This window comes from Eriocheir sinensis, unplaced genomic scaffold (genome assembly GCF_024679095.1).
Source record: "Eriocheir sinensis breed Jianghai 21 unplaced genomic scaffold, ASM2467909v1 Scaffold1076, whole genome shotgun sequence".
Lineage (NCBI taxonomy): Eukaryota > Metazoa > Arthropoda > Malacostraca > Decapoda > Varunidae > Eriocheir > Eriocheir sinensis.
In genome coordinates this window covers 25,160-92,500 of record NW_026110381.1, presented here as the reverse complement: position 1 = coordinate 92,500, position 67,341 = coordinate 25,160, and the positions used below count along the sequence as shown (strand labels likewise).

Sequence of the window (67,341 nt, the reverse complement as noted above, 5' to 3'; positions counted from 1 at the left end):
ACCTGGTAGCAGCAACAGGCCAAATTTGTGGCTTTACCGTGTACCAGCGATGGGCCACATTTTGTCATGATATAAACCCCCAAAAATAGATGATGCATAAACTGATCACAAATGTGTTGATATATATTATGAAATGGTTTGCGTGAGTGATGATTTTTTCTCATTTTTCTCGCTCGGAGGAACCTTTAAGAAACATGATCCCTGCAGCTACCAGGTTAACCTCTTTTAGTATAGTACACTAATCAAGAAAAACATCCCAATTAATATATATATATATATATATATATATATATATATATATATATATATATATATATATATATATATATATATATATATATATATATATATATATATATATTATGTTGTTTATTTGAACTTGTACTCATATTTCAGGGCCAAACATGATGTGGAAGAAGAAATCAGTTGTCTCCATCAGTCGGGTTTGTGCCATGGCAGCTTTCTCCAGCTGTCCGGCAGAGGTCCAGTCCATGCCATGGAGAAATTCAGCCCCCAACAATGAGATGGCATGCCAGAGATGGATCCGCAGCTTCTCCTCCAATCAGTCAATCCTTGCAATGCCCTTTCTCTTTTCTCTTCTTCTGTACCACCATGCTTACACATAACTGATCCAAGGTACTTAAACTCGTTAACCTCCTCCATTTCTTCACCATTCAAAATTATTTGGCGTTCTTTTTCACATTCAATGCCCACTCTATATGGGCATACAAACTCTACAACCTCCCTTCTACTCCGCTCACAAACCATCACTTTACTTTTGTTGACATTTACTTTCAACTTTCTCCTTTTACATACACTATCAAAAACACTGACCAAATTTTGTAAGTCACTTTCATTTTCTGCATTGAGCACTGTGTCATCAGCAAATAAGATTGAATTCATCACCCACTTCCCTCCCTCCCTCAGCATACATTTTTACTTCAATTTCCCCAACTTTGCCCTTCATTTCTCATAACACCATCCATATAAATATTGAACAACCATGATGACATATATATCTTTAAGACGTCCCACAATGACTCTGTCATAAACTTTCTTTAGAATAACTAGATCCATGAAGGCAGCATAGTATTTTTTCCTTTTGCTAATATTTGTTCTAATAAAACACCATACTGAAGGAAAATATCTGATCCACACATCCTCTTCCCTTCCTGAAGTCTCCTTGTTCTTCACTGATTTTCTCTTCTGTAAGTCTTTGCGCAGTCTCAATTAGGACTTTTCCATATACCTTTCCAGGTAGCCTACACTCAGCAGACTTATACCCCTACAACTCCCACCTCCCCTCTCCTGCCCTTCCCCTTGTAAACTGGGACCATGATGGCTTTTGTCAAGTCTCCCCCCCCCCTTCCCAGGCCACTTCACATATCTTGACCATTCATATAGTAACTTCATCTCCACACTTCAACATTTCTGCTGTGATTCCTCTCAATTCATTCATCATCATCATCCCATCAATGCCTGCTCTTAGGAGCTCCCACAAGGGATGGCCACGGCAGAAGTTTCCATCTTTCTCTATCCGGACACTCCTCCTTGCCTGCTCAAAGTTTCTCAAGGATCTCTCATCCTTCTCCCTAACGTACTCCTGCACCCTATCTCTCCATTTCACTGGAGGTCGTCCTCTAACATTCCCTCCCTCAATCTCACATACACCCTTCTGGTCATCTTACTCTCCTCCATTTGCTCCATGTGGCCAAACCACTTTAAAGTCACTTATTCCCTTCACCCCCGTGACACATTCCAAAACGCTCATACACACTTTCATTACTTATTCCATCCATTCTACTCACACCACAAGCACTCCTCAAATAACTCATTTCCACTGCCTGCACTCTAGACCTCTGACTTTCATTCAAGGCCCATGTTTCACTTGCATATGTGAGGGTTGGTACTATTATTGTATTTTCAACTGATAACTGATCCAAGGTACTTAAACTCATTGACCTCCTCCATTTCTTCACCATTCAGAATTATTTTGCATTCTTTTTCACATTCAGTTCCCACTCTATATGGGCATACAAAATCTACAACTTCACTTCTACTTCCCTCACAAACCATCACTTTACTTTTGTTGACATTTACTTTCAGCTTTCTCCTTTTACAGACGCTATGAAAATCACTGACCAAGTTTTGTAAGTCACTTTCATTTTCTGCAATGAGCACTGTGTCATCAGTAAACAGGATTGAATTCAGCACCCACTGCCTTCCCTCAGCGTACATTTTTACTCCAACTTTGCCCTTTATTTCTCCCATGACACCATCCATATAAATATTGAACAACCATGGTGACATGACACACCCCTGCCTTAATCCCACCTTTATCTCAAAATGTTCACTTGTTTCTCCAGTAATTTTGACACATGCAGATGCACCCTCATAGAAAGACTTTATTGCACTAAACAGTTTTCCTCCGACACCATAAATCTTTAAAACATCCCACAATGCAATCCAATCGAATCTGTCATAAGCTTTTTCAAAGTCCATGAAGGCAGCGTATAGTTTCTTTCCTTTTGCTATTATTTTTTCTCCTACCATCCTGAAGGAAAATCTTTGATTGATTCCATCAGTTCCTGCTGCTTTTCCATTTTTTAATCTTTTTAATGCCTGATTTACTTCTTCATATGTTATACTTCTTTCTTTATATACTCCTCCTCTACCTCCGTTCAAAACTGTTGCTGTAACAGCTGCTGGACGTCCATCAAAAAAATTCATTAAGTTTTTGAAATATTCTCTCCATGTCTCTTTCACAGCTTCCCCGTCTTTCAACATCTTTCCATTCTCACCCATAACTTCATTAATTTTCCTTGGGGAGATATTATTGGGGTGATGCTTTTCTTTATTTTTTTACTTCTTTCCAATATGATTTCCTGTTCCCTTTATATTTTTCACTTAGTCTTTTCCAAAGTCTTCACCAACTCTCTTCTTACTTTCTTTTATTGCTTGTTTTAATTTCATTTTGCATTCTCTATATTTCTTTTTCCTTTCCCTTTTTACTTGCTCAACCACATTTCTTTCTTAAGTTTTCTTAAAAAGTTCCTTTTCTCTTTACTATCCTCCTTATCTCTTCTGTCCACCATGAATTTCCTTTTCTTTTTCCATCTCTCACCACTTTCATCCCTACCACTTTTTTGTTGTAGTTAACACTACTTCTTTAAATGTTCTAAAAACTTTTTCAGTGTCTGTACTATCTTTCACACTTTCCCATTTTTCACTTAAGGCCTCTGCCATTTCATGTTATACTCATCTTTTATTTCTTTTTCCTGTAACTTTTCTATCTTCAGTATCTCCTTTTTTACTTCACCTTTCTTTTCAAACACCCACTTTTGCAAGATGGTCAGAGCCATCGAACATCCCGCTTACTACCTTCGCGTCACAGATATCCTTTCTCAGTCTTCCATCTACTGCCACATAATCAATCAATCCTTTCTGCTCATAATCATTCCCCCTCCTCCATGTGTATATGTGGATATAGGCAAAAGTAATAAAGCCCCACACATCAGAAGTTGTATTGCTTTGCCTAGGTTATGCAGATGATGTAGTATTAGTGGAAGGATTTTGCCTGATCCTAAATGACTTTGGTATGGAATGGAAACTTATCTTTAAACATAATAATGGAAATTCACACCAGCAGTAGGACAGCGGGTGCTGGGAAACAATATCTTAGAGGTAATAGAAACACATGGTTATTTAGTATTTGAGATAAGCAAGGAGGCCATAGGAGAAAGCACAAAGAAAACTGAATGAAGCCAAGGTAAGGAAAATGACGGGTGTTAACATCAGTGGTAGAGAAGGGAAATTAGCCAGTATGAATATGGAAGTTGCCTTGGATGGGGAAAGTAACCCACAGCTATCTTGTATGGGTCAGCAAAACTAACACTTAAGATGTCGGGAGATTAGAAGTCATTCAAGACCAGTTGGCATGATAGTGTTCACATGCTCTCAGGGGAAATGGGGTGAAGCTTCTGAGAAAGGTTAACAAAGGGGAAGCTGAGTTTCAAAGAGAGGAAATGAGTGAACACCGGTGGGCCAAATTAATATAACTGGAAATTCAAGACAATCCCCTTTGGAAAAAGGAAATATACAGAGAGGGAAAGCATATGACGACACTGGAGCAGAGTGAAACAATGTGAATGGGAGACCTGTCAAAGATAGTTGAGAAAAGTGGCCTCTGTGAATGGAGAAGTACCTATGCCTATCTATAGTACAGCAGATAGGTGTAGAAGCTCGGGAAACATTAGAACATTTTATAATAGTACTAATGATTGTGTGCCTTGACCCACTGAGGCAAAGATATACCAGAGTAACCTGACTGAAAGTTGATATATATAAAAATAAATAAACAAGAAAGTCACTGAACACACGAGTCTGAAATTATGGTAGCCATCTCACGTGAGGCTAATGCATTATGTGCTGTATGTTGGTCTCTGAATACAGTACAGTGACAAACAGCTTGAATATTGAAGAAACTTCAAACTACTGAGGAGTGTGAATTAACGCATCTTAGCACATTGCATTTTGGCGGTAGAGGGGTCAGGTTAGGTTGGTCATAGGCTAGGCATAGTTAGGTTTGGGCAGGTCTGGTTAGATTTAGTTTGTTTTTGACTTGTCTACTTTTATTATTTGGTAATTCCGTGTGATACGCTTCGCGCTACGCCTTTGTTGTCACCGGCGGCTGAGGAGACGACGTCAGGGCAGTAATATACATATTTTACCAAAACACATAAAAGAATAGTGGAGGTACACCGGAAACATGAAAAGATGCACCTTTATAACGATCATAGGCAATAAAGACCACAAGAGGAAGAAGAAGAAGGCTCGTTTATGTCGATCATTTACTCCATTGATGTGTCTATTGTTTCCAAACAAGCTTTTGTGTACGGATAGATAACGTGTTGAATTCATTATAGCTATTTCATCTTTGCATAATATGCACTGTGGTAGCTATATACAATGCTTTTGCAAGTTGTCGTTTTGCTATGCGATGCACTTCATACCGGTATTTTGCTCAAAAAATACTTAGCTTAGAGTCCGCTAAGGGGAATTCTAAGTAATACTTAAGGGCCTATGCTTAGCTAAAAGTTGTTAAGTGCAAGGCTTAGTATTATTCTTAGAATATTTGTGTATACGGCCCCAGGCACACAGAGGCACGACAGACTCGCACACCGCTCACGAACGGGGCATTCAGCTGAACCCCTGCCATCCCCGACACGCGTCTTGCTCACACTGGCCTCCCGCTCGACACCTTCAACTGTCCCTCAGCGCCTCTCGCTCGCAACTCCCCTCTGTCGCTCTCGTCCCAACACGTTGAGTTGCACCATGCTAAGCTAATATTGCATCATGCTACGATTTCATCGCATTACACATGCAATCACACACATACAGCATATTCCTAACAATATATATATATATATATATATATATATATATATATATATATATATATATATATATATATATATATATATATATATATATATATATATATATATATATATATATATATATTTCTGTTTTATTCGTTATATTTCAATTTTATTTCTATTATTTTGTTTCGTTTATGTGTTTGATTTATTTTGTTATATGTTTTAACGTTTTTTGCTTTTTTAATCTTAATTTTAACATTTTCTAATTATTTTTTATTAATGTTTTTCTTGTTTTATTTATGTTTTATTTAATTATTAATTATTTTTTTCGTTTTATTGCTGTTTGATTTCTTTTGAGTGTGAAGAAGCGACGGAAAAATGGAGAAAAAGTTGTTTATTATTGCCAATTTCTCCTATTTCCAGACCATCGCCGGGGCTGTCACTACCCGTGGAAATACTTGAAAGCTTGAACTATCCATCGCCACCCTGGAAATGCCTGCAAATAGTCTGGAAATAGGAGAAACATGGCTTTGAAATGGGATGTTATTGTTGCCATCCTCCTAATGCATTACCTATGGGTCAAGATGAAGGAGAAAAAGCTTATTATTATTATTTTCTCCTATTTCCAGACCATCGGCGGGGCTGTGACTACCCATGGAAATAGTTAAAGGCTTGAACTATCCATCGCCACCTAGGAAAGGGCTGTAAATAGTCTGATAATACAACTAAAATGAAAATTAAATCAAATCTAAAACCATCAGCTATGCTAAAATATATAAACAAACATTCAGCGTTGCAAGTTTGCCATTTTCCAGGTCGATGTTTTCGTACAATTTAGCGAGTATTAAAGTCGGCTAATGGGAGCGAGATTTTGTCGTGTATAAGAAATATATGCAATTTGGACTCCCACGTGCACATGTTCCTTGTTCGTTGATACGCGTGAGTAACGGGAAGCATACGCTGCTGGGCCCATGGCAGTCACACTTAGCGGGTTCTTTAAAGTCTTTCCTTCTAACTCTTTCGTTCTTTCTTCGTTTCTTCCGACTTATCTATTCTTTACTTTTTCCATTCTTCATTCATTCATTCATTCATGCCCTCAGAGTAGCGGATATAAAAAATCAGGCTTGGCAACGCTGACCAACATCCAAGACCCAGGGGCCGTATGCACAAATATTCTAAGAATAATACTAAGCCTTGCACTTAACAGCTTTTAGCTAAGCATAGGCCCTTAAGTATTACTTAGAATTCCCCTTAGCGGACTCTAAGCTAAGTATTTTTTGAGCAAAATACCGGTATGAAGTGCATCGCCTAGCAAAACGACCACTTGCAAAAGCATTGTATATAGCTACCACAGTGCATATTATGCAGAGATGAAATAGCTATAATGCATTCAACACGTTATCTATCTGTACACAAAAGCTTGTTTGGAAACAATAGACACAACAGTGGAGTAAATGATCGACATAAACGAGCCTTCTTCTTCTTCCTCTTGTGGTCTTTATTGCCTATGATCGTTATAAAGGTGCATCTTTTCATGTTTCCGGTGTACCTCCACTATTCTTTTATGTGTTTTGGTAAAATATGTATATTACTGCCCTGACGTCGTCTCCTCAGCCGCCGGTGACAACAAAGGCGTAGCGCGAAGCGTATCACACGGAATTACCAAATAATAAAAGTAAACAAGTCAAAACAAACTAAATCTAACCAGACCTGACCAAACCTAACTATGCCTAGCCTATGACCAACCTAACCTGACCCCTCTACTGTCAAAATGCAATGTGCTAAGATGCGTTAACTCACACTCTTTAATAGTTTGAAGTTTCTTCAATATTCAAGCTGTTTGTCACTGTACTGTATTCAGAGACCAACATACAACACATAATGCATTAGCCACACGTGAGATGGCTACCATAATTTCAGACTCGTGTGTTCAGTGACTTTCTTGTTTATTTATTTTGATATATATCAACTTTGTCAGGTTACTCTGGTATATCTTTATCTCAGTGGGTCAAGGCACACAATCACTAGTACTATTATAAAATGTTCTAATGTTTCCCGAGCTTCTTCACCTATCTGCTGTACTATAGATAGGCATAGGTACTTCTCCATTCACAGAGGCCACTTTTCTCAACTATCTTTGACAGGTCTCCCATTCACATTGTTTCACTCTGCTCCAGTGTCGTCATATGCTTTCCCTCTCTGTATATTTCCTTTCTCCAAAGGGGATTGTCTTGAATTTCCAGTGTTATATTAATTTAATTGGCCCACCGGTGTTCACTCATTTCCTCTCTTTGAAACTCAGCTTCCCCTTTGTTGACCTTTCTCAGAAGCTTCACCCCATTTCCCCTGAGAGCATGTGAACACTATCATGCCAACTGGTCTTGAATGACTTCTAATCTCCCGACATCTTCAGTGTTAGTCCTGCTGACCCATACAAGATAGCTGTGGGGTTACTACTTTCCCCATCCAAAGGCAACTTCCATATTCATACTGGCTAATTTCCCTTCTCTACCACTGATGTTAACATCCGTCATTTTCCTTACCTTGGCTTCATTTACTTTTCTTTGTGCTTTTTCCTATGGCCTCCTTGCTTATCTCAAATGCTAAATAGCCATGTGTTTCTATTACCTCTAAGATATTGTTTCCCAGCACCCGCTGTCCTACTGCTGGTGTGAATTTCCATTATTATGTTTAAAGATAAGTTTCCATTCCATACCAAAGTCATTTAGGATCAGGCAAAATCCTTCCACTAATACTACATCATCTGCATAACCTAGGCAAAGCAATACAACTTCTGATGTGTGGGGCTTTATTACTTTTGCCTATATCCACATATACACATGGAGGAGGGGGAATGATTATGAGTAGAAAGGATTGATTGATTATGTGGCAGTAGATGGAAGACTGAGAAAGGATACCTGTGACGCGAAGGTAGTAAGCGGGATGTTCGATGGCTCTGACCATCTTGCAATAGTGGGTGTTTGAAAAGAAAGGTGAAGTAAAAAAGGAAATACCGAAGATAGAAAAGTTACAGGAAAAAGAAATAAAAGATGAGTATAACGTGAAATGGTAGATGCCTTAAGTGAAAAATGGGAAAGTGTGAAAGATAGTGCAGATACTGAAAAAGTTTTTAGAACATTTAAAGAAGTAGTGTTAACTACAACAAAAAAGTGTTACGCATGAAAGTGGTGAGAGATGGAAAAAGAAAAGGAAATTCATGGTGGACAGAAGAGATAAGGAGGATAGTAAAAGAAAAGGAACTTTTTTAAGAAAACTTAAGAAAGAAATGTGGTTGAGCAAGTAAAAAGGGAAAGGAAAAAGAAATATAGAGAATGCAAAATGAAATTAAAACAAGCAATAAAAGAAAGTAAGAAGAGAGTTGGTGAAGACTTTGGAAAAGACTAAGTGAAAAATATAAAGGGAACAGGAAATCATATTGGAAAGAAGTAAAAAACGAAAGAAAAGGATCACCCCAATAATATCTCCCCAAGGAAAATTAATGAAGTTATGGGTGAGAATGGAAAGATGTTCAAAGACGGGGAAGCTGTGAAAGAGACATGGAGAGAATATTTCAAAAACTTAATGAATTTTGATGATGGACGTCCAGCAGCTGTTACAGCAACAGTTTTGAGCGGAGGTAGAGGAGGAGTATATAAAGAAAGAAGTATAACATATGAAGAAGTAAATCAGGCATTAAAAAGATTAAAAAATGGAAAAGCAGCAGGAACTGATGGAATCAATCAAATATTTTCCTTCAGGATGGTAGGAGAAAAACTAATAGCAAAAGGAAAGAAACTATACGCTGCCTTCATGGACTTAGAAAAAGCTTATGACAGATTCGATTGGATTGCATTGTGGGATGTTTTAAAGATTTATGGTGTGGGAGGAAAACTGCTTAGTGCAATAAAGTCTTTCTATGAGGATGCATCTGCATGTGTCAAAATTACTGGAGAAACAAGTGAACATTTTGAGATAAAGGTGGGATTAAGGCAGGGGCGTGTCATGTCACCATGGTTGTTCAATATTTATATGGATGGTGTCATGGGAGAAATAGAGGGCAAAGTTGGAGTAAAAATGTATGCTGAGGGAAGGCAGTGGGTGCTGAATTCAATCCTGTTTTCTGATGACACAGTGCTCATTGCAGAAAATGAAAGTGACTTACAAAACTTGGTCAGTGATTTTCAGAGCGTCTGTAAAAGGAGAAAGCTGAAAGTAAATGTCAACAAAAGTAAAGTGATGGTTTGTGAGGGGAGTAGAAGTGAGGTTGTAGATTTTGTATGCCCATATAGAGTGGGAACTGAGTGTGAAAAAGAATGCAAAATAATTCTGAATGGTGAAGAAATAGAGGAGGTCAATGAGTTTAAGTACCTTGGATCAGTTATCAGTTGAAAATACAATAATAGTACCAACCCTCACATATGCAAGTGAAACATGGGCCAGGAATGAAAGTCAGAGGTCTAGAGTGCAGACAGTGGAAATGAGTTATTTGAGGAGTGCTTGTGGTGTGAGTAGAATGGATGGAATAAGTAATGAAAGTGTGTATGAGCGTTTTGGAATGTGTCACGGGGGTGAAGGGAATAAGTGACTTTAAAGTGGTTTGGCCACATGGAGCGAATGGAGGAGAGTAAGATGACCAGAAGGGTGTATGTTAGATTGAGGGAGGGAATGTTAGAGGACGACCTCCAGTGAAATGGAGAGATAGGGTGCAGGAGTACGTTAGGGAGAAGGATGAGAGATCCTTGAGAAACTTTGAGCAGGCAAGGAGGGAGTGTCCGGATAGAGAAAGATGGAAACTTCTGCCGTGGCCATCCACTGGTGGGAGCTCCTAAGAGCAGGCGTCGATGAGATGATGATGATGAATGAATTGAGAGGAATCACAGCAGAAATGTTGAAGTGTGGAGATGAAGTTACTATATGAATGGTCAAGATATGTGAAGTGGCCTGGGAAGGGGGGGGGAGGTCCCAGCAGACTTGACAAAAGCCATCATGGTCCCAGTTTACAAGGGGAAGGGCAGGAGAGGGGAGGTGGGAGTTGTAGGGGTATAAGTCTGCTGAGTGTAGGCTACCTGGAAAGGTATATGGAAAAGTCCTAATTGAGACTGCGCAAAGACTTACAGAAGAGAAAATCAGTGAAGAACAAGGAGACTTCAGGAAGGGAAGAGGATGTGTGGATCAGATATTTTCCTTCAGGATGGTGTTTTATTAGAAAAAATATTAGCAAAAGGAAAAAATACTATGCTGCCTTCATGGATCTAGTTATTCTAAAGAAAGTTTATGACAGAGTCGATTGGCTGGCATTGTGGGACGTCTTAAAGATATATGGTGTGGGAGGAAAACTGCTTTATGCAATACAGTCTTTCTATGAGGATGCATCTGCATGTGTCAAAATTACTGGAGAAACAAGTGAACATTTTGAGATGAAAGTGGGCTAAGGCAGGGGTGTGTCATGTCATCGTGGTTGTTCAATATTTATATGGATGGTGTTATGAGAAATGAAGGGCAAAGTTGGGGAAATTGAAGTAAAAATGTATGCTGAGGGAGGGAAGGAAGTGGGTGATGAATTCAATCTTATTTGCTGATGACACAGTGCTCATTGCAGAAAATGAGAGTGACTTACAAAATTTGGTCAGTGTTTTTGATAGTGTCTGTAAAAGGAGAAAGTTGAAAGTAAATGTCAACAAAAGTAAAGTGATGGTTTGTGAGCGGAGTAGAAGGGAGGTTGTAGAGTTTGTATGCCCATATAGAGTGGGCATTGAATGTGAAAAAGAATGCCAAATAATTTTGAATGGTGAAGAAATGGAGGAGGTTAACGAGTTTAGGTACCTTGGATCAGTTATGTGTAAGCATGGTGGTACAGAAGGAGAGAAAAGAGAAAGGGCATTGCAAGGATTGATTGATTGGAGGAGAAGCTGCGGATCCATCTCTGGCATGCCATCTCATTGTTGGGGGCTGAATTTCTCCATGGCATGGACTGGACCTCTGCCAGACACTGCCATGGCACAAACCCGACTGATGGAGACAACTGATTTCTTCTTCCACATCATGTTTGGCCCTGAAATATGAGTACAAGTTCAAATAAACAACATATATATATATATATATATATATATATATATATATATATATATATATATATATATATATATATATATATATATATATATATATATATATATATATATATATATATATATATATATATTAATTGGGATGTTTTTCTTGATTAGTGTACTATACTAAAAGAGGTTAACCTGGTAGCTGCAGGGATCATGTTTCTTAAAGGTTCCTCCGAGCGAGAAAAATGAGAAAAAATCATCACTCACGCAAACCATTTCATAATATATATCAACACATTTGTGATCAGTTTATGCATCATCTATTTTTGGGGGTTTATATCATGACAAAAATGTGGCCCATCGCTGGTACACGGTAAAGCCACAAATTTGGCCTGTTGCTGCTACCAGGTTAAGTTGGACTATGAATGGACAGATGTTGTTTTAAGAGCATCTGAAATAAACTTATGGGACTGATATATGATAATTAAATCTGTGATATTTATTAAGATGTGTCCAGTGATTTAATTGGCAAAGAATAGCAAAACACAAGCTAAGAAAATAAAAGTACTGAACTGATTGACGTATCGACACAGGAAATGGCCGTCGGAGAAATAAGAATGGATTAGTAATTAATATACCCGAAGCAAGAACTAAAAGACATTGCATCGACATAAGTATGTGATAGAATAACAGGCATTATCTACATGAGTTATTTACTGCACAGTGCACACTATATGGGCTGGCAACATTGTCTTATTTTCTAGCAATTGAAGTTGCTTATATTGTGCATTATATTCTTGCATGGGAAAGATTGCTTGATGCTGGATGATAAAAACTAAATGATTAAACAATAATGCTATGTGCCGAATACCAGCTTGAGGTCACTCTAGGTCTAGGAGGACTTGCTCGTTGTTGTCAATGTCATCACGATCACTGCAAATAGATACATTACAATTAGAAATGCTTTGGTACCTGCCCTGTATCTATATCTATACTTGTCCAGAAGTCAAAACTCTTGACTCATGGACCAATTTGCAATTTTTTTTGTTCAAAAAGATTTTATCATTGTTCATTGACTTTAATAGCTATTTGGGAGTAAGACTAAGAATAATCATAAAATTCACTTTTAGATCTTCATAAGAAAGGAAGCTGCAAATAACAAAAGCCATAATATACTGTGAACTAATTAATTTTAAATGTGAAAAAAAAGCCATGACCAAAACAAATTAAACAATACTACAATGCTAGCTAGCATGGGTATTAGTATCATTTTGCAACACCCAGGGATTCCTGGGAGGTATTTTACAGGAAGGATAGCTACCGTTCGTTAAGTAGGATCAATGAGGTCAGGTGACGTTTATAATTTTTTGTTAGGTTAAAATAAGGCAACATCCTGAATGATAGTTAGTTTGGTAAAAAAATTACGTCCAAAATCAAAATGTTTGTTTAAAAAATAGTCAGTAACACAAATCGGAAATTTATCTGAGTTAGGAGAGGTGAACTTATATTAAGTTAGGTATGTCAGAGCAAGGTTTCTAAGCAAGTTGATTAAGGATTAAAGGAAAAAAGTCATAAGTGATGCAACTAATAGTGTGCAAGCTTGAGTACTAGAGCAAGTTCGGTTTAAGAGCTACCGGTACGTCAAATTGATTTGGTTTGGTTACTAAAAATAAGCAAAGGAAGGTAATTTTGTTAGGACACTTCTGACATTTGAGTTAGGTTAAAAATATCAACTTTTCTAAATAATTGTTGATTTGGTTAAAACTGGCTATCTTAAATAACAGATTAAGTTGAAATAACTATATGTCAATGATAAATTTACCCAGGTTAGGTTAATATGATTAGGTTTGGTTTATCGCCGCTGGGAGGTTAGTCAAGTAAAAATGAAATAACAGACACTAGTGACCCAAATAGGTATTGTTTAGGGTTTGGTAAGGTTGGTGGGAAACGTTTGTTGAAGTCAGTCACAAGATTAACAGGTGTGTTAGGTTTAAAGAGTTGAATATTGTAAAGGATAAGTCTGGCGAGGTAAAATATTGGCTCACCTGTGTTCGTTCCTTGGGCAGGAGTCTGTGGCTGCCGGTGTTGATCACAGGTAAGATACACGTGCACCAGTGATGACTGGACCTTCACAGACTACCTAAGGTGAGTGATAACAGACACTGGATGCCCTCCAGGCGATGGCTGGGGGCTGTATAACGCCAGCCACACACTGCAGCCCGCGGGGCTTCCAGCAAGGTTACTCCCAGGGCTCCTTGTGTGACAGCCTGTGGATGGTGGCAGGCGGTCACCAGCCATCGCCTGGAGGGTCTCCAGTGTCTGTTATCACTCAATCTCTGTCAGTCTGTGAAGGTTGCACCTGCATTTTACCTGTCAGCGAACACCACTTCAGTCGTGATGGCCATGTAGGTGTTTCCAAGGTCCGCCTCGCCGAACCACTCATCTCAGCACGGTCAGCACAGTCCACAGATATTTCAGGATGAGTTTCAAATCATTACACGCCTCCAATTCGTCTTGACGAGGCCGATATGTTCGGAGGTGATGCCTTTCCTCCCGCTGTAATCCGCCATGTTGCAATACTTATGCCTTTTTAACGGTGCTATGGGAGCCCCTTCCCCGCCTGAAATTTTCCGCCCGCTAAGTGCTCCAGCTTCAGCGCTAAGCGGCCCAGCGCCATTTTAAGTAGAAAACTTAACGATTCTTTGCCGTTAAGTGCACTTAGCGATGCTAAGAACGTTTGTGTATACCGCCCCTGGCTGGGGAGAAATCCCGAGCCACCTGTGACATCAGGATCAAAATCAGGATCAGGCAGAACCAAATGTTGCACTGCCATCCATCCTGTATGGGGTAAATATAATAAACATCACAAAGACAGACATAAAAAAGTTGCAGAGGATAGAGAATGGGGTGTACAGGAAGATTTTGAGGGCACCAATGTATGCACAGGAAGCAACACTCAGGGGGGAAATATTAAGCTCCAGTGTTAAAAACAGGATAAGGGAGGGGCAGTGGAAGTACCTAAAGTATGTTCTTGTGGAAGGAAACGATTTGGTGAGAAGGGTGGGAGAGGAGGTGATAGAGAAGAGACAGAGTAGGTGGGTGAAAGACTTGTTGAATGGACTGAGAGCAACAGAGGGACTGAGTGTGAGTGTGAGGAATGAGACAAATTAGAGTATAAGGCAGAGAATGAGAGAGGTGGATACAAGAGAGTGGAAGAGGCAAATGGATGAGAAAGCAAGCCTTAAGATATATAGAAAATGGAGACTGGAGTTGGGAGGACAAGAGGAGGTATACACCAACAACCAAGCCTCAGAAGTGCTATTCAGATGCGAGACAAACAACATGCAACTAAAAGACAGAAACAGACACCGGCAAGAGGAAACCAAGTGTGACATGTGTGAAGCTGAACACGAAGACCTGCGACACTTCCTGCTCTGGTGCCCGGCCTGTGCAGAGGAAAGAGTAAAGTGCGTGAGGCTGCAACAGCCTTACGAGGAAGAATTTTAAGAGGACGACACCATTGGAAAATTTTTATTTGAAAATGAACACCGAACAAACGAAAACAACAGTACACAAGTTTTGGACAATAAGAGAAAAAAGAATGAAAGAAAAAGGAAAACTACTACTACTACCACCCTGCCCACGGTCTCCCATAGAGGCCCCCTCTCCTGTTCTATAGTCTCCTTGTCGCATAGTGTGTGTCCGCCTTTACACGCAGATGGTAATGTGGGAGTGTAGGAAAGAGAAAATAATTCTGGCATTTCATATACACGCAGGATATTGTCTGTGTGTTCTGATTTTTCTTTTTCTTTCTCAGCAGCTGCCCCGTTACAAAGGCAAGGAATCCCAAGTCACCTGTGACGTCAATATCAGGTTCAAGGCCGCCTTTAACTATCTTGAATCCAGCATCCTCATCATTGCAGGTATTTTACGCTATATCCGAGTATTGATACAGTGCTCCAGCCTTCAGCAGCTGCGTACGAGACTTCACAGACAATGGCAGCCCTTAAGTAAGCCGCTAAAGGTGTTGAGGAGGGAAAAAGGTGTTTGTTTACCTCTCGGCCGCCGCCGCGCCAGGGCGGCCAGCCGCCGAGGCGGTGTCGCGTTCCGCCGCATCCTCCTGTTATTACTGGTGACAGGTGCGTCATAGGCACTGTGGCAGGTGTTGGGGGCTGTGTGAGTGTTGGGGCAGGTGTTGGGGGCTGTGTGAGTGTTGGGGCAGGTGTTGGGGGCTGTGTGAGTGTTGGGGCAGGTGTTGGGGGCTGTGTGAGTGTTGGGGCAGGTGTTGGGGGCTGTGTGAGTGTTGGGGCAGGTGTTGGGGGCTGTGTGAGTGTTGGGGCAGGTGTTGGGGCAGGTGTTGGGGGCTGTGTGAGTGTTGGGGCAGGTGTTGGGGGCTGTGTGAGTGTTGGGGCAGGTGTTGGGGGCTGTGAGAGTGTTGGGGCAGGTGTTGGGTGTACAGGTGTGTGGTGAGAGTCAAGGCGGGGCGTGTGTTCTACTAGGGAGTTGTTTCTTTAATGTTTTAGGTGGCTGGTTATATAAAGCCCGGCCAGCAATACAGGTTGTTTGGCATGTGATGTGTTGTGTGTTTGGGGTAAATAATTTATAAGCTATACAATGCCAGTTCCATTTCAAGCATGCTTGGTGGCAAAACATGAGACACACATGTATGGGTTTCCCTCACACACCTGACAAAAAGTGGTCACCTTTTATGCTATCTTTGAAGCCACCTTGCTGCCTTCATTACTGATATCATTTCTGTCCTGGAGGTTGAATCAGATGAATCATCCAAACTTGCATCATCATCGGGGTCATTGTCATTCTCTGCAGATGACGCTGAGTGGCCGTAGAACATCCATCTATCCATATTTTATACTCTGGAATATGTGAAGGGTGAAGGGTAGTCAGCCGCGCTGCACAAAACGTGTTAAACTAATCTAACTTAACAACCTACCTAACGCCCCCCCCCCGTGTTTTCATGTTTTGCATTGTTATATCAAAATTTCTTCTAATAACTGAAAGTCATTCTTTACTTCATTGCATTCAGGGACAAAAAAAGCATCCATAATGTTTTTAACACAGCAAGAGGTGGCTGACCCTTTTTCAACAACAGCCAATATTTCCTTTATTGCCGCTCCTTAGTGTCAGTGTAATTTTTCTGCTAATATGGCACTAAAGGCAGCCCTCTCGTAAAATAGGATGATAACCGTCGCTTCCTCTTCTGCCATGGTCAGCAATGGTGTATCACATATTTATTGTACACAATTGAACTTAACAAATTTGACAAATCAGAATCTAATATAATCTAACCTGACCCTCCGCTGCCAAAATACGATGAGCTAGGCTGCGGTCATTAACTTTATACATCATTATTTTGGTATTCAATTTTCCAAAAGTCATTAGTTAGTAGTTACTGCGCTGCATTGAGAGTAATGATACAACACATAATGTCAGAGTTAACCTCATGTGGGATGGAGCCTGATATGGAAATAAGGGCAGCCATCTCACATGAGGCTAATTCTTGCATTATTTTATGTGTTGTACGGTATTATATTACTCTAGTGCAGTGCAGTAATTAATCCTTTCACGCACCATGATGCCATTCCCGTCAAAATGGAATCGTCTACATCTGAGCTTTTGACTCGAAACGCGTCAAAAAACTTTTTAAAAAATCGCCAAAAATAAAGTATCGTTCAAAATTGCGTCAAAATTTTTTGAATCAAAGATCCAAGCTAGACCTATAAAATAAACTAATGGTCAACTCTCTCGTGCCGTTGGATTTGATGTGATAATTGCCCGTGGCTGAGTTGCCTCTCAGCAGGCAGCCTGTGAGCGCAGACTGTTGCCCCTTTAAATTGTCTCTGGAGCCTGGTAAGCCTGGATTACAGTTTGGTGAAATTTATTCTTACTTCCGATGTAAAGTGATCATGCCGTGATACGATATTTTGTTTTATTTTCGTAGGGACAAGTAACTGTTACTAGTAGAAAATCTGGCTAAGAAACTATCAAGTAAAGAGAATTTGAGACACACTTGTACAGAGCATGATGATGATTATGATGGTGATGGTGGAAACAGTGAAAAAAAACTCCAGCAGAGAGTGTCAGGGAGAGACTTAGTGTTATTTATCATGATTATTATTGCGTCTGGCGAAGTTGTTCCAGACAGCAAATAAGTGCGGTGCGCTAATAGTTATGTTTGTTATTATTATCAAAACTCCATTCCAGACAAAATTGACTTCTATTTTGACCGCCTTGACCTGCCCGTTGTGTTGTGTTTGCTGCCCTTGAGCTGTTTCTTCTACTGGAGAGAACAGAAGAGATAGAAAAATAAAGTTTTCCTCCATTTTCTCAAGAATTACTGGTCGTACGAAAATTCCAATAATAGCACTGGAATCCTCATAAAAATAATTCTCTTTTATTGGCATGTAAATCATAAAAAGTCGTGTCAAGAAGTTTTGAGCTACGAGGTGATGAACATAAGCATTTATTATTTTTCTTTAATCAATTTTTTTTTTCGAAGTTGGTAAACTTTGCTATTTATTTGCATTTCTTGATATTTTTTCCTTCATAAGGCAGAATAATCTCTTCCAAAATGAACGATGTATAATAATGCCAGGAAAAAAAGAATACCCGTGGCTGAAATTGACAACATGAATTTTTTTTTCGCCGCACAGTCAGGCCATTCCGCAAAGCCCCCTGGGGAGCCCCAGACGGATGTCGCAGTGGAAAGAGAAACTTATTAATCTTTTGGTGCGTGAAAGGGTTAATACCTTACAGAAAACTAAAGAAACTGCAAAATATTGATGTATAACAGTATAAAGTATAAGAGTGCGGCCTAGCACATGGCAGCTTGGGGGGCTAGGTTATATTAGGTCATAGTTATGTTAGATATGCTTTAGTTAGGTTGGGTCAAGTTAGGTTATATTAGGTAGGTGTTTGTTTTGATTAGGTTAGGTAATCGGAGCCCTTTCATAAATCTCAGTAATAATGATGATGATAATGATATTGATAATAATAATAATAATAATAATAATAATAATAATAATAATAATAATCTAATTAGACCTAACGCCACATAACAGGAGCATTCCTCCACTTGACTCCTGTTCAGCCATTTCCATGGATAATAGTTGGAAAAGAAGCTGAAGAGTACGCTTTGTCCGAGCAAAAAGTGTGAAGCTCTGATGTGTTGTTGAAATAAGAGAAGCCAAGTATGTAAATCTAGTAAGGTATCACGGTGGGGCCAAGGAGAGGGATGGGGTATTACTCTGGGTGTGTCATTCAGTGCAATGCTTGTCCCCAGGTGTGCAGTGTAGGGGAGCGTGAGCACCTGCCAGGCCGCTCACAGTGATAGAGCCCTCAAGTAGACTAAGAAGCTGTGTTGCCGAGGACCACGTCTGGCTCCAGCAGCTCAGATGAGGAGGCGTCACGGTTCGGGGAGGCGTGTGACCCCACCCTGTGGAGGACGGCCGCGCAGGGAGCCGCCAAGAATGAAATCTGCAGAGCGGAGGCACCTGATGAGAAGCCCCAGCCAAGGCGACCAGAGGCAGGCCTTCATGCTGCTGGAGAAGATGCGCACAACCCTTGCCGGGGCGCAGGGCAAGGCAGGTAAGCAAGCAGCATTCTTAAGCACTCTGACCTCTCCTTTGGCCACTTTTTACTAGGGATGTGCCGATGTATTGGTATCGGTGGTATCGGCACATTTTATGAGTATTGGTATCGGCACATTATATGAGTATTGGTATCGGCTGATTTTCTGCTGATACCAATACCTGAAGTAGTTTTGTACGTCGCATGTCACTCGTTGCAAATATAATTTTGTTCAATAGAAATTGGATTTTCTAAATTACTGAAAAAATATTAGAAAAATGTAATTATCTAGGATCATGATACTACATAGTTTGGAATTTTCCGTGATTTAATTTTCATCACTTTAAACGATATGATTCATATTACTTTCAATACAAGTACAGTACCCTCTCGAGTTTCGCGCTATCCGAGTTTCGCGATCCTCTAGTTTAGCGCTTAGTCCTAAATTCTTACCATCACGTGTTTCGCGCATTACTGCCACGAGTTTCGCGTTGCTCTGAAATGTACGGGTCACGTCTACCTACCGTCGGCGTCATGTGTGCTGCCTTAAAAGGCGGTGTCCAACCATTGGGGCCATGGGCAACCGTGGTTGCCTGTATGCCCAACCGGGAGCAAGTTGTTGGTTGTCCTTACGAATGGAAAACGGTTGTGAGTACGAGCGTGGGTACGTGGGTACCTCACGGCTGCATGTAAACAAACAGACGACGGCAGTGGCTGAGGAGCAGTGGAAGATGGCCCACCAAGAGACTCGTAAATTGGACTGGCAGAGCTGCTTTGCCTACTACTTGATTAACAAGATGAGAGAACACCCCGTGCTGGGGAACCACAGTCCAGAAAACTTTTTCTCCAGTCTGTGAAAATTGTAGATCTCTCGGTGCTGTTTCCTCTTTTTCTTCTTCTTTTGACCTGTAATGCATGGCAGTGACGGTGAAAAGTAATAGTGAAAAGTAGCAAAAGGGCATAGAACAGAAAAATCAGCGAGAGAAAAGGACAGAAAAACACCTAAGCTCAGGGTGAAGTGTATAAGTGCGCACTGTTAAGTAACTTAGGGCCGCTTTCACAGTCACTGTTTGTTTTGATCGTTACCAATGGCGGCGATCGCCGCTCACCGTTGCCAGATTGTTGTACTCAAGCATAGTATTTATTGGTTTCTGACGCCTAACTATTGCCAGGAAACATCAGGTTCTAACTCTTTTAACGATAACTATAAATGAGTTTCGTTATTGGAGCCCAGAAAACAGTTTAGGGGTAAGATGTCGGGAAATATAATCGGCTGAGTACGACAATCTGGTAATGTTGTGACGTCGCTTAGTATTTCACGTGAAACTGGGCGGCCGATGGGGTAGTGGCGGCTGCACACGAGGCGAGAGATGTTGAAAGTGTTTGGTTAGTGCGGTGCTGGGCTAACCCCGCAGCCACCACCACCCATTGACCAGTTTCACGCAGAAATACTATAGCGGCGATCGCCGCCATTGGTAACGACCAAAGCAAACAAAATGACTGTGAAAGCGGCCCTAAGTGCATGTTGTGAAGTATAAAAGTGTGGAGAAGGAGGACCTAGGAAGCGATACAAAGCGTTACAGGTCAAAAGAAGAAGAAGAACGTCCACTACACTGGCCGGTGTTGCGAGAAATATCTCCCCGATGAAATTAGTCATTCTGCTGTCCACCACACATGTGGGAATACACAGCATTAAAAGTATTAATTTGCCTGGTTTTGTTCTAGTCTGTCTGCTTGTGATCTTTGTGAGCGGTGAGGGAAATATGGAAACAGTAAGCAAGTTGAGCCTCTCTGCGAGCTATTTTGCGGCGGCGGCAGCGGTTTACATTCAATAGGCATTGAAAAGTCAGTCATGATATGAGTGATTTAATGATTTTTAACATATAGAGTTAGCAGATTATTTCATAACACAGAAAACTACCAGAAAAATATAGGTTTGTCCAATTGTCCCACGGGTGACCGCGAGCGACCACCCTTACTTTAGCAGACGACACCACGTGGATCACAAGCGTGTATTCAGAATTTCAGAACTGCCAGCCAATTGTGAGACAGCCGCCTTCAACTGCGGCTTAAAACAACCTGTTCTCACTTCCAATTTTCTGCCTATCACCAAGGTACGTATTTTGAGATAACAAGGGAGTAAAGTCGAAAAAATTGTGATAACAAGGGAGTAAAGTAAAAAAAAAAGAAAAAAAGTCTTTAGTTTCCACAGGTCGTAACCAATGAGCGCTTTTACATGGATTTCAATACCTCGAGTTTCGCGATCCTCGAGCTTAGCGCCATACCCTCGGAATGAAGCAAGCGCGAACCTCGAGAGGGTACTGTGTATAATACTTAGTATACAGTGTAGCCTTTGGCACCGCGGACGCGTACAATACAGGTTTAGTAGCTTCGGCGCGAGATTGGCGGAGCCCCTCCACTCGCCTCATTTGCCTCAATTGCCTGCCTCAGTCGGTCAGACAGTCGCTCCGCAGCGGAGCACGCTGCCAGGGTCTGGGGATCTCTTCACAGTCTTCTGCCTAAATGTGTGGCAATTAATAAAGCTAACCTAGTTGAGTCAAGTAGACCTCATGAGGCGCCTCCTCTCTCGCCCCTTGTCGAAACTCATGGGGGTGTGTGTTAACACTTCCCTTCTATGGTGGAGCAACGAGTAGTGGGTCTTTTTTTCTTAACATTTGATATTGCCCTTTAGCGGCTGGAGTTGTTGTATAAAAATTTAATCAGTGCACAGGTATCGGTATCGGTCAAATATTGGGGTATCAGTATCGGTCAAAATTTTGGTGTCGGTACATCCCTATAGTCCAACCAAATTGTTGGTCCGTTTGGGCGGAGGCTCCCGCGGGTCCATTTCTCCCCTCCGCTCTGCCACACAGTCCCAACACCTGTCCCTTCCTCTCCTATGTTACCTTTACCTTACATGTGAGAGCAAGGGACAGGTGTTGGCACTGTGTGGCAGAGCAGAGGGAGGAAAGGACCCGCGGGAGCCTGCGCCCAAATGGACTCCACAATTTGGTTGGACTATAGTCTGTACTTCTCTCTTTTATAGGAACAGCGATTAGTGGGCTTTTTATACACTTTCTTTTTGTTGCCCTTGATCTCCTTCCTTTATTGTAAAAACAAACAAAAAAATTACTCTCTCTCTCTCTCTCTCTCTCTCTCTCTCTCTCTCTCTCTCTCTCTCTCTCTCTCTCTCTCTCTCTCTCTCTCTCTCTCTCTCTCTCTCTCTTCCTCTTTTTTTCCTTCTATTTTCTCTCTACTTAATTCCTTCTCTCCCTCCCATCTTTTCCCTCCCTCTCTCCTTACTTCTCTCTCTCCCTCCCCACCTCTCTCCCTCCCTCCCCACCTCTCTCCCTCCCTCCCTCCCTCCCTCTCCTCCTGCCTGTACCCTTCACACAGCCAACAGTCAGGCCCGGTCCACTCCCCCAGCAGTCTCGTAGTGAGCAACTCCCCCTCACACACTGCCCTCCTCTCCTCAGGGTGTGTGGGGCTGAGGCACAAGGATGGCCATGGCCCCGGCATACAGGGCAGGCCATCGTCAGGCAGGGCAGAGGCCAGCACAGCGAGGGCGGCCACGGCTGCCCCATCCACACTCCCCCTTCCTGGCCAAGCAGCTCACCTCAAGACTGGACGGGTGAGTGCTGTGTAGTGGAAGTAGTAGTAGTAGTAGTAGTAGTAGTAGTAGTAGTAATAGTAAATTGATTTCTTTTGGCCACTCCTCAACTTTTTTATAGGAGCAGTGATTGGTAGGCTTTTTTTTCATTATTGTTTTCTTTCTTTTGCCCCTAAGCTGTTTCCTTTATTGTAAAAAAAAAAGTAGTAGTAGTAGATGGGATGGCTGAGAGAGAGGGAGAGGAAGGGAAGTAGATTTGGACAAGCTATGGGATGGAAGTGATAACATTGCTGGAGTGATGTCGCTCTACAATAAGATTTAGAATATGTCATGATGCCTTACCTTCAATACAACCCTCTGTACTTCACCACTAGAGTTCAGTCCAGCACAAGATGCCCGTGTTCCATCACTAAGGCTGTGTGTGTGTGTGTGTGTGTGTGTGTGTGTGTGTGTGTGTGTGTGTGTGTAGTAGAGGCATGCTAGCTTCTGAGGACTTCCTAGACCACAACGAAATCATAACTTTAGTGGTGAGGTGCACAGAGTTTTGGTGGCTTGGCTTGTTGTTCTGGAGGCAGTGGATTGTGACATGCTGTAGAGTTGTTATTTAAAACCCAACCCCTTCCTCTGTCATCCCCTTTCCTGCTCCTGCTGCCCCCCACACTCCCTACCCAACCTCCACTCTTTGATACTACTTTCTACTACTATAGTCAATCCAGGAGGAACTGGGAGATGGGGGGTGAGAGGTGCGGGTCAGCCCCGCCCCGCACCTTGCCACACACTCTCAACACTTCTCGCTTCCTCTCATATGTCAGCTATTTACTACCTTTAAATGAATTTAATTAAATAATTGGATAATCCAGTAAGGTCATATAGCGTTGAGATTGTTTCGTTTTTAAGATAATAACAAATATTTTGTATAAATACCACGACACTTGACAGGGTTGTATTCCAACGTTGTCATTCTACACATCCAGGGCCCAGGTCACTTCTCTCAAGGTCATGGAAGGGTCAGATGGTGGGCCCATGGGTGGCCCGCTCCCGCCTCTGCCTCTCCCCTCCCTCCCTCTCCCTGCCTTTCCACGTCCTTGGCTGCACAGCCGCAAGAAAGAACTCATTTACAATGTAAACAAGTACTTTTTAGACGAAAAAACAACAGAGGATTTATCATACCACTCACAAGAGTAACTGCAAGAACAGCAAGAGCCACTAATGTTAGTGAAAGAACTATTGAAAGAGTCTGCGCCAAACTGGATCATGAGTGCATGACAAACAGCTCACCAAGACAGCCTGTATTCTCGTCCCCGAAGAAGAGAGAGAGAGAGAGAGAGAGAGAGAGAGAGAGAGAGAGAGAGAGAGAGAGAGAGAGAGAGAGAGAGAGAGAGAGGAAATGAAGGGAGGGTAATGGTGGTCCACTTAACACCTTGACTCTAATCCCACAATTGGAGACAAGAGATGTGGCAGCGTGGTACGGGAGGAGAGATCCCCGCAGAAACACCCCAATCCACCAGTTCCTCGTGGATTCACTATACTACTACTACTACTACTACTGCCCAAGCTCTCTCTCTCTCACACTCCCTGCCCAGTTCCCTCTCTCTCCCTCCCCTCTTCCCTCTCTCCCTGCCCAGTTCCCTCTCTCCCTCCCCACTTCCCTCTCTCTCCCTCCCTTCCTCCCTCTCTTCCTCCATACTTCACTCCCTCCCTCCCTCCCTACTTTCCATTTTATCTCCCCACTTCTTTCTTTCCTTCCCCATCTCCCTCTCTCCCTCCCCACTTCCTTCTCTCTCCCTCCCTTCCTCTCTCCCTCCCCACTTTCTTCTCTCTCCCTCCCCACTTCCCTCTCTCTCCCCACTTTCTTTTCTCTCCCTCACCTCTCTCCCTCTCCACTTCCCTCTCCCTCTCCACTTCCCTCTCTCCCTCTCCGCTGGATTATGTTTATCCATTAACTTTTTCCTCAACAGTGACTCATTGATGATTACCAGAAAGTTAAAGGTGTAAATGCTCACTTATTCTGCCGTGAGAAACACTCACAAAAGAACAGAATGATGTCGCCGGGCTCAGGTGTTCTCTGCTCTGTGGTTTTAAATGGTGTACATACCTAGTTGTATTTACTTAGTTGTGATATACATGATACACATGGGGTCCTGTCTCCAAATCTCAGTTTATCAAGTTTAGCTTAACCCGTCCGCTTTGATGGTCATGGATTTAGCCTTCACTGGTAGCCTGGTAACATATAGTCCCACGTCTTTCTCTGCCTCTGTGGGGGATAGTGGAGTGTTCCTCATGTGGTATTGGTGTGCTGGATATCCCTTCACTGGTAGCCTGGTAACATATAGTCCCAGGTCTTTCTCTGCCTCTGTGGTGGATAGTGGAGTGTTTCTCATGTGGTATTGGTGTGCTGGATATCCCTTCACTGGTAGCCTGGTAATATATAGTCTCAGGTCTTTCTCTGCCTCTGTGGTGGATAGTGGAGTGTTTCCCATGTGGTATTGGTGTGCTGGATATCCCCTCCCAAGGTGCAGGACTTTACATTTTCTTCATATTGAATTGTAGCAGTCACTTTTTGTCCCATTCCCGTAGCTTGGTGATGTCTTCTGGTAGGAAATCCATAGTCAAGGGGTTAAGGTGTTTTATATTACTCATGACAAATCAGTCAAAATTTTTCAGACACCAGTTAAATGCTATTGGTGAGACACACTACTTTTTTTCAGTTACATTTGCTCTCATGAGTGGTCAAACCTACAAACAGTGATGTGTTCTGTTGAAGGATTACAGATTTTTTTTATGACTGAAGTGGCAGTGGTGCTTGCAGAAACACAAGACTTAACAAACACCCACAAATGTAACCCGTCCGCTGAGATTGGCACGGATTTTGCCTTAACAAACACCCACAAATGTAACCCATCCACTGAGATTGGCACGGATTTTGCCTTAACAAACACCCACAAATGTAACCCATCCACTGAGATTGGCACGGATTTTGCCTTAACAAACACCCACAAATGTAACCCATCCACTGAGATTGGCACGGATTTTGCCTTAACAAACACCCACAAATGTAACCCATCCACTGAGATTGGCACGGATTTTGCCTTAACAAACACCCACAAATGTAACCCATCCACTGAGATTGGCACGGATTTTGCCTTAACAAACACCCACAAATGTAACCCATCCACTGAGATTGGCACAGATGTCGCCTTCACTGGTAGCCTGGTAACATATACTCCCAAGACTTTCTTTGCCTCTGTAGTGGATAGTGGAGTGTCTCCCATGTGGTATATTGGTGTGCTGGATATCCCCTCCCAAGGTGCAGGACTTTACATTTTTCTTCATTGCATTGTAGCAGCCACATTTTGCTCCCCTCCTGTAGCTTGGTGATGTCTTCTTGTAGGAATTCGCAGTCAAGGAGTTAAGGATAAATTGGAGCAGAGGAGACATGTAGACAGGGCAGTATGAGCACCACTATTCCTGCACAGTGTAGCTTGATCAGCAGAACAAGGCCAGTCAGTACAGTGTTGATTTCAGTCCACCTTTTCAACAGGAGTGTGGAGTACCAGGGTGACCAGGAGCACAGACTGACCAAGGATGGCAGTGGTGTGGGTGGTGGTGGTGGTGGTGGTGGCCAGCCCCTCCATCATCCCCAACGCCTCCTGACTAACCTGCCGCTCGCCCCTCAAGGCATCACTGACCCCACACACGCAGCAGCCAGAAGGAGCAGGCCGGACAGAATCCCCGAGACTCTCCTACTTTGACGGCTGTGATGCGGTGAGAGTCCTGGGTTGTGTCTGTGGGTGTTTCCATGGGTAGTGTTATGAGCCCAGTTATAGCTTTGGCTTTGGTAGAGGTTGTTGTGGGTACTTCCATGGGTAGTGTTATGAGCCCAGTAATAGTTTGACAAGGCTTTGGTAGAGGTTGTTGTGGGTACTTCCATGGGTAGTGTTATGAGCCCAGTAATAGTTTGACAAGGCTTTGGTAGAGGTTGTTGTGTTTGTACTTCCATGGGTAGTGTTATGAGCCTTGTGATAGACTGACAAGACTATCATAGAGGTTGTTGTGGGTACTTTCATGGGTAGTGTTATGAGCCTAGTGATAGTTTGACAAGGCTTCTTCTGTACCATGAACATGAAAAACACCCACAAGAATCAGGTACAGGAGGCCGTGCCCCTAACACATGATGCCTCCCAAAGGAACTGGCGGTGGCTGAGTGCTTAGTGTGGACGATGCGGGTTCGAATCCGCTTCTACCACCTGGGATTTTCCAGTCACTGCCGAGTGGCCTAAGACTACCCACATGTCCTGAAGACCACCCATCAACCCGGACTCTAGAAGAACTGTCCAAGTGAGTCAAGTATGAGCTCCGGGGGGCAGCATGAGCCAAGAACAGATGGCGCCACTATAAACACTTGCCTGCACCACGCCCCCTAGAAAAAGCCCACCGGTGCTATAGGTCAGGACGTAAAAAAAGGGAAAAATGGGATGTGTGCTAAATCAAAATGAACAACTGTCAAGGTAGAGGAGATGAGGAGCAGAAAACCCACTCCTAAGAATTAAATTGTGATGTGAAAATGAACGGCTGTCGAGATGGAGAGAACAGAAAAGCCTCCTTGTTGGTTAGTCAGTCAGTGGCTGGAGCACGCCAGCACCAAAGCCGCAGAGTAGGAGAGTGTGACCACCCTCATCACAGGCTGTTACCTAAAGAGCAATGCAAGATTTAAGTTCAACATTATAAGGAGGTTTTTAACATGAAATGCACAAAATGGAGGCTACAGTACAGGGGAGAGAGTGAGGGTCAGGGAAGAAGGGACAGAGGGAGGGAGGACGGGAAGAATTTGTGTGGGGGGGGAGGGAGAGTGAAGCCCAGTCTCAAGACCATCTAATTGTACAGCTGTTGGGGAATCGCTGTGTTCCAATCTGGCAGACCAGTTTTAACCCCTTGACTATGAATTTCCTACCAGAAGACCTCACCAAGCTACAGGAATGGAACAAAAAGTGGCTGCTACAATTCAGTGAAGAAAAATGTAAAGTCCTGCACCTTGGGAGGGGATATCCAGCACACCAATACCACATGGGAAACACCCCACTATCCACCACAGAGCCAGAGAAAGACCTGGGACTATATGTTACCAGGCTACCAGGGAAGGCCAAATCCGTGTCAATCGCAGCGGACGGGTTAAGGACAGCATCTTGCACCCAGAGCCACAGAATAAGAGAGCACATACCAAAGGAATTGATGCTAAATGGATATCATGGTAAATAAAGGTTATTTTAATGTTATTTCAATGGTATTTACTGGGTGTGAACTGTTGGGAGGGAAGAGAAGCACTGATTACTAGATATATATTTACTGACATGCAGAAACAAGGAAAATTGAGCATATGGTGCTATGGACAAAGAAATGTGGGAATGTTGAAGCAAGGGATTGATGAGGACAAGAACTTGACCCTTAGTGCATGCTGCTCACCCCTCCCTGGCCCTATCCCCCCCTGGCCCAGCCCCCCCCTGGCCTCACCCTGCCCTGGCCCCTCCCCACACTGGCCCTGCCCCAAACTGGCCTCGCCCCATGTTGGCCCTTCCCCACCCTGGCCCCGCCCCACAATTTTACTCACCCACACTTCTGCTCCTAACTGTTTCCATGTTCTCCAGTGACCAAGTGGTGTGTTGGTGCCTACCTCTGGCTGGCCGGCTGTTATGATAGAATTATGAAGAGCAAGCAGACAGCGCTGAAAGAACGGGGAATTCTTCTTCTTCCACAAACAACTGCCAATGAGAGAGTGAAGCGATGAATAACAGGGCACTGAATAACAGGTAGCCACGCCCTGTAGATTTTGTGTGACATTTATAAGAAGAACATAAGAGCATAAGAACATAGGGAGACTGCAAGAGGCTGAATGGCCTACACAGGGCAGCTCCAGATTCCCCCCCACTGCCACCTGTCATCCTCGTCCATGTAGCTATCAAGTCTACTCATAAAACAAGCTGTCATCCCTGCACTCACTAGTATGTGATTGCTGAGTCTATTCCATTCCCCCATCACCCTATTACTAAGCCAAGGCCTGCCTAGTTCCCTCCTAATTCTATACTTTTCTAATTTAAATCCATTACTGTGTGTTCTATCCTGGTGGCAGTGTGGGTTGCCTGCTGCCAGCACGTCATCTGGGAGACACACTCGGGTGGCAGTGTAAGCAGCAAGCCTTCCATTTAGTGAGCCTGTGTTACAAAATCAGCTTAACCTTTAGACGGCTACAGGAACAAAGAAGATGCCATAAAAATTGCATTGGTGTGAAGATCAAACCCCAGGATCACATTAGACTTTCTGTTCAGTATTCAGCCAGTCAGTTTTGTGAGGCAGAAATAAAACAACACTTCAAGATTGCGATTGAATCTATATATAAACAATAGTTAAAACACCCCTTATGTGGTATAACTATACTTGTGCTGCGGTCCAAAGGTCGGCAGTGACTATATATAGACCATTCATTTTGGGGAGCTTTTCTTCTAATACTGCCGCCATCTGAGTTAATCTGCATGATAAACCCACGGATCATTTTTTATAGTACAAACATTCCTATCATTTCTAAAAACAACTTCCAGTGCAGTAAACAATATCTTTTGCCTCTACAGTCATGCCTTGGTTTATGAGTCTAATTCGTTCTGGAATTTTGCTCGCAAATCAAAACACTTGTAAGCCAAAACAAATTTCCCATTGAAACTAATGTGAATCCCATTAAGGTGTCCCATATCCCAAAAAATATTAAAATCAAACTCATTTTACAGGTTATTTTACACAGAATGAAGATAATTTTACAAACAACTTGCAATGATAATCAATATTTTTTATAATATAGTATAATAATATAGCATAATATCTAAATAATACAGTGCTGAAAACACAAAGATCGCACACTGGAGCACAAACGTACGCGGACAGGAGCGCGGTGCTACCCTTGAGAGTGTGCAAAGTGGACTAAGGTGGTGTCACACTGGGCGTTTTCCTCCAGCCCTTGGAGCAAGAAGGAACTGTGGTTGCCTGTACGGTCAACCGGGAGTGAGTTGTTGGTTTGGGTAAATACTCCTGTCCTCCCGTCTCTGAAGCCATGATCGTACCCACAACGGCTTCTTCCTTCCAATAAACTATAGCAACAAGCTTATAGTTTGAGTGGCAAGCACAAGCCACAACAGCTCTTACTTTTGCAAACGGTGCCGTGTAGAGTGGACCGAGAGGAGGAGGACCTAAGAAGCGATACAAAGTGTTACAGGTCCAAAGAAGAAGATGTGAATACAGGGCGACTGGTTTGTTTACGTTGTGGATATGGGCAGCCGATCTTGGTCGTGTGTGACGCACGTCACCTGGTAATCAAGAGTTATCCCCCTTCCTTGAGACTGTTTTCCATCCCCCCTGTGATCCACCAGAGCGCTCTTTCTTGTCCATATAACTAGATGAACCAACACAATTTCTCATTTTGTCACTCATCAAGGACATACGCATTGGTTTAGTCAAAGTTATGAGATCTCCAGTTCATTAGGAACTTTTCTCTAGCTACTTTGCGTCACTGCACGAGACGGAATTTTTCAAGACGTCCTTTTCTCAACAAAATACCGACCGATGGCATCGCTTCACTTTCTTGTTTCTACTGATGACGATGATGTTTTCATACCTACAGTGATGCTTTCAAATGGTCTGTGGTGCAGCAGTAACACAACAGTGACCTCGTGAACTCTGTATGCACTCCCACCTGGCAGGGTTACCCGTAAGAATCTCAGGAAATGGTCATCGCCTTTGGCCTAAGGAGGTGCGGCGCGGTGTGTTTACCTGTGTCGCCAGCCTCGCCGCGGCTTGTGCCACACCCCCGATTCTTGCCAAGAATTGGGGGACTTCTTGAAAATCTGACACACGAGAACAAGAAACGCAAGGATTTCTCAGGATTTGGGAAAGTCTTGAGCGCCAGATAACGGCTTACAGAAGTTGCCTGTTGTGCCTGCCGCCAACGCGGTTGGAGGAAAAAGGCCAAGTGTGATACCAGCTTGAGACCTTATTCCCATTGTTTTCTGCTCTGAGTGCTCTCATCTTGTAGTGAACAACGGAAACCCACGCTCACGTCTCGACATGTACGAACAGGATGCTCGCACGCCAAGTCACCGCTCGTAAACCAAGACATTTTTGTGATTTTCTTTTGCTCATAAATCAAAACGCTCATAAAGTAAGGCACTCGTAAACCAAGGTGTGACTGTGTTTGGTAGTTCCTCGCTCCTCTTGTCATTATTATCTTAGAGATGAATCATATTTGCCGGCGCTGAAGGTGTCCTTTCTTTCTTAAAATAAGACTTGAAAAATTAGCATGCTGTGCACCATTACAAGCTTGTCATGCTGGTGGTGAGGCTGACCCTGATTGTGCACCCCACAGGAGAGGCTGAAGGCGCAGTGCAGGGGTGTGGTGGTGCCCTCAGAGTGGATTCTGTCCGGGCAGGCGGTGCACCCCAGGCCACACCCCAAGAACGTCAGGTGAGTAGCAGGGACACACACACACACACACACACACACACACACACACACACACACACACACACACACACACATTGTTAAGTGGGAGTGACAATCTAACCATGATGGGGTTTTCAATTGCAAAGAGGCATGTTGGGAGGAGTGGACATCAGAGGAAGGTGAAACTCTATGAAACTCTTTATTATACCTGCATGGGGAAATAGCTGCTGAGGATAGGCAATGGACAACACTTATGCAATGGATCAAGGAGAACACACACACACACACACACACACACACACACACACACACACACACACAGACACATACACACACACACACAGACACAGACACACACAGACACACACACACACACACACACTCCTCCTCCTCCTCCTAAGACAAACAAGCAAAAATCTTCAGTTTCCTCCCAAGTGGATGTACCGTCAGGTGTGATCCAACAGGACGAATTGGGTGTGGCAATGAAGAAAATACTATACGTTATTGAGCATCAAGATGTTGGATTTCTCAAATTTGACATCTCTAGGAAAGTGACTATATCAGATGCATTGCAGACAGAAATTTTAATGAGAGGCTCAAGTTTTTTCCAGTATATGTCCGGGGCTTTTGCAGTTAAAAACAAGCGGTCAATGACTACAGCATGGTTCAAAAACACCTTGTTAACGACTTTTAAGCGTCATTTTTAACGTGGTTAATGTAACGTGTTATGTTTAAGTTTAAGGTGCGAACTGCTGTCTCACGTCAGGTCCGGTGTACCGTTGCCTGCGTTCTCCAGTTGACTGAAGTGGTTGAGACAACACAATAGCCTTTTAGTTAAGTTATGTGTGGCCGAGCGGTAGCCGTTATAAGTTCACTTTAGTTCTCTCTCTCAGGTTAATACAAATACCAAATATATATAACTATATTAACAGTTGTACTACATAAGGTTTACAGTTTACGTGAGCGAGACGCACGAAATCAGAGACAGCCACACCGCTGCAGGGCGCGGGGCGGCAGAGCACCGCTCGCCTGCCCGTCACCCGTCTTCTCTCCCTTCTCCGCGTTGTTCGCCCGTTTTATTTGCTTGTAGTTCGTCCGGAAGGGTGTGGGTTCCGGTTGATGACTGTTGATGAAAGTCATCATTTGCTGATCCTAGTGTCAGTTCACCACAGCTTCCCACGGCCAAAAGCACGACGTGTTGTTAGACATCCTGTTGTGCGACACCGACCGAGTGTCGCCACACGTACAGTCATACATACACATGTACATTATAATATACACATTACATCGCTCGGTTCTCTAAAAGTCGCGACCTCGCGACTCACCCGACCTTTAAAAGCAGTGTACCTACCCATGTTACAGTCGCACAATGTGTACTAGTTAAACGAGGTCCTGTTATTGCATTAAAAAAATATATATACAAGTCAGAGCCCGCCTAACGATACAGCATCGGGAAATGCCAATGATAATTAAAAATAATCATGGAAGTAACAAGAAATGGGCAAAGTACATACAGGGCGAGGTAAACTTGGCAAGAGTCGTGGACATGGAAGCTCAGTAGTATTCCGAGAAAACAAAATAATAGCTCGAAAAATTATTTACATGATACATCCTAGAAAAATTAAATTGACTAAACTGTCATTAGGACACATGGTAATGGAGCTGCTTGGAATAGTAAAACGACAAAGGAACAATCCTTGAAGAAGATCTGCTACACACTGAGCCTTCGAGTCACACCTGGACACAAAACTGTCGCAGAGAAACACTCATCCGTTGCGTGACAATTAATTGCCAGTGTCGTTACCCTCGGCACGCCTTCGAGACGGGTGGGGTTTGCAACAATAGATAAGGTTGTGTGAAAAGAGGTAATGTTATCCGTAGAGTCTCCTAATAGTTACAATGTGATAACAAGGACAAGTCTGGAGAACCTTAGAAGCATCGGCAGTCAGCACCACTAACTCCTAATACTCCGTTTTACAGGTCTACAGTACTATAAAAGAAAATCCTGTCACTAAGTTGTGAAATCACTGTTGTAACAAATCTCACTGAAATATACAATTCCAGCATAATTGATTAAAGTAATTCCAGCATTAATAAACATCAAATGACAAAGACAAATTTCCACCTATCCCTCGATCGTAACGAACGTGGATGACTGACATCTGTGACGCCAAAAATAATTCCCGTAACGGGTAACAGTGGTATGTCAAGTAAGGGTAAGTAAGACTTGTCTGCTTACTTCCAAAGCTTACAGATATTCACATGCTGGTTACGATAAAAGTTAGGGACAGCATCTGCTCAAGTTAAGTCTGTCAGTGCAGAGAAAAAGTATGTTTTAAGCAGAAGCACATGAGGTTCAAGGTTAAATTGTGCATATCCCTATGTTAGTCTACACCCTCGGTTATTACGGGTCCAATTAAATTAAGAAGACTGACTGCCTTGCATCAACTCAGCAATAAAAGAAAATAGTGGGTTAGAGTGAAAAGTATTACTCAAGCACTCCCCTCGCATGAAAAAGATGCAGGCAAAAGCATAGGAACCAAACATAAATTAGTAGATGCGAGGATGCAGGTTATAGTCGTGTGGTGGAAAGATACACAAAGCAGCGTCAGGCTGAACCTCAAGCCGGCGCTAGTCTTTGGAGACGATCACTCTGCACCATTCTGTGCAAAAAAAAAATCGTAAAGCTCAAATTTCCAACCACCAATTTATCTGACTATTTCTGCCTAAACCACGGGTAAAAGAACACACCAAGGAATTTTTGATTACCGCTGGTGACACCCAAAAAGGTTTAGGTCAGAGGGTCGCGAAGGCCCCCCTCCCCGACGAACGTGTCGACGGGAAACGAAGCTTCAAAAAGGACCCAAAATTACTTTAAATGCCATAAAAGTTGGCTGATAAAACCGTGTAGGTTGCCAGTGGGGCTGTAGTCAAGGGATACTGCACTCTTTCGAAGAGGAACTTTAAGGACAATCATGTACATAAGGAACTCTAGTAATAATCTAGCATTAGCTACAGAAATGGTTTCTCCATCTGTCTAGTTTTCCTGTTTAAAACACGAGATCAAATCAGTAGATAGCCTATAGGCGTCCACTTGCCTATTAAAAAGGCCACTCATTTGCACAGTGTCCACAGCAAAATATACACCCTTTATGAGGCCGTGTTGCCCATCTTCCCCAAATGTTTAAAGAAAAAGTGACCGAAACGCATCATAATCCTTCCGTCCAGTGAACGCGCTCCTGTTTATGAGGGCCGGCGTTCCCGTTCCCGGGATTGACCTTCGAGCGGCTGAGAGATATTTTATCTCCCGGATTTGACACGAATGAAATGTCCATGACAATCTCACTTTGAAACAAGAAGTCCCTGGCAGAACAATCTGCCTCCCTTGCTACCCTGCGAAAGGCCTAACTGCTGTTGCTGTTAGCGGGTGATTAGGGGCAGAAGCCATTGTGGGATTAGTAAGGTAAGTAAAGACCTCTTGGTTGCACATGCAGCGTAGGAGGAGCAAGCACCCTTTGAAGACTGCTACACTCCTTACATGAGAACAGTTACCGTTATCCTTGACGGCACTGTTCTTTCTCTCAACCCACCCCTCATAGTCCTCGGGTCAGGTTTCTCTGCCATTAAAAAGAGTTACTAGTAAAATGAGGAGTAAAATGGTAAAAGAGAAAAAAATATTGCTGCAAAAATAAGTAAAGTAATAATCATTCACCGCTAAGTATGCTCACTCCTCCCCGATGCTTTTAAAATGCATAATAAAAGAGGAAAAAGAATAATGAGTGAGGCTTAGCAAGACAAAACGTCTCCACTGTGCAATAAAACACACAAAAGAAAGGAGAAAAGAAAATGAATGATTATACATAAAATGCGTAACAATGTTACTCAAGAAAAATATTAAACATCCACACGCCAGAAAAATCAACAGCTGAAAAATCTAATAGATTAGATGCGGCCCCACACGCCTAAACACGTGAACATAATAATAGTAATGCACCTGAAATAATGTTGCAAGTGCTGTAATTACTGAAACCGTATCAATGAGTGTCAGCTATAATGTGTTAAAAACCTCGAAGACAGCAGCTCGATGCCCCACTACTCAGCACGCTCGCGTCCTTCGCCTCGCCGGTGGCAAGGGCAGGGCTGCAGGGGTGGCAGGGTCTGCCGTCCCCCGTCTGGTAGCGGTGGTGGGAGGGGCGGCGGGCAGACAATATACGCCCACCAGTCACCCTCAAAGGTCCGAGTTGCCTGGCGAAGATAAGTGCGCACCTACGACGAGTTGTGTCGCAGGAAGAAACAAATGCCTGGACACCTCCAAGGAAACTTGGTTGTGTGGAGGTGCGAGGCGGGGCGCGCGGGCTGTGTGGAGGTGCGGGGCGGGGCGGGGTGTGCTCTCGGGTGCGGCTGTGTGCTGACTCGACTCACTGGGGCAGGAAAAGCCGCGCGCTGAGGTCAGCGTTTGCTGGCTGTGTCCGATACCGTTCACTGCCCCCACACACTGTCACTGAAGCTAAGTTTGAGAGAGAGATATAACAATTCGGAGTAGTTCGTAACCACGCTGCACATCATTTATGTTAACGACTTTTAAGCGTCATTTTTAACGTGGTTAATGTAACGTGTTATGTTTAAGTTTAAGGCGCGAACTGCTGTCTCACGTCAGGTCCGGTGTACCGTTGCCTGCGTTCTCCAGTTGACTGAAGTGGTTGAGACAACACAATAGCCTTTTAGTTAAGTTATGTGTGGCCGAGCGGTAGCCGTTATAAGTTCACTTTAGTTCACTTTAGTTCTCTCTCTCAGGTTAATACAAATACCAAATATATATAACTATATTAACAGTTGTACTACATAAGGTTTACAGTTTACGTGAGCGAGACGCACGAAATCAGAGACAGCCACACCGCTGCAGGGCGCGGGGCGGCAGAGCACCGCTCGCCTGCCCGTCACCCGTCTTCTCTCCCTTCTCCGCGTTGTTCGCTCGTTTTATTTGCTTGTAGTTCGTCCGGAAGGGTGTGGGTTCCGGTTGATGACTGTTGATGAAAGTCATCATTTGCTGATCCTAGTGTCAGTTCATCACAGCTTCCCACGGCCAAAAGCACGACGTGTTGTTAGACATCCTGTTGTGCGACACCGACCGGGTGTCGCCACACGTACAGTCATACATACACATGTACATTATAATATACACATTACATCCTTGGCAAAGGAAAAGGAGAAGTGCTTTGGTCTTGGTTAGTCTATTTAGCTGTCAAAAGTGCAGTGTTTTGCTTCTCATGCCTACTGTTTCCGACGACAGAGACTGCCAGCCACTGTTCTTCACTAGAGCTAGAGGGAGGTTTTAGCAGCTGGAAAAAGCCAGAAAAAATCATTGCACATGAAAATAGTCAGAGACATTGTGATTCTTTCACAAGATGGAAGGAAATGGAAAGGCGCCTTGTTGAAAAGGAAGGACTAATTGACAAACAGCTTCAAGGGCACATTGCCACAGAGAAGGAATAGTGGCGACAAACCCTCAAGATAATTCTGCACTGTATTAGATATCTGTCCAAACAAAATTTAGCACTGAGAGGTCACAGAAAGAATATAACCTGCACTGAAACAGATGAAAATAGTATTGGAAATTTCAGAGGCCTTTTAAAACTAATTGCAGAGTTTGATCCTGTCATGAAAAACCATCTGGACTATGTCTGTCAAAATCCAAGGTCCCCTTCATATTTGTCTGCTGAAGTCCACAATGAATTCATCCAGATTATTGCATCTACTGCTGGGAGCACTTTACCGAGTGACATCCGAAGAGCTGAGCACTACGGTATAATGCTTGATTCAACTCCAGATGCTGCACACAGGGAACAAATGTCAGAGATCATAAGATATGCAGAGATAAACTATGAAGAAAAAACAGTTTGTGTGAAAGAAAGTTTCCTTGGACTTATTCAAGTACACCAAAAGGATGCAGCAAGTACTGTAAATGTAACAATGCAGCAGCTGGAGAAAGTTCACTTGCCTTTTGAAGACTCTCGTTCTCAGTGTCATGACTATGCTGCTGTCATGTCTGGACACAAATAAGGAGTACAACAAAGACTTGTTACAGTGAACCCTAAAGCAATATATGTGAACTGTGACAACCACTCATTAAATTTGGCTGGGGTTCATTCCGCTAGTCATGAGGTGGTGATGGTCACATTTTCTGGAACTGTGCAGGCAGTGTATGTTTTCTTTTCAAGGTCGACCTATCGATGGGAGACACTGAAGAAGAATTTGCCTATATCTGTGAAAGCTGAATCTGAAATACGCTGATGCAGCTGATGCAGTTCGACCCATACATGAAAATGCGAGGGATTTGGTCCAACTTTTAGAGACAATCGGAAGTGATTTGAAGGAGACAACAAATACCAGAAGTGAAGCAACACAGCTGTTGAGCAGAATTTTGGCATCTGATTTCTTTGCTGCACTAAGTTTCTGGAACATTTTACTTACCAAGATTGACAGAGTCCAGAAGCGACTGCAGGATCCAAAAATGAATTTCCATGAGGCAGCACAAGATATCCAGGCGTTGCAAGTTTATTTCCTTGCTAATCGCGGGGAAATCTGCCAGACATCTATCAAAAAAGCAAAGGAGCTCTGTCATGCTTGGGATGTAAGAATTGACAGACGACGTAGAGTGAAGAAAAAATTGCCTGGTGAAACTGGTGGTGATGCAGACCTCTCAGCAGAAAATGAGATGCAACGGCTGCTAAAAGGTACTATTGACAGAATGCATAATGAAATGGGCGAACGGTTCATCAGATTGCGTAACTTGGATTCAAAGTTTGGCTTTCTTTTGGATATTAAGGAGTTGCTATCTACAACCAATGAAGCATACGTCACAGAAAGGTGCATTGATGTGGCAAGTTTCTGTGACACTGACTTAGATGGCTTGGAACTGTTCAGTGAAATTGTAGATTGCAGAATGCTGCTTAAGACACGAGATGATGTTCTGATCACTAACACACAGGAATTACTTTGTCATTGTACAATATGGGGATGAAAGTGTTCTCCCAAACCTTCGGGTTGGCCTTAGATACTGCTGACCATTGCAGTATTAATTGCTAGTTGTGAGCGATCATTTAGTAAATTGAAACTTATCTTGTCGTACCTTGGAACGTCTATGGGGCAAGAAAGGTTGTCGGCCTTAACTCTACTAAGTGTAGAGCAAGGGATCGCAGACAAAATAAACTTTGATGACATGATGGATAAATTTTCAGCTGTAAAAGCTAGAAAGATGAATACATTGTATCGTGCATCAATACTTGATATCCTTCAATTCATTGTCAACCCTTTTCTTTGGTTTGGTTTTCTATTATCAATATCTGTCTAATTACCTTTACCCTCTAATAGCTTTATACCGTTTTATTTCCTTGCATATTGTTGACCCTAAGCATCCAGCACTTTAATCTTTTTGTGTTCATTAGTTTGCCACATGCTAAAACATTCTCTAAAGAAAAGTAAGGTTTATAATTAGTGAACTAACTCATCTTTGTTCTTATCAGATTTCTTTCCAGGCATTATAACTATTCAGTCTTTACCACAAAATCCATTTTTTTCTAATATTAACTTCTATACTGGCAACAATTTGTACATTTTCATGATTTTCTTAGCCCCTGTTTTACTAAAGTTTATCTCCTATTTTAGTCATATCTGTTTAATTTGCCATTTTCTTTGGTTATTAAGAGTTACTGGCTGCTGTGATGCCTTACTATAGTCTACATCTTATTTATCTTATCAACATTTTGGAATTTATTTATGAGGGCTAATAATTAATTAATTATATCTATTATTAATAAAATAAACTATTTTAGTTTGCGAATTCGGTTTGTGTTTTATCATTCCAGAATATTATTATGCAAATTAGAATGCTTTGTTTTCAACACAGTATATCTGAAATAATAAAGGCCAACATTTCCTGCCAAGATTAGTACACTCAAATGAAAAGAGCCCTTCACCCCTTTGGGGGCGCCATAATAGACTTTGCCCCCGGGCGCCAACAACCCCACGACGCCACTGACAGAGCCACAGGGATAGGAGACTTTGGCCACCTCCATTCCCCCCCATTCCTTCCCTCCCTCCCAAGAGAATATAAAGGAAAGGGAGTAAGGGGAAAGTAAGGAAGAAAGGGAAGGGAGGAAGGGGACGAGAGAGAGAGAGGTGATTTAAAGGAAGGAAGAGGAAGGGGAAGAGAGAGAAGGGAAATGAAGGGAAGGAAGGACAAGGAGAGAGAGAGAGAGAGAGAGAGAGAGAGAGAGAGAGAGAGAGAGAGAGAGAGAGAGAGAGAAGAGAGTGATGGGCGGGGCAGAGAGAGAGAAGGGGAGCGACGGGGAGGAAGGAACAGGAAGGAAAAGAGAGAGACGGGGATGAAAAGTGATGGACAGGGAAGGAAGGAAAAGGAAGAGTAGAAAATAAAGGAGGAAGGAAGAGGAAGGGAAAACAGAGATAAGAGGGGACAAGAAGTGTTGGAAAGGGAAGAGGGGGAGCCATACATCCTTTCCCTCACCAAACCACATTCTCACACCTCGGCACTTTCCAGGAATTTGGAGGAGTACAAGTTGAAGGAACGGTGCGCCGACGGAACCATTGTAGCCGTGCCGTGCGCCCTGCCAGACAACACCAACACCAACACCACTGCAGGGAAAAAGAAGAAAAAGAAATGTGTGGTGTGTGTGTCTCAGGCTGGGAAGGAAGACGCCACATTATCACACCAGGAGGAATCGCTCAATAGCCTTCAGAACGATGGTGTCAGTGAGGGCTCAAGGACAAAGAGGCGAGGTGTGGTGTGTGTGTGTCTCAGGCTGGGAAGGTAGACAGTGTATTATCACACCAGGAGGAATCACCCACTGGCCTTCAGAACGGTGGTGTCAGTGAGGGTTCAAGGACAAAGAGAAGGAGAGGTGAGGTGTGTGTGTCTCAGGCTGGGGAGGAAGAGGAAGGAACTATACAGGAGAAGCAGGAGGAAGCATTTAATGGCCTCACGAATGGTGGTTCTGGCTCAAGTACCGACGTGAGGAAGCAGAGGAAGCAAACTCGAAGGAGAGGAAAGAAGAAGAAGTTGAAGGGAGGCGATGAAGTGGCTGTACCTTAGAGGAAGAACAGGGATGAATAGAACATGAAAAAACACTAGTTACCCCTCACAATGGCAGCGTTGACTCAAGTACTGACGTGAGGAAACAGGAAGCAAACCCAAAGGAGAGGGAAGAAGTTGAAGGGAGGCGATGAAGTGGCCGTAACTTAGAGGAAGAACAGGGACAGATAGAACATGAAAAAACACTAGTTACCCCTCACAATGGCAGCGTTGACTCAGGTACTGACATGAGGAAGCAAACCGGAAGGAGAAGGAAGAAAAAGTTGAAGGAAGGCAATGAAGTGGCCGTACCTTTGAGGAAGAACGTGGATGGATACAACATAAAAAAAAAAAACACTAGTTACCCCTCACAGTGGCAGTGTTGGCTCAAGTATTGACGTGAGGAAACAAACCCGAAGGAGAGGGAAGAAGAAGAAGTTGAAGGGAGGCGATGAAGTGGCGGTACCTTAGAGGAAGAACAGGGACAGATAGAACATGAAGGAAGAAGAAAACACTAGTTACCCCTCACAGTGACAGCACTAGTGAAAGGAAGAGAAAGAAGGTGGAACAGGGAGTTATGTGGCTTGTGTGTGTTGAACTTAAGAAGGCACACACTGCAGGGTTTGAACAGGAAGAAATGCTTGCCTCACAATGACAGCACTAGTGAAAGGAAGAGAAAGAAGACAAAACAGAGGGAGTGTAGTGTGGCTTGTGTGTGTTGAACTTAAGAAGGGACACACTGCAGGGTTTGAACAGGAAGAAACGCTTACCTCACAATGACAGCACTAGTGAAAGGAAGAGAAAGAAGACAAAACAGAGGGAGTGTAGTGTGGCTTGTGTGTGTTGAGCTTAGAAGGAAGACACTGCAGGTTTGAACAAAGAAAAACACTTACTGACGATGGCTGAGTGGTCGGTGCCTGGATGCCATGACCCCAAGGACCCAGGCTCAATTCCCTCCGCAAGACACTGACAATTCTTAACCATCGGCGAGTGGTGGAATATTACCCACATGCTGCCCAGGTCTTCAATCAACCTTGACTTCAGCGACTTAGGTCAAGAGGAGCACCGGGGGGCAGCATGGGCCAAGCAGAGTCATACATCACAGCAGCCACTATAAATTAAATTTGCCTGTGCCACGAACGGACTGGGGTCTTCCAAGTGGTCCCTCGAGAGAGTCTACTGGTGCTATAGGCAGAGGAGAAGGAAGAGGAAAAATGAAAAGAGGAAGAATTCTGTGGCACTGGTGAAGGAGCAGGAGGAGGAAGAGGATAAAAATGGTGAAGGAGCAGAAGGAGGAAGAGGATAAAAATGGTGAAGGAGCAGAAGGAGGAAGAGGATAAAAATGAAAGATAAAGAAATCTGCAGCTACAATGGAAGAGAGAAAACACAGAAAAAGAGACACATGAAGAGACTGAAGGAAAGGGAATGGACAGTTACGACAAGAAGAAGCACTTAATAGTCCTTATAATGGTGGCACTGCTGAAGGAGAAGAAGAAGGAAGAGGAAGAAAGGAAAGAGAAGGAAATATGTACCTTGTGATTTTGGGCTGTGAAGAAGCTGGAGGAAGGCAAGGTAATGGCAGGACCTTGAGGGAAGAGAACAGACAGTCAATTACAAGAAGAAGAAGCACTTACTAATCTACAGAATGGTGGCACTGCTGAAGGAGAAGAAGGAAGAGGAAAAATAAAAGAGAGAAATCTGTGCCTTGTGATTTTGGGCCGTGAAGAAGCTGAAGGAAGGCAAAGTAATGGAGGGAAGAGAACAAACAGTCAATTACAACAAGAAGAAGCACTTTACTAATCTACAGAATGGTGGCACTGCTGAAGGAGAACACAAAAGAACACAAAGGAAGAACAAACAACAGCAGACCTGCTGGTCCTTACGAGGCTGTTTGTGACAAGCTACACTAACCATCTAATCAAAGGTGGAAGATGAAGGACAGCAAAGGCGAAGGCTCCTCCCCACCCCCCATCCCTCCAGCCAAAGCTGGCAGGAAAGGAAAAAGAAACATGCAGCATGGAAAAACTGCATGGAAATTATGTAGGAAAGAGGAAAGAACTACCATTACTGCTACCACAAACCGGGCGATAAAAGCGGACAAGGACAAGAGGATAGAAGGAAGAAGAGGAAAAAGGAAAGAGAAAGAAATCTGTGCCTTGTGAATTTTATGCTGTGACAGTTACAATAGGAATTACACTTACTCTCCTTCACAGTGCTGGCATGTGCTCAAATTATGACACACAAAGGAAACAGTCGCCTTCACCATTACTCTTTCCTTCCTCTCCACTCTTACAAACACTTCTCCCTCTCCCTCCCTCCCAGCCAAACACTGTCATGGAGCCATCTGGTCCCATAAAGCACTAGTGGAAACAATCGCCTTCACCATTACTTTTTCCTGTCTCTCCACTCTTACAAACACTTCTCCCTCCCAGCCAAACACTGTCATGGAGCCATCTGGTCCCATAAAGCACTAGTGGAAACAGTCGCCTTCACCATTACTTTTCCTTCCTCTCCACTCTTACAAACACTTTCCTCTCCCTCCCTCCCAGCCAAACACTGTCATGGAGCCATCTGGTCCCATAAAGCACTAGTGGAAACAGTCCCTTCACCATTACTTTTCCTTCCTCTCCACTCTTACAAACACTTCTCCCTCCCAGCCAAACACTGTCATGGAGCCATCTGGTCCCATAAAGCACTAGTGGAAACAGTCGCCTTCACCATTACTTTTTCCTGTCTCTCCACTCTTACAAACACTTCTCCCTCCCAGCCAAACACTGTCATGGAGCCATCTGGTCCCATAAAGCACTAGTATTTTTAGAATGGCAAAAACATGTATAATGAGCTCACAGCGAAACAGTGCGCGACTTTTTTGTATACTTGGACTTTGTGTCGCGGCAGAAAACAAACATGATATACAGAGAGAAAGCAGGCCTACCGGCCTCTTGCAGACTCCTGCGTTCTTATGTTCAAACAGACAACATGGAAGGAAGGCGATGAAAGGCGGTCACCTCAACTTGACAGGGGTGGAAGGAAGTGTGAGAGGTGAAGAAGGAAGGAGAAAGAGAACATCCCATCACACTGCCCCTCACAACACTGGTGCTAAGAAAAGACAAAGAAGAAAAGTAAAATAAGGAAGGGTGTAGCTTGTGGCTCTCAGGAATGTTAATTAGGCTGTGACACTTGCAATAGAAAACACTTTAGTGGTGGCGTGGACTCAAGTTCTGACTCACACGAAGAACAGCTGAAACAAATGTGAAATAAAGTGTGTGTGTGTGTGTGTGTGTGTGTGTGTGTGTGTGTGTGTGTGTGTGTGTGTGTGTGTGTGTGTGCCTATTTGAAGTATACAGGGCCTCAGCTCAAGCATGGTCAGTCCTGTCTCCCAATCTATATTTGTCTAGCTTTTTCTTCATTTTCTGGTCACTGCCCGCCTCAACAAGGTCTTTGCTTCGTCCATTCCATGTATCCACACTCCTGTATGGAAAACTGCATGTCTTTCAAACAAGTCCCCTTTCTCAATTTCTTGCTGTGTCCTCTTAGTTGCCTCCTCCCTTCCATCGCGATTAAGTCATTTATATCCAACACTTCCATGCCACTCGTATTCTCATAAAAATTACATCTCATCCCTTCTCCATCTTCATACAAGACTAACCATCATATTTTTGTAACATTTCGGCGCCCAGGCACACAGATTCAACAAGGCTTTCGTATGAGTTGTAGGAGGCATTTCCAGGGATAGTTTCATGGCCCTGGTGGTAGTTTGACCCTTCTTCTGTAACAGGAACTTGAAATGCCACCCTTTAGAGCCCGACTGATCTCCTTTTATGCCTTTGGAAATAGTTGATGTGAGGTGTTTGAGAATACCAACCCTCTTAGTATCTCCATCTCTCCAGTGCTTTCATCTCCTTTATGACAATCTTCTCTCACTTAAAAACTAATTCTCATCCTTCTCCAGTTTCCTATAAGACTTAGTGTAGCTCTTTGATCTCATTGTAATGAACTCCATCTCTTTGATCCTTTCCTCTCTTCCTTCTCATGTTCTTTTGGGTTCTCTTTAGAGGGAGAATTAAAGGTTGGAAGCTGGACTCTGAACTCAGACTCTCAGAGCTCAGCATTCACCACTTCCAGCCGTTGTGTAATATAGTGGTATTTGTAGTAGTAGTAGTAATAGTAGAATCAGGTCCTCTGCATGCTTCTAATATATTCCAAATTTCTTCTTTTCTCTTATTTTTACATCATATTTCTCTCTCCTCTGTGCCGGCTCCATTCAAACAAGACTTTCTGTATCTCCATATTTATTCAGTTAACTTACATTGTGTTTACATTAATGCAAGAGAGAGAGAGAGAGATTATTTATGTGTTGGGGGGTCTTGTGTCTGTGGGCTTTGTAAACATACTGTGGGGTGACATCCTGTGGGGCCTGTGGCTGAGAGAGAGAGAGAGAGAGAGAGAGAGAGAGAGAGAGAGAGAGAGAGAGAGAGAGAGAGATGTCACTCAGCATTGCCCTGTCACTATCAGGCTGCTCCTAACGTGCCACTCACTGGAGGTCACTGATCAGGTGTGTGCAGCCAGGCTTGGGCGCCAGATTTGACCCAATGTGGACAAATTTCCCACGTCCACACATGAGGTCAATCTGCCGCCCATGCCTGGCTGCAGACACCCACCCTAATCAGTGCGCTGTTAACACGTCCGCTGCGATTGGCACAGATTTGGCTTTCACTAGTAGCCTGATAACATATACTCCCAGGTCTTTCTCTGCCTCTGTGGTGGATAGTGGAGTGTTTCCCATGTGGCTTCCCATGTGGCATTGGTATGCTGGATATCCCCTCCCAAGGTGCAGTACTTTACATTTTTCTTCATTGAATTGCAGCAGCCACTTTTTGTTCCATTCCTGTTCCTAAGTGATGTCTTCTTTTAGGAAATCCGCAGTCAAGGGGTTAACGGTGACAGCATCGTCTTAGTGCCAGCCAGACAGTGACAGTTCCCAGGGCAGCCAAACAGTGACAAACTGCTGTGGGAAGCTTTAAAATTGGAGCATCAGGAATGAGAGCATTTCAAGCTTACGACACATATCCCTTACATCAAATCAAAATATATGAGTATTTCCATGAGAGAGAGAGAGAGAGAGAGAGAGAGAGAGAGAGAGAGAGAGAGAGAGAGAGAGAGAGAGAGAGAGAGAGAGAGAGAGAGAGAGAGAGAGAGAGAGATTCCTTTTCCCAACTCAGACTTTGGTGAAGAGATTAAATTTGTATTAGTATTAAGTAAATAAATAAATGATAGAAAAAAATGGCTTGAGTCTAGCCCCCTGAGAGAAAGAGAGAGAATGTTGTGCTTGCCACTCATCTTTTTCTTGTATATTTGAATTCGTGAAGCATCAGTGACGCGGCAATAACAGTTTAAAATCTCAAAGTGTGTACCTCACAGTGCTGTGGGATGGACCTTGCAATAAAAGTTGGGGCAGCACATCAACTGAGTCCCTTATGAGCAGCTCCTCCTCCTCCTACTTATCCTCCTGTATAATATGGAAGCAGAAGGAAGTGTAAATGAAAGTAAAGGAGTGTATTGAACAAGTGCATTAGTCTCATCATCAGTCATCATTCCCTCAATGTCCACACTGCTAGGCTGGGACGTCAGGTGTAGTGCCGCAGAATTGGCCCCTGGCACGATGGTTGAGTTCGCTTGCTGCCCTGGCTTGTACTCTGAAGGCCCGGGTTCCCTCAGTGCACGTACGAGACTAGTGAAACATTATTATTATTGTTATTAGTATTATCATGGAAATACACAAGAATGACAAAACTAATGCATCTGTTCAATATACACTCATACCTTAATATACTTTCTCTTGCATGCAAATTATAGGGGAAGGAGAAGGGAAGATTTAGAAGAGGAAAAATAGGAGGAGGAGGAACTAAGGAAAAATATTATAGATGAGGATTTGTAGGAGAGGAACAAAGGAAAAAAACATAGAAAATAAGAAAGAGGAGGAGGAGGAGGAACAGAAAAGGAGGTGTAGTGAAAACTGTGAAAAGAGAAATATAAGAAAGACGTAAGTTTAGAAGAGGAGGAGGAGGAGGAACAGAGGAAGAAAATTATAGCTAGAGGAGGATCCGTAAGAGGAGAAATGACGGACGAAAATAAATGATGGAAATAGAGAAAACAAGGAAGAGGAGAAGGAGGAGGAGGAAGAGAAGTATAAGAAAGACATAAGATTACAAGAGGAGAAGAGGAGGAGGAGGAGGACAAGTAGGAGAAGAAACGAAGGATAAAATTAAGGAAGGAAATAGAGAAAAGAAGGAGGAGGAGGAGGAGGAAGAGAAGTATAAGAAAGACATAAGATTACAAGAGGAGAAGAGGAGGAGGAGGAGGAGGAGGAGAACAAGTAGGAGGAGAAACGAAGGAAGAAAACTAACGATGGAGATATAGAAAAAAAAGGAGGAGGAGGAAGAGAAATGAAGATGGAATGAAAAACGGAGAAAAGGAAAAATATATAAAAAAACTGAGAAGAAGAAATAATAAGCAGGAGAATAAAGGAAGAAAGGGCAGAAAGGGGGAGAGAGGAAGGAAGAGGAGAAGTAGAAAGGAAAAAGACAAAATTATAGAAAACGAATCCTAGGAGAGGAAGAGGAGGGGTCAAAGAAGGATGAGGAGGAGAAGGAGCAAAGGAAGAAAAGTAAGAAAGGAAAGAGGAAGGAGGAGGAGGAGGACGAGGAGGAAAAAGTAGAAAGGAAAGAGAGATAAATGAGATAAAAATGAATCCTATAGGAAGAGGAGAGGGAGGGGAAGCGATAAAGAAGGAGGAGGAGGAGGAGAAGGATAAAGAATGACATATATCAGAAAGGAAGAAAAATAAAGGAAAGAAGAAGTAAATGACAAAATAATATAGGAAGAAAAGAAGAAGTAGAAGAAAAAGACAAAGAAGAAGAGGAGAAGAAAATATATATTAGGAAGGAGGAAAACGCAAAGAGAAGGAGAGAGAAGATATAGTAAAAGAGGAGGAGGAGGAGGAGGAGGAGGAAGCTCTTGCTATTATAAATCTTGCAAACTACTACTATTATTACTACTACTACTACTACTACTACTACTACTACTACTATTATTACTACCACTACTGCTACTATTACTACCACTACCACATGCATTTCACTAGAGTAAGGTCTGTGGTGGTGCTGTGGTGGTTCTGCTGCTGGTATCTCATTCCCTCCCTTATTCTTGTTGTGGTTCTGTTGTCTCATTCGACCATCCTTGCTGTGGTTCCAATGCACATTCATTCATTCTATTCCCGTCACTGCCTGTTGCTTGCCGCCCGCCTCGCCTGTGAATGGAAGAATGTGTGAACCATCTGTATGTCATGGGAAGAATGTGTGAACCATCTGTATGCTACGGGAAGAATGTGTGAACCATCTGTATGTTACGGGAGGGAAGAATGTGTGAACCATCTGTATGTTACGGGAAGAATGTGTGAACCATCTGTATGTTACGGGAGGGAAGAATGTGTGAACCATCTGTATGTTACGGGAGGGAAGAATGTGTGAACCATCTGTATGTTACGGGGAGAATGTGTGAACCATCTGTATGTTACGGGGAGAATGTGTGAACCATCTGTATGTTACGGGAGGGAAGAGTGTGTGAACCATCTGTATGTTACGGGGAGAATGTGTGAACCATCTGTATGTTACGGGGAGAATGTGTGAACCATCTGTATGTTACGGGGAGAATGTGTGAACCATCTGTATGTTACGGGGAGAATGTGTGAACCATCTGTATGTTACGGGGAGAATGTGTGAACCATCTGTATGTTACGGGGAGAATGTGTGAACCATCTGTATGTTACGGGGAGAATGTGTGAACCATCTGTATGTTACGGGAGGGAAGAATGTGTGAACCATCTGTATGTTACGGGAGGGAAGAATGTGTGAACCATCTGTATGTTACGGGAGGGAAGAATGTGTGAACCATCTGTATGTTACGGGAAGAATGTGTGAACCATCTGTATGTTACGGGAGGGAAGAATGTGTGAACCATCTGTATGTTACGGGAAGAATGTGTGAACCATCTGTATGTTACGGGAAGAATGTGTGAACCATCTGTATGTTACGGGAAGAATGTGTGAACCATCTGTATGTCGCGGGAGGGAAGAGTGTGAAAATCGGCGTCATTGCTTAAAAAAATAAATGAAAACTGTTACGATTTCTTACCATAATTAAGAATGAGAGAGGGCAATGAGGAAGGTGAATGAGATACGGAAGAAAGAATGAGAAAAATGAGACCAAGGAGGAAGTAGTAGTCTTTTTTTTTTTTTTTTTACGGAAAGGGAACATCGCATGGGTAAACAAAATAATAAATCCACTTACATACATTTTGGTTGGAGAGGCGTCTGGAAGGGGAGAGGGAAGGGAATTTTTAATGATTGCCTGAAATGAAAGAGATAAAAACACAGAGTGAAGGGGATTACGGAAGGAGGTGAGGTGAGTGAGAGGGGGTTTAGTAAAGGAGGAAAAGTGAGAGAGAGGAGGAGTAGGAAGAATGTGAGGTGAGTGAAGAGGGGGGAAGAGAGGAGGTGAGTGAGGTGTGTGAGATCAAGGAGGGTTAGGAAAGAGGTGAGGTGAGGTGGATGAAGGGGTGGGTAAAGGATGTGAGGTGAGGTTAGGGAGAGGGGGGGGCTAGAAATATGTGGAGGTGAGGGGGTGAAAGGCTAATCCTCTAGGGGATTTGTAGTGAGGAGGAGCAGAAAGGAGGTGAGGTGAGAGGGTGGGGGGGCTCGAAACACTCTGAAACCCACGTAAAACACTCGGAATAAGCCAAATCACACGCAAAAACACCGGAAACACAACAACACACTCGAAACACTCTGAAACCCACGTAGAATACTAGGAAACAGCCAAATCACACGCAAAAACACCGGAAAAACAACACACTTGAAACCCTGAAACCCACGTAGAACACTAGGAAACAGCCAAATCACACGCAAAAACAGCGGAAGGAAAAGGAAAAAAAAAAAAAGAAGGGAGAGAGGGAGATGGAGGGAAATAGAGAAAGAGATGAAGGGAAGGGAAGAAGATGGAAGATGAAGAAAGAGAAGTAGGGAGATGAAGGGAAGAGGACGAAGAGAAAAAGAATGTAGGGTGTAAGAAAGAGGGAAGGAGGGAGTGTTGGTGGTAGCGAGTGTTCTCAGTGCTAATTGGTTCACGGGTAGAGAAACTCATATCCGCCAGGGTTACTTTATTCATAAAAAAACATACACAGGTCATTAAGACAAGCACAGCACATAGAATAGGTGTTTGTTTGTGTATGCGTTTGTGTAGATGTAGTGTAGTTTTAGAAACATTTAAGTTGGTGTATATGTGAAACAATGTGTAGAAGGAATGTATAGCAGGACGAGGACAGACAGTAGAAGGTAAACGAGAAACAATATATAAACAATTGAGACGCAATACGAAAGACAGAAAGAGCCGAGAGACAAGACAAGGGACATCAATAACAAAATACATAGTGTGTGCTGCCGCACTCCATTTTCTTAGTCACCGGGAAGGAGAGCACACGGCTTTCAGCGGTGACTGCTACAGGAGGAGAGACGGAGAGAGAAAGATGCAGGGGAGAGGAGGAAAGAAGGTGAAGGGAAGAGGAGGAAGATAAAGAAAAGGAGAGAAAACGAAAGGAAGGCACAGAAAGATAATGATGAGAGAAGAGAAGGAAGAGATATGAAGGGGAGAGAAAGGAGAAGTGACAGGAAGAGAAGGGAAACGAAGGGAAAAGGATGAAGGGAGATGAAGGGAAGAGGAGGATGAGAAAAAAGAAGGGAGGATAGGGAGGAGGGAGGAGGAAGGAGACGCAAGGGAGAGGAGAAAAAGGAGGGAAAAAAGTGAAGGGAAGAGAAGGGAGAGGTAGATTGGAGGTATAAATGACTGTAAGAAGACGAATAGAAAAAAAAGACGGAGGGAGATGCAAGGGAGGGAGGGAAGACAAAGTGAAAAAGGAGGGAGTGAGGGAGGGTGAGGCAGGCGGCTGGGGGCAAGAAACACTCCCTCAGCACCCTCCCTCTCTACCTTGTTTCCGGCACCCCACTTCCCAGCACGAAAGTGCACACTTTTCCCTCCTCCTCCGCCCCAAGAAGACTCGGCCCCAAGGCTCTATCGTGATCTTGTCCCTTGTTACTTGAGCTTCCTTTGCAGTGTACTCCATCCCTTAGAAGACTTACGACCATAGTGTTAGTCTTCCCCATTCCCTTCTCGTCCCCATCCCCATACGCGGGACTGGGGTATGGACAAGCCGCCCCGTCACCTTCCCATCCCCGGGACAGATATGAGGGACCAATCCGCACGTCATAATAATGTTGGCAGCACTTTCAAACCAATAATTACAGAAAACGAGATAAATAATGCATTTTTCACACACCATTGTATTCATATACATTATATATCATAAAACCATGACTGGTCACACACACCTGGGCAGCCACATAGGGGTTGCCAGGTCGTGTCATTTATGGCATTTTTGTCTTAAATCAAAGTGGTCGCCAAGAAATGCTATTTTTTATGGTATATGTTAAGCATTCCCATAATAATGCCATGTTTAGTTATCAATCTGCCGTCTTTTGCCATTCTTGGGGACAATTATAAATGAATCTTCAGGAATAACTGTACGTTTACAATCAAATGGAAACACCAGAGTCTTTACAAACTAAAAAATATATATTAACTTTAGCAAAGTTTGCGATATAATATCAGTCATAAAAATATTCTGATACTTTTCAATATATGTCCTTCTATCATAACAAATAGCACACTATTTACTCATGAAATATACGAAGGAAAAGCCGAAGATGTCCTGCTCTCTGCCCCGCGGAGTCAACATTTTTCCCACCCCATCCGCACCCTCACGGGGTAGCGTAAAGCAACCCCAACCACATGGGGACGCTTTACACTACGGGTTGTGGCCAAGAGAAAGGGAACGGGAAGGGAACGGGAATGGGGGAGATTAATTCTACGGCTGTTAGATCTCGTCCCGCTATAGTTCCCCGTCCCCCTATCGCCTCCCCTTCCCCTTCCCCTTCCTTTGCGAGTGTACTACTCCCTAAAGAAGACTCGGCCTCCGTGCCTCTATCGTCTCCACGTTCCTTGCTCTTCAAAGAACTTCCTTCGTGACAGTTCTGATCGCTTTCAAACTTCCTCAATCAATTACATCATCACTGTGTCCCGTGTTTTAAATCCGACAAGCGAAAGGAAATTGGTACACATTATTACGTTGTCCAGACTCTTTTTATTATTTATTTATTTATTTATTTATTTATTTGTTTTTACATTTCGCCTATGGCGCCAGTAGGCTTTCTTGGCGGGGCCTGGTGGTCGGCCACAGCCCACTATGGCGCAGGTAAGTGTTTAAAGTGGCGCCATCTTGCTTTGCTTATGCTGCTCTCCGGAGCTCAACTTTGATCATCTCTTAGAGAGAAGCTAGAGTCCGGGTTGATAGGTGGTCCTCAGTACAGCATGAGGGTAGTCTTCGGCCACTCGGCGGTGACTGAAAATTTGCCAGCTTGATTGTAGCGGCGGGCGGGACGCGAACCTGCGTCCTCCTGGACGCATCGCTTGCCTGCTGACCACTCAGCCACCATCTCTCGTGTCCTAAACCAAGCGAAAGGAAGTTGGTACACACTATTACAGTCGTCTCCACTTTGCTTGTAATTGTTTCCATCGCGATAATTACGATCGCATGAAACTTCCTTATTCAATTAAATCGTGTGTTCTTTATCCTTCAAGCGAGCGGAAGTCCAGACGTATAATTACACTCGGTGCCTTACTCTACACCGTACAGTGCGTCCCGCACCACCCACGCTGGATATTTTTAATCCCCCCCCCCCCCGCCCTCTTTCCATCCTTCACCCTTCTTCTTTCCCGTCATTCTCAGCGGCACACCCCGCCTCCCCACCCATCTCTTTCATACAGAGAAGCCCTATCTCACCTTATCCTTCCTCACCCTCCTGACACCCCTCCCCTCTCCTCCTTTCTCCACCTCCCTCACCCTTCTCCTCCCCCGTCATCCTCATGAGCGAGGGACCTGTACGACTACTATAGTCCGGCAACTCTTAAGTGGCGGCTCTGACGTACACAGCCCGCTAGACACTGGTGCTGTCTCCAACTGACCTCGCGTACCGTGCCTCTCACACCCTTCTCTCTCTCTCTCCCCGTGTCTCTCTCTCTTTCTCTCTCAATCTAGTATAAAAACAAATATGTTTTTGTATGATTGATTCTCTAGCTGTGAGTGAATACAAAGAAATTTGTACAACACTCGGCAGCGTTGCCACCGCAGCGTTGTCAGCTCAAGTCGACCCAATACACCGCAGTTGCCTGTTGCTCTGCCTGCTTTAATTATCGCATTTCTGCCATTTTTAGTGTGTCTGCCATCTGCCATACAATGTCAGCCATATGGCATAATTATGATAAAATATGGACACTGTACCTATATATGGAATGCCAGGACCGTCAAGCAAATTCTGATGAGTCATATGCAGGTGAATGGTGAGGTGCCGCTGGGGATGGCCAGGAAGTGGGGAAGGAGTGGTCGCTAAGAACATGAAAATATTACACTTTGACCTTATTTCCACACCACCCAAGGGGTAAAGAGTCTTGGTGCAGTTTTTTTTAAGAGGTTTATTATTATTATTATTATTGTTATTATTATTATTATTATTATTATTATTGTTATTATTATTATTATTATTATTATTATTATTATTATTATTATTATTATTATCATGCATTGTTGTGCACCATACTCCCCGAATGAGAGTACACCCCACTTTTCTCTCTCACACACACACACATACACACACACACACACACCTTTAGACTTCAGATCACTAATAACAAGTCAAACATTTTTCTGGGGTCTCTCACCCTCTTTGTCCCTGATCATTGCACAGTCACGAGTCTTTCTACCACCCTAATATGACTTTCAGAGGTTGATCTAACTATCAGTTACATGATGAAATGCCATAAAACTTTGAGACAATACTGTTGACTTAATCGTCATTAAAATCTAGGATATTCTCTGCGTCTCCTGTCCTAGGGGTCTGGTGCCACTGAACCTAGTTGAAAAACTATTACCAGGGTGGCCTTATTCAGATGGATTATTAAGCGAAAAAAATTTTTTCACCGATCAATTCACGGTCAATAGCCAGTCAGGTAACGAGGTAAGTTAGCCTGGGCATTCTCATATATGCTGCGCTTTGCGGCGCCCATAGCTTGTTTCCGTATCGGTTGACTCAACACCTGTGGATTAAGCCCCAAGATAAAATAGATAACTCGACACTTAATTGGCAAGTTCAACATCAGGCTACCACAGTTTATCACCGTCAGTGCCCTGGTACCACCATTATCCCGACCTATCCGAAAAGGCCGGCGATAACAACTGGGTCACACGGGTCATGCACGACGTCAACTGCCACAGACCAAGATTCCCGAGGTCAGAACAGAGCCGTGGTGGCAATGGTGGAATCAGACACGTTAACCCAGCTGTACTCGATGAGTGTAGCTGCTGATAAAAAATAATTAACCAAACATAAAGCAATCAGCCGTAAAATTAAGGTGTAGAACTAAGAAAGCAGTGGTTTATGCGTTTCGTCCTGGTAACGCCGGTATGACTACTTCAATGGCTGCCTTATGGTTAAGCCCCAGCCCTGTTATGACGCAGGCGAAGTGTTTATAAACCATCTTGCTTGGCTATAATACATGCGCACTTACTCACGAACTCATCGTGTGAATGCATCTAATTAGATAGAGAATCTAGAGTCAGGTTGATAGGTGGTCTTTCATGACGGCTTGTGGAACCAAGTCTTAAACAGGCTAATTGGTGACTGCAAACAAGTATTAAGTGAGCACAACAAAAAAGTACAAAGCTGTTTACCAAATCGGCGTCGCGACATAACCCCAAATCCAACGAATTTATATTGCTACAGCTAAGGGTCTATAAAACAAATGCTGAAAAGTAGAGATGGCGCCTGACAATAAACACTTGCCTGCGCCCTGCAACGGTCTTGGGGCCGAGATGCAGGCCCTGACTATGAAGACCAAAAACCGGCGCCACAATGGTGGTATAATGCCATGTCTGGATCTGGAAGTCTGGATATATGATGCAGTGGCAGACACCGTACAGGTGTAACTGAACATATTTGTTGGCTGATTTATAACAGGGGGCAGAACCAGTGTGCATTACATGTGAATCAGTGCTGTAATTGTTAAGTGATTGGTGTGTTGTGAAAGTGGCAGACACCCAAAGCTTGTTTTTGAATGAGATCTGATGTACCGCAAGTCTAACAATCTGATGAGGGAGGCTGTTTGCAGTCACGGCATGGTGCGTGGAAAGTATGAGTCTTGGTGCGTAACAAAGTGTAGTGTGATAATGTTTGGCAAATCCCACGAGAGTATCGTTGACTGTTTGACGTTGTGTGGGCCATGTTTTGCTGCAGGTCGAAATGTCAAGTCTGTTTGTAACGTAACATTTACTGTAAGTACTGTGAATGCTTAGGTCTGCGTATGTAGAAACCGAAGTTCCAAATGTTTGAAATACTGTTGTTTAGAAATCCTAATAGTGTTGTGATGCCAGGCGTTCGACAGTGTAAAATTGTTGTAATGAACCTTGCCGCCTTGGTGTTGATTTATCTTCCTAACATGAGTCAATGTTTCTTGGCAATATTACAGTAATGTTGGGATGACACTCAGAGAGTACATTCCAGTGTTGGATCTCACAAGTACAAGCTATGTTTATGTCAGGTGTGCAGTTATTAAATTCCTCCTGGGAATTCCCCAACGTTCTGTTGGCTGTGGCACTGATATGGTCTATTGTAGTGTTGAATTTTCAAGTTAGTTGAGCAGATGGATACCAGGTACTTGTGTGTGAATCACAATTAATCAGGATTAAGGAGGACGACGCGAGCTGGGTATAGGTGACTCACTCACATTGGCAATTGACTATAAGGACAGTGAATCTACACAACATTGATCAACTATGTCTGCGCTACAGCTTCGATAAAGGAAACTACTTAGATTGCGACAACGCATACAAAGTAATACTTTCACGCACCAGCACGTGAATGAGACATTACCCTCATCAGACTTTTAGACTGCAGTACAATAGACATTCAAGAAACAAGCACCCATTACCTTATATCTCCTTGTCACCCACAATCACACTTCGCCCAAAACACTTACTGTGTTAGTGCCAGCAACTAACAAAGCCCCATATCCTCCTCCTCCTTCCTGCAATGTCCTCTTCTTCCTAAGCGCTCCTAAACCATCCGTCTCAAGTATTGTCTTCAGGTGACCCACCCCAGCAGAGCCCCTCCCAATCCTCCTCCTCCTCCTCCTCGACCATGCTCCCGATCTCCCCACTTCCCCACGGGCCTGGGCCTTCTCCTCTTCTTCCTCCTCTTCCTCCCTTCTCCTCCTCCTCCTCCTCGCCTTCACATCTTCAAGGTCCCCCCTCCCTCTCCCCGCCACCCTTCCGAGTCCTCCTCCTACCTCTCCCTCAAAAAGATTAATCCTCCTTGTCCTCCACTCTTCAACTCGTCCCTCCCTCCCACAGGAGAGTGTCCTGTCAGTTCCCTTCCCCTCTTCCTCCTCTCCTCGTCAAATTTCCTCCTATCCTCTCAGAACATAAGACCCATATCCTCCTCCTCCTCCTCCTAATCGTCCCCTCCTCCTGCAACCATGCCTCCAATAAAAAGAGTCCTCCTTCTTCCTCTTCCGTCCCCCTCTCCCCTCTTACCCGCCCTCTCCTCCTCGTCCTCCTCCCTCAGCCTGCTCCTCCTTGTCCTCCCTCCTGAACTCGCAATTTCGTATCCAGACACCTGTCCAGTACCTTCCCTTTCCCCTCTAATGTTTCCAACTCTCCTTAGTCAAATTCCTCCCTCCACCCTCCCTCCTTTCTCCTTCTTCCTCTAAAGGATAAATTATCTCTGAGAACTTCCCTGTCTTCCCCATATTGTGGTGAGCTTCAGCAGGTCCCTCCCCTCCCCAACTCCCCATCCCCTTCACCCACCCCTCTGGTCCCCTGAGAGGCCATCCAGGTTTTTGTTGAGGTGGTGATAGTCCAAATGGTTCCCGTTATGTTGACAAGGTAGTTATTGCTCAGGATAAGAACTGGACGAGGGTGTGTTGAGGAAGGCAGGGGTGGGCCATATATCAGGAACAGGATTGAGGCACGTGTAGCATGGCAAGCAGGGGCTATCTGAACCCCATTGTCTATAATCTCAGCTGTGGCCCGGAAACGACGTTTCTCGTGTGCCAATGCGAGACCTTCTCAGAATTAGAGGGTCATCAAACCTGAGCAGGATACGTGTAAAATGGAAATGTACTCCTCCTCCTTGTCTGTGTGTGTGTGTGTGTGTGTGTGTGTGTGTGTGTGTGTGTGTGTGTGTGTGTGTGTGTGTGTGTGTGTGTGTGTGTGTGTGTGTGTGTGTGTCTGTCTGTGTGTGTGTGTGTGTGTGTGTGTGTGTGTGTGTGTGTGTGTGTGTGTGTGTGTGTGTGTGTGTGTGTGTGTGTGTGTGTGTGTGTGTGTGTGTGTGTGTGTGTGTGTGTGTGTGTGTGTGTGTGTGTGTGTGTGTGTGTGTGTGTTTGTCTCTCTCTCTCTCTCTCTCTCTCTCTCTCTCTCTCTCTCTCTCTCTCTCTCTCTCTCTCTCTCTCTCTGTTAAAATACTGCTGCTACAACAACAACAAAAACTACAACAACAACAACAGCAACAGCAACAACAAAAATAACTACTACTGTTACCACTATTACTACTACTACTACTACTACTACTACTACTACTAATAATAATAATAATAGTAATAATAATAATAATAATAATAATAATAATAATAATAATAATAATAATAATAATAATAATAATAATAATAATAATAATAATAATAATAATAATAATAACAATAACAATTTCTCAACGCTAAGCGCATTCCATAACTAAAGCCGCCAAATCCGCCAAATTTATTAGTTTGACGATACAGAATTTTTAGGAAACACTTAATCTGCATCTGAATCCGGAAAGGAGCAAAAAATAACACTAAATAATAAAAAAAAACAGGACTGACTACTATAAATGTGCAGACTAATGACGCGTGATTAATTATTCCCAGATTCTTCCGCCGCCGATCCCTCGAGTATTTTTCTGAACGAGTGACAAAACAAAAACACAAAAAACACACCTCCATTACGCTGTTGAATAAAAAAGTCTTTAATAGGGCATTGGATTTGCACCCGAAATGCTCTTTTTTTCCTACGAAACATAGACTAGTTTGCCTTTTTTCCTACGATTTGTAATATTCTGTTAAAAAAATTACTTATACAGGTTTCCAAAATCATGAAAGAGATTAATTGAGTTGACACGGGCTGGAACATTAGTGATGACGGCGACGATGATGATGATGATGGTGATGATGATGTTAGTGTGTGTGATGATGATGATGATGATGACGATGGTGATGATGATGTTAGTGTGTGTGATGATGATGATGACGATGGTGATGATGATGTTAGTGTGTGATGATGATGATGATGATGATGATGATGTTAGTGTGTGATGATGATGATGATGATGATGATGATGATGATGTTAGTGTGTGATGATGATGATGTTAGTGTGTGTGATGCTGATGCTGATGATGATGATGATGCTGCTGATGTTAGTGTGTGATGATGATGATTATGATATTAGTGTGTGATGATGATGATGATGATGATGATGATGATGATGTTGGTGTGATGATGTGATGCTGATGATGTTAGTGTGATGATGATGACGATGATGATGTTGGTGTGTGATGATGATGATGATGATGATGTTAGTGTGTGATGATGATGATGATGACGGCATATGACTGATGATAGTAATAATGAAATAATAATAATAATAATAATAATAATAATAATAATAATAATAATAATATTTTATAGGTAGATAGATAGATAGATAGATGGATATACGTATACAGATAGATAGATAAAGATGAATAGATACAGATACAGAGATAAGTATTAACAACTAATACTAATACTACAACAACAAAATAAAAGATAAAACAATATCCTTCCTCCTATCCTCATCATCCTCATCATCATCATCATCATCATCATCACCATCATCATCATCGTCAATAACTACATGCTAATCACACGAGCAAACAAACACGCACACAAGCAAACAACACCAAACGCAACGAAACCCTCGTCAGCTGATCAACACATTACAACATTAACGTACAAACAAAAACACACACGGGTGTTTATCATACCTTCGGGCAGAAAAAAAGCATCACACTAAGTAAATTAAAAGCAATAATCCGATTTTATTCACTTTAAAGCCCTGTGTGTGTGTGTGTGTGTGTGTGTGTGTGTGTGTGTGTGTGTGTGTGTGTGTGTGTGTGTGTGTGTGAGGCTCTCTCAGACTCCCTTGAGCGAGCACTTGGTACCTGAGGGATTTTTAGTATAGGCAGGGGAGGAGTAATGAGAGAGGACATCTAGCTCATAATATAACCAGGCAACTTAGAAGTAATTATAGGGGAGTAACAGAGGGCGGGCTAAGAATCTTCTATACTAACAGCAGGAGTCTCAGAAACAAGATAGACTTACTAAGGGGTGAAGCTTGTTCAGAAAATTTTGACATAATAGCGATCACTGAGACATGGATAGACACTGCCAATAGAAATTTTAGATCGATGTTTGAAATAACGGGTTATCAGATGTTTCACAAAGACAGAAGGGGCAGAAAGGGAGGTGGAGTTGCGCTTTATGTTAAAGACTCACTTAAATGTTTAGTTAACAATTCAGTCAAACCTAACATGGATTCAGAATCAGTTTGGGTGGACGTTTACAAAGGAAAAAGAAAAACTAACTCTAGGAGTTCTATACAGGTTACCCAACCTTAACAGGCAGGACACGAGTATATTACTACAGGAGATTGGCAGGGCGAGTAGGAGTAAAAATGTCTGCGTAATGAGGGACTTTAATTATAGGAATATAGACTGGGAAGACCTAGTGGGTGACCTGGAAGCCGAGGATTTTCTTGAAGTTATACAAGATAATCTCCTTAAGCAGGTAGTTACCGAGCCTACCAGAGGAGATAACATATTAGACTTAGTCCTAACTAATAATGGAAGCTTGTTACATGAGCTGGAGGTGGGCGGAGAGTTAAGAAATAGTGACCACAGAACGGTTCGTTTTAGCTTAGACTGGGCGGTAACCCGCGAACCAAACCCAGTGTAAGTGCCAGATTTTAGGAGAGCAAATTACGAGGGGCTTCGAAGACATCTTGAAGGGGTAAACTAGGATAATTTTGGAATACATGAGGTCCAGAACTGTGGCTTGGAAAGCCAGGAGAACCAGGTAGAAATGTCTTACAATAATTTAGTTAGAGTAATAGAAGAGGGGAAAGGACAGCATATACCACAATGAACATAGAAAAGAAAACAATGACCTAAGTGGATGAATCGTGGACTAAAACGAGATAGGGTTAAAGAGAATTTATCAGAAAATAAAGAATGGTGAAACACATCTCAGGGGCCGGTATGTCGAACTATCTAGATTAGTGAAGAAGAACACCAGGATAGCAAAAAGGAATTATGAGATCAAAGTAGCAAATGAGGCGAAAAGTAATCCTAAAGGCTTCTTTCAGATGTATAGAACAAAAACACGGGAGAAAATTGGGCCGCTGAAAACAAACACAGGGGAGCTAGTAGAAAATTACGAAAAAATGAGCACATTGTTGAACGACTACTTCCTTTCAGTATTCACACAAGAGGATCGAACGACTATTCCGGAGAGGGTTCAGGTGTACGAGGGCGGGGATGGCGATAAATTGAGGGATGTAATCATTACCAGACAAATAGTTCAGGATGAGATAGATAAGCCTAAGAAGAATAAGTCGCCAGGTCCTGACGGGATATTTCCGAGGGTATTAAAGGACTTAAGTGATGTACTCAGTGACCCACTAACCGACATCTTTAAGATGTCGGTAAATACTTGCTATGTGCCCAGCCTATGGAAAGTAGCTAATGTGACGCCGATTTTCAAAAAGGGGGACAGGTCAGCTGCTTCAAACTATCGCCCAATTAGCTTAACGTCGGTTATAGGCAAGATGCTGGAGTCCATAATAGCCAGGAACATTCGGGAGCATCTAGAGAAACATAGGTTAATTCACGACTCGCAGCATGGGTTCAGGAAAGGTAGGTCATGCCTCACCAATCTCTTGTCCTTCTACAATAAAGTATTTGACGCGGTAGACAGAGATGAAAATTATGATGTAATCTATCTTGATTTTAGTAAAGCGTTTGACAAAGTTCCTCACCAACGACTGTTGCTTAAATTACAGGCTCACGGAGTAGAGGGTAAAGTTTTGAACTGGGTCAAGGCGTGGCTTAGCAATAGGAAGCAAAGAGTGCAAATCAATGGTAAAAGATCTGACTGGGGATGTGTTACGAGTGGGGTCCCACAAGGTTCGGTATTAGGTCCACTTTTGTTTATTATTTATATCAATGACTTAGATACAGGAATTTGTAGTGATGTCATTAAGTTTACTGATGATACAAAGATCGGCAGAGTAATTGAGTCGGATCAAGACTCTAACATTTTCCACGATGAACTAGACAGATTGTATGACTGAGCAAGGAAGCGGCAGATGTAGTTCAGCGTCGGGAAGTGCAGTATTCTGAGTGTAGGTAGGAACAACCCCTCTCACAACTATTGCTTAAATGACACTCTCATAAGCAGGTCTGGGTGCGAGAAAGATTTAGGGGTCTTAGTGAGCTCTGATCTCCGTCCGAGGGCACAATGCATTCAAGCTAGAAATCGAGCAAATAGGGTACTGGGATTTATTTCAAGGAGCGTAAGCAACAGAAGCGCCGAAGTCTTCCTCAAACTATATCTAGCATTAGTTAGACCTCATCTTGACTATGCGGTTCAGCTCTGGCCACCTTAATATAGAATGGATATCAAAATGTTAGAATCGGTGCAGAGGAGGATGACTAAGATGATTCAGGGGTTGAGAAACTTGCCATACGAGGAAAGACACAAACAGTTAAACTTGCATTCTCTAGAAAGGCGAAGGGTGCGTGGAGACATGATCGAGGTTTATAAATGGATGAAGGGCTTTAATAAGGGAGATATTCATAAGGATTTGTTGGTAAGAGAACCGGGTAGGACACGAAGTAATGGGTTTAAACTGGATAAATTCAGATTCAACAGGGACATAGGCAAAAATTGGTTTACTAACAGGGTTGTGGATGAGTGGAATAGGCTTAGCGGTCATGTGGTGAGTGCCAATACAATTGTCACATTCAAAAATAGATTATATAAATTCATGGACAGCGATATTAGGTAGGGTTAGATACACGGGAGCTTAGGGTCAAAGGAGCTGCCTTGTATAGGCCTACCGGCTTCTTGCAGACTCCAACGTTCTTATGTTCTTATGTGTGTGTGTATTTACCTATCCAGCTACTTTCATAAACACACACACACACACACACACACACACACACACACACACACACACACACACACACACACACACAAATACACATACATAACGTGTGTATAATCCCTTTTAGCAAGAATTACGAAAAAAACAAATATTAATAATACATAAATGAAGTTTCTATGCTAGATTAAACGATCATTTTTGGCAAGCGATTATAAAATATTTGTGATAGCAATTTGTAATCCACTAGGCGGGCAGGTGTGTGGAGGAGGAAGAGGAGGAGGAGGAGGAGGAGGGAAGGGTGAAGGTGGAGGGAAAAAAGAGGGATGAGGGGAGAAAATGAGAGGCAGATGGAGTTAGAGGGATAGGAGAGAAGAGAGGAAGGGGGAGAAAGGAAGAAAAAGAGGAGGTTGGGGAAAAGATGATGGGAGGGAAAAGGGGATGAGAGAGGAGAGAGGAGGGAGAGAGAAGAGGGGGAGGAACAGGAGAGTGGCAGAAAAGTGGGAGAAAAGGACGATAATGGGGGCGGCAATCACGGCGTTAAGTACAGGTGTGTAGTGAGTTAATTACTGCAGGTGTGTGTGTGTGTGTGTGTGTGTGTGTGTGTGTGTGTGTGTGTGTGTGTGTGTGTGTGTGTGTGTGTGTGTGTGTGTGTGTGTGTGTGTGTGTGTGTGTGTGTGATAGAGAGAGAGAGAGAGAGAGAGAGGAAGTCAAAGGTACACATGGAAACTCGTACAAAGGGAGATAAACATACACTTACATACACGCACATACATACATACACACAAATATACATGCATACATACATACACAGACAGACAAAAAGCACAGGTAAATAAGGACACTCAAATTGGAACAAAAACAGACAATTACACAACAATGCAAACGAGATAAACAAACCCCGACAAACACACACACACACACACACACACACACACACACACAAACACACACACACACACAGAGGTAGCTAATTAGTTTCCCTGCACAGCCGTACACCGCCATAGGTAACATGCAGGTAACAGGTACAGGTGAGCAGCTATACCCCACCTGGTCGGATCCTGAAATGAAGCGAAGGGAGGGAGGGAGGGAGAAAGGAAGGGGGAGAGTGGGAGTAGGAGGGAAAGAAGGAGACAAGGGGAGGGGAAGGGAAGTGGGAGAGTAGTGGAGGGAGGGAAAAAAAAGAGGCAAGGAGAAAGTGAAGAAGGGAGGTAGGGAGGGAAGGGGGCAAGGACAGAGGGAGGGTGAAGATAGAGTAGGAGAGAGAGTGAGGGAAGGAAGGAGGTGATGACAGAGGGTGGGAGGGGGGAGAAAGGGGGGCGAAAAAGGTGGGTAAAGTGTTATGGAAGAAAAGGGCAGGAAAGGAAAGGAGAATGGATGAAGAGAGAAAGGGAGGCAAAGGGATATAGGGACCGAAAAACAATGACTGAGGGAGGGAGAAAAGAAATGCATAAAGCAGAAATAGGAATTGAGGGAAAGGAAAATGAATGAAGAAAGGGAGGAAGTAAAAAGAAGGGAAGGATAGAGATTAATACAAGGAAGGAGGGAGAGATAGATAAAAGGGCATGGAACGAGGGAGAAAACAGGAAAAGGAAAAGTAAAGGAGAGTGCATAAGACGTGGGAGGGTGGAGGGAGGGAGGGAAGAGGGAAGAAGAAGGAAGAGAAAAGAACAGAAAAAGAAGGGAGGTTGAAACTGATGAAAGGGGTTACCTGGAAGGTAGGAAGGAGAAATAAGGGAGAGAGAGAGAGAGAAACGATAAAGAAAGAAAGAGGGATAGGAGGAGAGAAGGAGGAATGGAGAGGAAAAGAATGAACAGATATATCAAACACACACACACACACACACACACACACACACACACACACACACACACACACTCCCCACCCCAAACACACACACACAGGCATTCCAGGCGCGCTGTCACAATCATTTCAGAAGTCATCCGGTTAGACGTGTCCAAATTAGTGTTAGTCACGTCGTTATTGCCCAGGTGAACAGGTGTGGCGTGCTGATTGGTGTGTGTGTGTGCGTGCGTGCGTGCGTGAGTATGTGGGAGGGGGATTGGTGTGTGTGGAGGTGGGAGTGAGTGAAGGGGGGGGGTCTGTGCCAGTGTGTGTGCGGGGGGATCTATGTGTGTGTGGGGGTCTATGTGTGTGTGTGTGTGGGGGAGGGGGTCTGTGTGTGTGTGTGTGTGTGTGTGTGTGTGGCTACCGAAAGAACGAAGGAAAATAATATCTCGTTAAAGTTTGAGAACGATACAAATTGAAAGTGCTTGAAAAATATGGACCTATTTTTTTATAATACACAACATGAAATGGATGTATCATTATTGCTGCTGCTACTTTTTCACAACATCAGCACCAGCAGTAGTGTAATAACAGTAATGGTGGTGGTAGTAGTAGTAGTAGTAGTAGTAGTAGTAGTAGTAGTAGTTGTAAAGTCCTTCAACACTTCACATATACTTTTCCTTTCCGTACTTTCGCTACCTGGTCTCGCTTGCTACTAAAACCCACGAACAGGTACAATTAACAAATAGACAGGTAACAAAAGGTGAGATACACACGTAATGAGCATGGACGGCGCAGGTAAATAAGAAAAAAAATGAGGCGAGCGCGGTATATTAATTGGTGATGATGGTGATAATAATAATAATAATAATAATAATAATAATAATAATAATAATAATAATAATAATAATGAAAACAGTGCGAAATACGGATTCATTCTTGCAATAATTAACTACGGAAACTGAGATTTATTTTCTGTAGCCTCGCAAACTGATGATGATGATGATGATGATGATAGAGGTTGTGATGATGATGATGGTGATTATAATGACGATGATGGGGATGATGGTGTTGATGCATATGAAGATGAAGAGGATGATACTATTTAAATATATAATAGAAATAGACACAAATAATAATAACAAATAATAATAAAAACAAATAAAAGGGAAACCGACCCCAATGCATGATCATCTATGTGTGTGTGTGTGTGTGTGTGTGTGTGGGTGGGTGTAGGTGGTTGTGTGTGTGTGTGTGTGTGTGTGTGTGTGTGTGTGTGTGTGTGTGTGTGTGTGTGTGTGTGTGTGTGTGTGTGTGTGTGTGTCGTTGGTGGGCGTGAGTTGGCCGGTGTAATAGGTGTGCGGGAAATAAGGTGCAAGGAAGGAAATAAGTGCGAAGAGGAGGAGGAGGAGGAGGAGGAGGAGGAGGAGAGGGAGAGGAGGAGGAAGATGGGCGGTTAATCGCGTTATAAGATTTCCGCGTTGGATTTATCGTTATTATGGTGTGAAAGTTTTCTCTTTACTCCTCCTCCTCCTCCTGCTCCTCCTCCTCCTCCTCCTTCTCCTCCTCCTCCTCCTCCTCCTCCTCCTCCTCCTCCTGTTTTTCCTGGTCCGCCTCCTCCTCCCTGCTTTACTTTCCTCCTCATCGTTTTCTATTTTTTTTAATATTTCCCTCCTCCTCCCCGTCTTCGTCCTCCACATTCTTCTCCTCTTTTTTCCTCCTCCTCCTCCTCCTCCTCCTCCTCCTCCTCCTCCTCCTCCTCCTCCTCCACATTCTTCTCTTTCTCTTCGCCTTTTCCTCCTTCTCGTCTTTCCTTCTCCTCTTCCTCCTATTCCTCCTCCTCCTCCATCTCCTCTTTGCACTCCTTCATTTTAGAATCCTTTACCTCTCCTTACTTCTCCTCTTCTTCCTCCTCCTCCTCTTCCTCCTCCTCCTCTATTTTCTACATATTTCCTTCTCTTCCTCTTCATTTTCTTCCTCCTACTCCTCCTCCTTTGTTTTCTTCCTTCACAGCCTACATATTCCTTTTTCTTTCCCGTTGCTTCCTATTCTTTTACCCCTTCTCCTCCTCCACGTCCTTCCCATTCTTCTTTCCTTCTCTCTCTCTCCCCTTCGCACGACCTTCTCCCCCTCCCCCCTTCGCTTCCATTTTAAAAACATGCTTGTCATCCATCTCTTCTTGTTCTTTAAGGTCTTCGTTTTCTCTCTGTCTCCTTCTTGTTCTTTCTCTTTCATTTTCTTTATTTCTTTCGTTCTTGTTCTTGTTTTTGTTGTTCTTCTTGTTTTTGTTTTTTTTCTTGTTGTTCTCCTTTGTCATTCTTCTCATTTTTTGCCATTTTATCTTCTTCTTCTTCTTCTTCATCTTCTCTATCAGTAACCTCCTTTTTTTCAGTTTTCCTTTGGCCTTGTTTTAATTTTCCTTATTCATGTTCCCGTAAAACCTCCTCCTCCTCCTCCTCCACCTCCTCCTCCTCCTCCTTTTCCCACTTCTATAACCTCCCCTCTCGTCCTTGTATTCTTTTTTCTACCTCTTTTTCTTAACTCTTATTTCACATGGGATGGTGTGTGGGTGTGTGTGTGGGTGTGTGAGAGAGAGAGAGAGAGAGAGGCCTACAAGTGCTGCTACAAGGAGATAACAACATGAAGGGCTATATTCCATTACTCCCTGACATTAAAACTACTGCTGATGTTGTTATTATTATTATTATTATTATTATTATTATTATTATTATTATTATCATTATTGTTATTATTGTTATTATTATTATTATTATTATTATTATTATCATTACTCATTCCCGTGGCACTGTAGATGTACAAGGGGAGGAATGGGGAGGGGAAGAGGAGAGGAGGGGGTGACGGGGCATTTCTAGAAAAGTCCTCACCAGCAACACCCCTCTCCCCCCTCTGACCCCCCTCTCTCTCTCTCTCTCTCTCTCTCTCTCTCTCTCTCTCTCTCTCTCTCTCTCTCTCTCTCTCTCTCTCTCTCTCTCTCTCTCTTGCGATACGATTGACGATTTCTTTATTAAATATTTGAAGGAAGAAAGGAACAGAGAGAGAGAGAGAGAGAAAAAAAAAAACTAGCCAATCAGAGGACGACCCAAGAAACAGCTAATTCATGGGCCACATACACGCTCTCTCTCTCTCTCTCTCTCTCTCTCTCTCTCTCTCTCTCTCTCTCTCTCTCTCTCTCTCTCTCTCTCTCTTTCCAATCTTCCTACCACCTATATCTCTTACATCCTCCCCTCTCCCCTCCCCCTTCCACTCCTGTTCCCTCCTCCCCTTCCCCCCAAGCGGGCAGTAAAGGAAAAGGTGGAAGGGAGGGAGATGAAGGAGAAGAAAAGGGAGGAAGGAGAGGAGGGAGAGGAGGAAGGAGGGAGACGTGAAAGGAAGAAGGGAAGGAGAGAAAGAAAGGTGAGTGAGTAAGGGGATGGCCTGGAAAGAGACAGAGGAGGGGGAGAGGGGACAGGGGGGAGAGTCGTGGGGAGGAGAAGGGGAAGGGGGGAGTGGGTTTTCCGAGCCCCAGGGGAGACAGGAGTCAGGGTAATGCATAGAAACTTTACTTGAGATCCCCAGAGAGGAGGAAGAAGAAGAGGAGGAGGAAGAGGAGGAAGAGGAGGAGGCGCAAGAGAAGAAGGGAGGAGGAGGAGGAGGAGGAGGAGGAGGAGGAGGTGGTTGTGGAGGTCGTAAAAAAAAAGGGAGCAAAATATGAGAAAAATATACGGAATATGCGATTCAGGTTTAACTGCCTCTCTCTCTCTCTCTCTCTCTCTCTCTCTCTCTCTCTCTCTCTCTCTCTCTCTCTCTCTCTCTCTCTCTCTCTCTCTCTCTCTCTCTCTCTCTCTCTCTCTCTCTCTCTCTCTCTCTCTCTCTCTCTCTCTCGCAACAGCTG

At 43.3% G+C, this 67,341-nt stretch overlaps 2 long non-coding RNA genes across 4 annotated transcripts; one reads left to right on the top strand and one right to left on the bottom strand.

The window, feature by feature from the left end:
• Positions 1-8,948: 8,948 nt before the first annotated feature.
• LOC126989154 (uncharacterized) lies at positions 8,949-14,011 on the bottom strand. The gene is made up of 3 exons (XR_007742933.1): positions 13,483-14,011; positions 12,309-12,370; positions 8,949-11,433 (listed from the first exon to the last, which is right to left on the bottom strand). It is a non-coding gene; the product is annotated as an uncharacterized LOC126989154 (long non-coding RNA).
• Positions 14,012-15,369: 1,358 nt separating this feature from the next.
• Positions 15,370-43,036, top strand: LOC126989153 (uncharacterized). 3 transcript variants are annotated; one of them, XR_007742932.1, is made up of 8 exons: positions 15,370-15,576; positions 18,738-19,042; positions 22,501-22,655; positions 26,176-26,399; positions 28,277-28,811; positions 31,036-31,133; positions 39,670-40,762; positions 40,884-43,036. It is a non-coding gene; the product is annotated as an uncharacterized LOC126989153 (long non-coding RNA). The 3 variants fall into 3 exon arrangements; XR_007742930.1 differs by having other exon boundaries at positions 39,670-43,036; XR_007742931.1 differs by having other exon boundaries at positions 15,371-15,576; positions 28,277-28,438; positions 39,670-43,036.
• The last annotated feature ends 24,305 nt before the right edge of the window (positions 43,037-67,341 follow it).